Consider the following 58521-nt stretch of genomic DNA (forward strand, 5'->3'; position numbering starts at 1 on the left):
ACTCATCGCCATAGCACCGAGAGGGGCTGGGGATGGAGTGTGGATGTTTAGAGGGAGGTGTCGGGAAGAGAGTTCGGGCAGTCACGGGGAGAAGAAGGACTGAGAGATGGGCAGAGGGAGGGTGGGGATGGTGACGGGGAAGGGAGGAAGGGATGTTAATGGTGTGGAAGTGGGGAAGGGTTAGGGACTATAATGCAGGGGAGAGTAGTTAGATGTGGCTCCCTTTCCCTCACTTGTGACCATTGTATAATCCTGCCTCTGTTGTCACCCACCCCAGCCCCTCCCTGTACCTGTACCCTCTGTACTGGAGCTCCCCACCAACCTGTCAGCCCCTGCTACCCTTCCCCCAGGTAATGATTCTGAGACAAGGTTTCAGACATGGCCTCCCCTCACCATGTACACGGCCCAGGCTGGGGACAGGGGCACGGACGGGGTAGTGTGAACCTATTACCATGGAGATGGGAACAGCAATAGGCTGCTGAGTGAAGATGGCAGCACTCTGCTGTTAGACTCCCTGGAAATCCCCGGTCACCATCCACAGTCCAACCTCTTCCCAGGAGCTGCTTCTCCCAAACACATGTGGGTATGGATCTAACCCCGCCTCTGATGGTTCAAAGACCTTCTCCGGAAGCCATTTGTCCTCTCCACCATGCATCTTACATGCTCAGTCTCAGGCTAAAACCTCACAGCCAAGGTTGAGGGTACCAGGGAAGAGTGACTGTCCACAGCTCTGTGTCCCTGGATCTGGAATACAGACCAGGATTGGATCCAGTGTTAGGGAACAGTGACAGGCCACAGCTCTGTGTCCCTGGATCTGGAGTACAGACCAGGATTGGATCCAGTGTTAGGGAACAGTGACTGTCCACAGCTCTGTGTCCTCAGGTCTGGAATAGATTCTGGCATCAGATCTGGGCTCTGGAAAAGCTGTTCTCCTTCTCTATGCTGGTAAACTCCCTCCAGCTGTATTGTGTGAAGGTGCATATGAATTGGGAGCAGGAAAGGCCACTCAGCCCTTCCAGCCTGATCTCCTATTCACCTCTGATTGGTTATACCCTCAGTGCTGCATTATCCACAACTCCAATAACCTTTCACCTCCTGATAATCGGGTATAACCAATCTCTGCCTTTAATATAAGCCAAGGTTCTGCTTGAGCAGGACTTTCACCTTATCTTTGTGTTCAATGGGTGACCTATTGTTTGTTAATAACAAACCTTTGTTCTAGATTCTCCCACAAGAGGAAACACCCTCTCCATACCTATCCTGTCTAGACCTCGCAGGGCCATTTGTGTTTTGTCCGTTGTCTAGCAAGAGGTCAAAACCAACATAAAACACAAACAGAGGGTAAATAATAGAGCTACAGTTAGTGGGAAGTCAGAGGATTGGGAAGATGTTGAAAACCACAGAAGGCAGCTGAAAAGGTCATTAAGAAGGTAAAGATGGAATACAAATGTAAGCTAACCAATAATATTGAAAAGGAAACAAAAGTTTCTTCAGATACATAAAGTGTAAAAGAGAGCCGGGAGTGGATATTGGACCACTGGAAAACAATGCTAGAGAGGTAGTAACAAGGGACAACAAAATGCCATACGAACTGAATAAGTATTTTGCTTCAGTCTTCACAGTGGATGACACTAGCAATATTGTGGAAGCTCCAGGTGTCAGGGGTCATGAAGTGTGTGAAGTTACCACAACACGAGAGAAGATTCCTAGGAAATTGAGAGGTCTGAAGGTAGATAAGTCACCTGAACCAGATGATATACACCCCGAATTCTGAAAGAAGTGGCTGAAGAGATCATGGAGGCATTAATCAATGGGCCAAATGACCTAATTCTGCTCCTGTATCTTATGGTCTTAACTCATCTAAACTGGTGGACAGGTCCAGCCTGTCCATCACGTGACAACAATTCATCTCCCTCCCCCCACCAACCCACCAATAATTCCAGTCCAATAAACTGAACTGGTTCCAATGCATTAAAACCTCCCTTACGGACCCCAAATCTGGAGCAATGTAGGAACATTGACAGTAATCTTTCAAGATGTTAGACACAGGAATACTGTAGTGAAAAGTTTCATAAAATGATAAAGCGCAGAAGGACAAGAAGTGGAAGTAATTACATTAGGCTGGACTGAGGCAAACTCCAGGGAGATCGAGGTAGATTTACAAAGGAAAAAGCCAAAGTAAATTTCTTATCCAAATATGTATCTCACCATATTCTACCCTGAGATTCACTTTCTTCCAGAATGTCACAATGGAACAAAGAAATACAATGAAAATCTCTCCAGAAACACAGACTGACAAAGAACTGATGTGGAAATGAAGACAGACAGTGCAAATACAAAATAACAACAAAATATAAATAAACAAACACAGAGAGCGTGAGTTGCAAAGTCCTTGAAAGTGAGTCCATCGGCTGTGGAATCGGTTGATTTGAGGTAACTCATGCTGGTTTAGGAGCCTGATGGTTGAAGGATAGGGTAATAACTATCCCTAAACCTGGTGTTGGGGGATCTCAGGCTCCTGTCCCTCCTTTCTGATGGCAGCAGTGAGAAGAGAGCATGGACCAGATGATGGGGGTCCAGAATGATAGAAGCTTCTTTCCTGTGGTAGCACACCTTTCAGATGTGAGCTCAGTGGTAGGGAGAACTTTGCCTGTGATGCTCTGGGCTGTATCCACCACATTTTGTAGGCTTACCTACAATGCAAGATAGGTGTAAAGTGAGATGCTGAGAAAGGAGGAAAGGGTGGGAATGGGATTGAAGTATTCTGAGACACAGTTTGTTTAGGGAAGACAGATGAGAGGAAAGTATTGAGAGTAGAGAAAATGTCCTGGGACTATCAAGGACATAATGTATCTGTTTAGATTTTGGAAACAGATGGGGTGAGATTTCAGTATTGGGATCTCCTGGAGATTGAAAATGGTGGGGTGTGAGGAGGATGTTGAAAGGCAAATTACTCAAGAAATTGCAGAGACATGAAAGAGCTTCAGTCTACAGGTAATTGGTATGCTCGTTGTCTGGAACATGCCCTCTTCTTGTTACTAACGTCAGAATGAAACACAAAAGCCTGAAGACCCACACTCATTGATTCAGGGGCAGCTCCTTCCACTCTGCCAACAGATTTCTGAAAGCTCAATGAACACAATCTCATTATTCCTTTCCTTCCCAGAGTTTATTTGTTTTTGTAAATTACAATAATTTCGCCCTTTTTTAACTGTACTGCTGCCACAAAGTAACAAGTTTCACATCATTTAAGTTAGTGATAATAAACCTGATTCTGAATCTGAACTCTGGAATGTTTCTGGCCCAGTGAGGAAGTCTCTTTGCAGGATTTTATTCTGGTAAACAGTTAGACCGAGTTATGCATCTATCTGTGGGGAACATCCAGTAACTAGTGATCATAATATCATAAAGGGTTTGAATAGCAATGAAAAGGGTCAAGAGGCCACTCCGGAATTCAAATAGTCAATTGAATTAAGAAAGATCCAGCCCAGGTAAACTAGAAAGGAAGCTGAGCTAAGGAACTTGCGTGTGCATAATGAGAGGCTTTGCAGTGGAGATGTTTCACCTACAGTCTGGGTACATTCCTGTAGAGGGAAGGGAAACTAATGCCAAAGGAGAAAGTCCATGCACCCCAGATCCCTCCATTCATTCACTATGTCCCTCCAAGCTCGTGTCATACCTTTTGAAATGTAACATGACTCTTTTCCCAGGAATAAATTTCATCCACATCCTCTCCATCCATTCCACCGTCCTCTTATCAACTTCTTCACAAAATTCACCCCCCAGTTCTGTACAGACTGCAGATTGGACCCCTGTGACTGTGGACCACCAGCTATAGGGAGTGAGGCAGCAGTCAGGAAGAGAGGATGGTGAGTGAAGATCGGAGAAGGGCAGTGGGGATAATGACTACTAGGTGTGACCTACCCCCTCATACTTCATTTTTGGCTTCCTGCAAGGATCACTCTCTCCGTGACTCCCTGTTCATGAAGAGAATGGTCCTGCATACCTCTCCACGCTCCCTCCCACACAGCCCGTTGGTCTGTACAGTGAGCTTTCACATTTCAGGTAATCGGTACCCTCTGTGTTCCCGTCCCATTTTTTTTTTGCATTCTCTCTCCCTTTGTTCACCCCTTCAGCCCCTTTATCCAATTTGCCTCCCTCCTCCAGCCCGCTCTGACCACACCTGCCCATTGTTTGTGCGTAATAGATAATAACTGGGGGTAAATACATCTATTTACCTGGGGTTCTCCTGCTTTGGCCAACTCCCCCCCCCCCCACTACTTCTGCCATCTCGTTCCATCTGCCCATCACCCCACCCTCCTATGGTTCTACCTCTCATTTGTCCCTGAACTCCATCGGGCCATTTCCTCTCCCTTCACCTGGTTCAGCCCGACACGACCAGCCCCTGCCTCACCCTTCGCTCTCGCCTCTCTGAACTGGCTCTGCCCCCTCAGCCCTCTCAATCTCAGGATACTGACGATCCCTGTCCTTCCACAGAAGCTCACGTACACGAGATGAAGGGTCTCGGCACGAAACCTCGACTGTTCACACTTTTCCACCGATGCTGCCTGGTCTGCTGACTTCCAGCATTTTGTGTGTGTTGCTTCCACAGAAGCTGCTCGCCCTGCTGATTTGTTTTAATTGGGTTAATTTTCTCCTCCAGCGTCGTCCTCCCCAGTATGTGTGTCCCAGGATCTCAGTGCCTGTGTCCCCAGGGTCTGGCCCCGGGTCTGTGAAGCGGGACTCCGCCTCTCCCTTGCGTTCCCACGCTTGTCATGTTTGTCCCAGACTCCGCTCACGCCACCCTTCCTGGCAACAGATGACTCCTGCATACGGCTCTTTTTCTGATTGGACAGACGCAGACACTTGCAATTTAATTTCCAACTGATGAGTTGCGGTCACTCCTGCCCAGAGGCTAATGACTTTAAATAGAGGCAGATTATGTTTAGTCTGGGGGTATCTCGCGGACTAATCAGCATACAATTCGGGGATGAACTTGACGGGCGTCGCGGAGAGCCCGTGGATCGTTCGGGATCGGTGAGCCGAAGGGTAATGGGATCGTGCTGTGCAAAGGCGGAGGAGTTGGACCCGCGCTGACCGGGAGGAAATAATGATGCTACGTCTACTACTGCTGGCCCTCCTATGTGGAGGGGTCTCCGGAGGTGAGTGAGGTGTCAATGGTCAGCTGGACACTCGGACCCCGGTCGGTCAGTGAGAGGATGGACACAGGGTAACAGTCCCCAGGCAAGGTGTGAGGGTCCCACACCACCCAGCCTGAGCTCAGTGGGGATCGGCAGTTCATCTGGTCCGGGTAACTTATGTACCCTTAGGTCTTTCAGTGTTTTGAGCACCTTCTCAGTAACTCCACTCACTTCTCTCCCTCACACCCTTCAACATCTAGTGTCTAGTGCCTTCCACAGTGGAGACTGATACAAAATACTCATTTAGGAGATTGCAGATGAACTAAGAATTTTTTACCAGCGGCAAAAGTGGAGGCCAGGTCATTGGGTGTATTTAAGGCAGAGATTGATAGATTCTTGATTGGAAATGGCTTCAAAGGTTATTGGGAGATGGCTGGGGAGCGGGGCTGAGGATGGCAAAAAAGGATCAGTCATGATTGAATGTCAGAGCAGGCTCGATGGGCCAAATGGCCTAATTCTGCTCCTATGTCTTATGGGAACCCCTGCAGAGATTGCACATGAATCGTGGCTGAAAGATTATAACTGGGAGCTTAATATCCAAGGATATACATTGTATTGAAAGGACAGGCAGGAAGGCAGAGTGGGTGACGTGGCTCTGTTGGTAAAACATAAAATCAAATGATTAGAAAGAGGTGACATAGGATTGGAATCATTGTGGACAGAGCTGAAGAATTGCAAGGGTCAAAGGAGTTGTATACAGAGCCCCGAACAGTAGTAAGGATGTGGTCTACAAGTTGCAATGGGTGATAGAAAATGCATGCCAAAAGGGCTTTGTTACAATAGTCATGGAGGATTTCAATATCCAGGTTGACTGGAAAAATCAGGTTGGTGCTAGATTCCAGGAGGAGCAATTTCTCGAATGGCTTTTTAGAGCAGTTCGCAGCTGAGACCACTAGGAGATCAGCTGTTCTGGGTGTTATGCAATGAACCAGAATTGATTAGAGAGCTTGAGGTAAAAGAACCCTTTGGGGAAAGTAATCATAATATGATCGGATTCACCTTAAAATTTGAGAAGGACCAGCAAAAGTCAGATCTATCAGTATTATAATGGAGTAAAGGGAATTACATGGGCATGAGAAAGGAGCTGGCCAGAATTGATTGGAAAGGAACACAGGCAGGGATGTTGTCAGAGCAATTCAGAAGGCACAGGATATATACATCCCAAAGAGGAAGGAGTATTGTGAAGGAAAGATGACACAACCGTGGCTAACAAGAGCAGTCAAAGCCAGTGTGAAAGCCAGAGAGGGCATGTAACAGAGCAAAATCTTAGCGGGAAGTTAAAGCATTGGGAAGCTTTTAAAAACCAACAGAAGGCAACTAAAAAGTTCTGATTCCAGAGTTCTGAAAAAGGTAGCTGAAGAGATTGTGAATGCATTAGTAATTACTTTCAAGAATCACTAAATTCTGGATTGGTTCCAGAAGACTGGAAAATTGCAAATGTCACTCCACTTTTCAAGACGGGAGAGAGGCTGAAGAAAGAAAGCTATGGGTCAGTTAGTCTGATCTCAGTAGTTGGGAAGATGTTGGGGTCGATAATTAAGGATGTGGTCTCAGTGTACATGATAACATAGGCCATAGTCTGCATGGTTTCCTCGAGGGAAAATCTTGCCTGACAAATCTGTTGGACTTCTTTGAAGAAATAACGAACAGGATAAACAAAGGGGAATCAATTGATGTTGTGTACTTGGATTTTCAGAAGGCCTTCGACAAGGTGCCACACATGAGGCTGCTTAACAAGCTTTGAGCCCATGGTGTTACAGCAAAGATTCTGGCATGGATAAAGCAGTGGCTGATTGGTAGGAATCAAAGAGTGGGAATAAGGGTGCCTTTTCTTATTGACTGCCGTTGACTAGTAGTGTTGGGGGTTGCGCTGGGACCAATTCTTTCTACATTGTATGTCAATGATTTAGATGATGGAATTCATGGCTTTGTTGCTAAGTTTGGAGACAATATGAAGATATTTGGAGGGACAGGTAGTTTTGAGGAAGTAGAGAGGCTAGACTTAGACAGATTTGGAAAATGGGCAAAGAAATGGCAGATGGAATACAGTATGGAGAAGTGTATGGTCATGCACTTTGGTAGAAGAAATGAAAGGGTTGATGATTTTCTAAATGGAGAAAAAATACAAAAAAACTGAGGCACAAAGGGACTTGGGAGTCCATGTGCAGGATTTCCTAAAGGTTAATTTGCTGGTTGAGTTTGTGCTGAGGAAGGCAAATGCGATATTAGCATTAATTTCATAAGGACTAGAATCTAAAAGCAAGGAAATAATATTGAGACTTTATAAAGCAGTGACTGGCTCTCAGTTGGGGTATTGTGAGCAGTTTTGGGCCCCCTATCTCAAAACAGATGTGCTGAAGTTAGAGAGGGTTGGAAGCAGGTTCACAAAAATGATTCCAGGATAGAATGGCTTATCAGAAGAAGAGCATTTGATGGTTCTGGGCATGTATTCATGAGAATTCAGAAGAATGAGGGGTGACCTCATTGAAACTTATCAAATGGTGAAAGGCCTTGATAGAGTGGATGTGGAAAGGATATTCCCTATGCTAGGAGAGTATAAAACCAGAGGACACAGCCTCAGAATAGAGGGGCATCCTTTTAGAATGGAGATGGGGATGAATTTCTTCAGCCAGAGAGTGGTGAATCTGTGGAATTCTTTGCCACAGGCAGCTGTGGAGGCCTAATCCTTCTGTATGCTTAAGCAGAGGCTGATAGATTCTCGATCATTCAGTGCATGAAGAGATTTGGGGAGAAGGCAGGAGATCGGGTCTGAGAGGAGATTTGCATCAGCCATGATGAAATGGCAGAGCAGACTCGATTGGCCAAATGGCCTATTTCTGATCCTATATCTTATGGTCTATGGGATCCAGGGTAAGCTAGACAACTGGATACATGATTGGCTCAGTGGTCAGAGATAGAGTGCAACGGTGGACAGTAGATTTTCCAGATTGGAGGCCTGTGACCTGTGTTGTGTTGCAAGAATAATTTCTGGGACACGTGTCGCTGATCGTGTGTGTTCACAATTTGGATGAGAATGTGGGTGGCAGATGACAACAACACTGGTGGTGTGGTGGACAGTCAATAATTTCTCTTAAGTTTGAAAAACAAAACAAATAACTGGAGGAAAACAAATAACCGGAGGAACTCAACAAGCCAGGCCAGCTGTATGTGTAGGTGGGCTAAGAAACAGAGATGAAACTTAACATGGATGTGGTTCATTTTCGGAGGTTGAACCAGGGATGGACTTACACAGTGAATGACAAGGATTTGCTGAGGAGTGTGGAACAGGAGTACAAATACCCTGTTCCATGAATGTGGCAACTCAGGCAGACAGATAGTTGTACAGGGGTGGTTTCCAGGCTGGGGATGAACCAGCGTTGGTTTGGTGAATTTCCATAGTTTTATCCTGTGAACCTCCAGGAGCAGCCTAGACCGAGTGTCGAGCAGACCAGAAACAAGAATGGAGCTGAACAAAAAGTCATCACTTCTGGATTGGTTTATTGCATGGGGTGTTGAAATAACTATTGAGCTTAGATTTGAAAGTCTTTAAGGTACTACTCTCGACTGCACAACTAGGTAGTTTGTTCCATGTGTCCACAACTCACTGTGTAAAGAAATTTTTCCTGATGTTAGTCTGAAATCTCCCTTTAACCAGTCTCCACCTATGGCTCAGTGTCCTTGTTGGTGGATGAACTCTGAAGGCACAGCTGGCATCCACTTTACTTATGCCCTGAGTCATTTTGAACACTTCGATCATGTCTCCTCTCATTCTGCGCTACTTAGGTTAAAAAGATTTAATTCTTTCAATCTTTCTTCATAGCTCATACCCTGCAGACCTGGAATGAGTCTGGGTTTCATCCAAGATCCAAATTAGGATCCCCTTTCCAGGCCTCAGTTTCTCCTTTCCAGTATCCAATTTTTATCAAATCAAAAGAGATCAAACTCATTGACTCCAACCATATACGGTTACTGGAAAATGTAACAGAGTATCTGTTGCCCGCTGCTTCCAACCAAACCATATCGGCGGGCGAGCCTGGGGGAGACAGCAGGTTTTGCCCAACACTCATCTTGTCCTTTTGTATTTTCCATTTATCTTCTCGGTGTCTTTATTCATTGGCGCCTTCGTGATCGGGTCAGCCAGTCGTTCATATGGGAGTCTCTTTTCCTTTTTCGATGGGGTTGGCTTGATCAGGGACATCCCAGCCTGAGTACCCATTTTACCTATACTCTTACTGAATTATTAGTACTCTATGCTCTATGTTTCTATTCTAACTGCGCTTCGTAATCAGCTGATTAGCATAAATGAATATCTGGGCCCCATTAAATTTCATAAAATATTTTGTCTATTAGGTCTAATCTCCTTCTCCCAGTTTCCTTCTTGTTCTAGCTGGAACTCAGGAACTGGTCACTGGCCAGTTAGGGATGACCTTCCTCACGTCTCACCCCGGTCCTGCTCTTGACTCCTGTCTTTCAGGGAAGTCTCACAGATAGGGTCTCAAATCCTTCCCGGTGGGCCAATTGCTCGGCCGAGGTTCAATGGGATCCCGTATTTAGAGTTCCCATCCTTGTTGCCAGAATGTTAGGGAAATTTTATTTCCACATCAGACTCGGACCCATGTATTCAGGAGACCCTTTATTTAATGTTACACAGAGGGCCGTCCCTTCTGAGAGCAGGAGCTGTGCCTTTGGCTGTAGAGAGGTCCTTTATATATCATACAGGATATGCAAGCAGTATAGTTACACATTTGAACAGGAACTTTAGTGATAAAACAGGAGCTTTACCCCAGACATTGTTCAAATGAATACAAACACATAGAAACCCTCGAGTAACATAGTCTTGTGATTTACACACAGTCTTGTGACTGACACCAGTAGCCAAAAGGGAAGTACCTGATTTTTGCTGGTCTATGCATTAAGCAGTGCAGACATGCAATTCTATAGTCACGCAAAAGTATGAACCCCAAGTCCGGCAAAATTCCTCTACATTTACATTAAATTTCATCTGCAATTTATCTGCCCGCATCTGGATTTTGTTTAGGTCTAACAGTATTGATTCTGCTGCCTAAATGTCTGTCCCCCTAATTTTATGCCATCGGCAAACTTTACTAGTTTATTTGTTACGTGCTTATCCAGATCATGAATGTAAATTTAAAAACAGCAGCGGCCCCATGAACTGTTTGTTCCATGTGGAACCCCACTTTAACGCCTTCTCGGTGTGAAAATTATCCTCTCACCATAACTCTTTTATTTCTGTTTTTGAGCCAATTCTGCACCCATTCACACACCTTACTCTGAATCCTACCTCCTGTAATTTGATTATTAGCCTCTCGTGAGGTTCCTTGTCAAAAGGCTTCTAAAAGTCCAAGTAAATGATATCAACTGTTCTATTGTCATAAATTTTAATTGCCTCTTCACACAACTGCAGCAGAGTAGGGAAACATGGTTTCCCCTTTCTGAACTGATGCTGGCTTTCTGCTAACATGTGTGTTCTTATCAGCTGCTTTTCAATCTCATTCTTTGTGATTGTTTCCATTAACTTGTGTGTGATACATGTTAACCCTACTGGTCTATAGTTACCAGGGGCAGTACAGTCACCCCTCTTGTATACTGGGACGATGTTAACCCATTTCAAGACCTCAGGGATCTCACCAGTCTTCAATGACTTTTGAAAAACACATGTTCGAGGGTTTGTATATATAATCACAGACCTCTTTAAGCACCCTTGGATATATGTTGTCCGGCCCTGGAGATTTATTAACACTCAACCTTTTCAGCTGAAGCAGGACCTGACTTTCTAAGATCTCTAAATCACTTTAAACAACTTTATTTTTCTCTACACTTTACTAACATCTTTGCAGCTGAAATCTTTAGCAAAATATGAGTTAAGAATATCCACAATGTTCTTCTCTGCATAATATAACACCCCACTATTATTTCTAATACATTTAACTTCCTTTCCTTTTTCTGTTAAAGTACTGAAAAAATCTCTTGGGGTCAATCTCAGCATTCATTATCAGCAATATCCTTCTCAACCTGCCTTTTGGCAATCAAGTTTCCCTCTTAGCTATAACTCACATATTTTCATATGCCCTGCAGTTAACATCATTATTATTCTTTTCTGTATTCATTTATATGGCTGGCTTTTATTCAATAATTTATAGATATACTCTCCCAAAAAACTTTGTGATGAACAATGTTACTATATGATCACTCGTTCCTGAAGGCTCAACAACTCCTGTACTCAAAATTCTATCTGATTGTTATAGTTGGGAGCTGGATGTCCAAGGTTACGTGTTTTATCACGGGGGTAGGAAGGTAGGCAGAGGGGGTGGCATGCCTCTGCTGGTAAGGAATGGCGTCAAATCAGTAGGAGGATATGACATAGGATCAGAAGATGTTGAATCCTTGTGGATTGATTGAAGATACTGCAAGGGTGAAAGGACCCTTATGACAGGTCTCTCAACAGTAGCTGTGATGGGGACCACAGATTTCAACGGGAAATAGAAAAGGCATGTCTAAAGGGCCATGTTATCATAGTCATAGGAGATTTTAAAATGCAGGTTAATTGGGAAAAGGATCTCAAGAGACCTGAGTTTGCTGAATGCCTATGAGATGGCTTTTCAAAGAGCAGTTTGTCGTTGAGCCTACTAGAGATCAGCTATACTGGATTGGGTGTTATGTAATGAACCGGAGATGATGAGGGAGCTTAAGGTAAAAGAACACTTAGGAACCAGTGATCACAATATAATTGAGTTCAACTTGAAATTTGATAGGGAGAAAGTAAAGTCTGATGCAGCAGTATTTCACTGGAATAAAGGAAGTTACAGTGGTATGAGAGAGGAGTTGGCCAAAGTAAGTTGGAAGGAGTTGCTGGCAGGGATGTCAGCAGAGCAGCAATGGCGTGCATTTCTGGGAAAAACGAGGAAGGTTGCAGGACATATGTATTACAAAAATGAAGAAATACTCAAATGGGAAAATAGTACAACCATGGCTGACAAGGTTATTGTAAAAGCAAAAGAAAGGGCATACAACAAAGCAAAAATTCGTGGGAAGACAGAGGATTGAGAAGCTTTTAAATACCTACAGACAGCAACTAAAAAAAAAGCATTAGGAGGAAAAAGATAAAATAAGAAAGCAATATCAAAGTGCTTTCAAGTATGTCAGCATGGTTTTCTGAAGGGAAATTCTTAGCTGACGAACCTGTTGGAATTCTTTGAGGAGATTACAAGTAGGATGGATAAAGGGGATGCAGTGGATGTTGTATATTTGGACTTTAAGAAGGCCTTTGACAAGGTGCCACACTTGAGGCTGCTTACCAAGTTAAGAGTATTACAGGGAAGTTACTGGCATGGTTAGAGCATTGGCTGATAGGTAGGAGGCAGAAAACGGGAATAATAGGATCCTTTTCTGGTCAGCTGTCAGTGACTAGTGCTCTGCAAGGGATGGTGTTGGGACCGCTTCTTTTTATGCTGGATATCAATGACTTAGATGATGGAATAAATGGCTTTGCTGCCAAGTTTGCAGATGATACCATGATTGGTGGGGTCAGGTACTGTTGAGGAAATAAGTAGACTGCAGAAGGACAGACAGATTAGGAGAATAAACAAAAAAATGGCAAATGAAATACAGTGTTGGAAAATGCATGGTCATGCGCTTTGGTGGCCAAAGTAAATGTACAGACTATTTTCTAAATGGGGAGAAAATCCAAAATTCTGAGATGCAAACAAACTTGGGAACCCTAAAGGTTAACTTGCAGTTTCAGTCCATGGTGAGGAAGGTAAATGCAATGTTAGCATTCATTTCAAGAGGTCTTGAATACAAGAGCAGAGATGTGATGCTGAGGCTTTATAAGACACTGGTGAGGCCTCACCTTGAGTATTTTGAACAGTTTGGGGTTCATCATCCCAGAAAAGATGTGGTGGCATTGGAGATGGTTCAGAGGAGGTTCACAGGGATGATTCCGGGAATGAGAGGGTTATCACGTGAGGAACATTTGATGGCTCTGGGCTGTACTCGATGGAATTTCGAAGGATGAGAGGTGATCTCACTGAAGCCTTTTGAATGTTGTAAGGCCTGGACAGAGTAGATGTGGAAAGGATGTTTCCCAGGGTGGGGGAGTTTAAGATGAGAAAGCACAGCTTTAGGATAGGGGGGCGTCTATTTAAACGGAGTTGTGGAGAAATTTGTTTCACCAGAGGGTGGTGAGTACATGGAATTTGTTACCACAGGTAGCTGTGGAGGCCAGGCCATTGGGTGTATTTAAGGCAGAGATTGAAAGTTTCTTGATTGGACATGGCATCAAAGGTTATAGAGAGAAGGATGGGAAGTGGAGCTGAGGAGGGGAAAAGAGGAGCAGCCATGATAAAATGGTGGAGCAGACTCGATGGGCCAAATGGCCTAATTCTGCTCCTATATCTTATGATCTTATTATGGAATATCAAATCTAGACAGGCCTTCCCTATGTTGATGCATTTACATACTGGTTCAAAAAACCATCATTCAGTAACTTAATGAATTCACTTTCCTGTAATCCATTAGTCACTGGGTTCTCCCACTGAACATTTGGGAAATGCAAGTCTCCTGTAGCTGTAACATCACCCTCAGAACTTGTTTTTTCTATATTCTGATAGAGCTGTTTCTTAAACTCACTCTCAGCTTTAGGGTGTCTATAATATACACCCAGTGTTATTCCTTTATCCTTATAGTTTTCAATTCTCACCCAGATATCATCATTAAGTCTCGATTCATCTCCTATCAGAGCAGCCTCATGTTTAAATTGTCTCATGTATGAAATCCCTTTTGACTGGGTATCTCTAGAAATAGGTTATTAGCCCTCGCTAACAGGCACCGGACTCCGTGCGGAGAAACCCAACTTCTCCGACTTTATGCATCTTTGGCGTATACCCAATCCGTGAGATTGGGATGTCTTGCCCACCCAAACCCCAGTTTGTATGAATGCTGTGAGATTTACTGCCCCCGCAGTAGCCCGTCGGCATGAAATAACAGATCACACACTGCATACAATTATAAAGAAGTATATTTATGAATGTTAACTTAACCAAAGAGTTAGTAAAGAAAATAAAGGAAAAAAAACTAAAAGAGCCCATTATAATTAAACAGTCAAATGCACACAGCTTGGAGCTGAAATCTTCCAAAAGCTAAATTCACTTATCCTCAGTAGACCTCTGTGCCTTTGCTCCATCAAATTGCATTTCCCATCGCATCGAATCCTACGACTGGTTCTCTCCAGTGTCATCTCTCTTCATCTCCCACAGAATGAAGACAAAGACCCACACCAGTGTCAGTCATATAAGCCACTGTCCAGCCTTCTCTAGAACCTTCTCCCCATTCCGCCATCCTGATTGGACAACCCACATTCTTAAGCATCCCTTATCTTCAACAGTAACCCAAACACTGCTTCTGCAGAAAGACCATTACATGAAATACCCTACAACATTAGCAGTAAAACCTTTACCAGGGTGTTACACTCTCCATCTGCCAAAGTAGTCATGTCCTCATGACTGAAGTAATTTATCATCCCTTCATTAATAACAGAGTTTTCAAAGGAATTTTGTGATATCAGGGTCTCCAATCCATTTGTACATGGTAGTGATACCTCACTAGGGGGATAGACACAATACTCTGTTCCCCCAGTATGACATAGGCCAATCTATCCGGGGGTTTCCAGACTCATTGAGACCCCCTTATCCCAACATCTACTTCTTCAGTTTCACCCACCCCTGGGATCTTTGCTGTCTACCTGGAGAGTCCTCTCCCTGTCCATTACTCGTGCTTTCCAGCAACTCAGGTTTCCCTATCACTTGGCTGAGCTCAGCTTCATTCCCAGTTACTTCAGAGCCTGGTCTCCCTTCATTGTCCAGCTGAAGCTTGCCTGTTCACTGCTAGTCCCCCCCCCCACCCCCATTTCATCCACATCAGCGTGGGGAGGAATGGGAATCTGTCCATCAATGATTGGGGAGCTTGCACAGGGTAGCATATACCACACCCCCATTTCCTCATCCTCTGCGTACGTATAACATTCAGTGGTTGTCCATTCCAGGCCTCTCCACAGCTTGTGTCCCACATCACCGCAGAGTCCTCTTACTAGGTGTAGGGTCCACGTCAGGCTCTGGGTCAACTTGTACCTCTTGTCCGGGAGGTAGCAGATGGTTCCGATGGAGAATCTTGACAGGTCCATTCCCATCCTCTGGTTTCATCTGACAAACTGGTACGTTTGGCATCTCACTCTCCAGTACATAGGGTGTAGCTGCCCAGCAGTCAGTCAAATTATGCTTCCCATGTAGCCCCAAATTCTTTATGAGAACTCTGTTGCCAGGCATCAGTTGGAAGAAACTAATCTTTTGATCATATCCCCTCTTATTTTCTTGATTCTGCTTGGCAGCAGAGACCTCGGCTAGTTCATAAGCCTTTTGCAATTCCCTCGTCATGTCAGACACATACTTAAGATGGCTCTTCTGTGGGAAATCTATCCCAGCAGTCCCAAACCAGAGGTCAACAGGCAATCTTGCTTCATGCAAAACATCAAATAATATGGCGAATATCCAGTAGCTTCATCCTGTGTACAGTTGTAGCAGTGGACCAGATGCCAATATGCTGACTCCACTTGCTCTTCTTGCTGATATCCAGGCTTCCGAGCATGTCTGGCAATGTCCAGTTGTAAACCTCTGCAAATGGGATAAAGGAGTCGGCAGCGTCTCGCCCAGGATACATAGAATGCACAACTTACAGTGCTCTGCAACCTCAGGGTTCATTTGGGGCCAGTAAAATCGATCTCTGACCAATCCATAGGTCTTGTCAAACCCCAAATAACCTGAATCATCGTGGGGTGATTTAAACACAATCCTCTGATACTTCTCAAGCAGAACCAAATGGGAACGCCGAGGCCTGTCTGGAGGAGACATGACCCAGTATAGAATCCGGTTCCTCAACTCCAGTTTGTTCCACTCTCTCAGCAGTAGAGATACAGCAGGGTAGTTCATCTTTTCAGCTTGGACCATATCCCCTTTCACAACAGCTGACCATACAGTACCTATGAAAGGGTCATCATGCTGAGCGGCAGCCACTTCCCCTGGGCTCAACTCAGGCAACTGCTTTGTATTCAGGATGGTTAGGTTGCAGAAAACTTATGGAATGGCACAACCAGGAGCTCCCAAATGATCTACTGCTCGATCCTGCCCTTGCCTTTCCTCGGACTTCCCTGTGATGGAAAACTGGCACATTGCGATAACTCCAAGTGCTGGAACACACTCCCCATCCATTTCCAGCCCTTCATGCGTACTTCAGGGCAATGTATCTGCATCAATGTCAGGGTCCCCGGCCGGTAGTTCAGGCTGAGGTCATAGGCAGACAACCCCCCCAACCACCGATAGCCTGTGGCATCCAGTTTTGCCGAGGTCAGGATATAAGTTAATGGATTATTGTCAGTCCTCATCTCAAACTTGGCACCATATAGATAGTCACTTAACTTATCCACCACAGCCCATTTCAATGCTAGGAACTCCAATTTGTGCGTGGCATAGTTTTGCTCAGAGTATGATAGACTCCGGCTGACAAAAACGACAAGTCTCAACCCTGTGCACCAATCCTGATATGGAACACCCCCTAAACCCTCTGAGCTGATGTCTGAATGCAATACATAGGCCAGTCGGGGGTTTGCAATAGCCAGGACAGGCACTTTCGTCAGCAGATCCTTCAGCAACTGAAAGGCTTCTTCACGTTTTGTATCCCATCTTGCTCCAAAAGGGTCTGAATGGCTAAGATAAGCATTACCATCTTCTCCTTTCGTCCTCCTCCTTTTCTTCACCAAGGGAAGGTAACAGCACAGAGGATGATTCAAAGGGTGACTCGCTTTTAGTAGTCCTTCTCGAACCTCCGATAGTACCCACAGAATCCAAGAAAGGGCGTAGGCCGATCCTATTCTTGAGCCTTGGCCATGTGGTCACCGCTTCTATCTTAGACAGACCTGTAGCTACTCCATATCATGAGACTATCTGCCCAACATTAGTTGACAGACATCTTGCAGAACTGGCACTTGTCCAGGGACAGTTTTAATCTTTCAGCTTTCAGGTGGCCTAAAACCTTCAAGAGCCTCACTTTGTGCTCTTCCAGGGTGGACCAGAACATTATGAGATCATCCAGGTACATCAGCACCTCAAGCAATTTCATATTCCCAACAGTTTTCTCCATGACAGACTGGAAAGTAGCCGGGGCTCTTGATACATCCTGGGGCATCCGTTCAAACTGGAAGAATCCAACTGGACATATGAATGCCGTCTTCTCTTCATCAGCCTCACTCATAGGTATCTGATAATACCCACTTCTTAGGTTCTGCACACTGAACCATTTCACTCCACTCAGGCAGGCCAGTGCGTCCTCGATCCTCGGAACAGTATACTGGTCGGGGACTGTGCCCCGGTTCCGAGTCTGATGGTCAACGCACAGTAGTACCTTCCCATTATCCTCCCTCATCAACACCATAGGGGACGCATAGAGACTCCAGGACTCAGTGATAATCCCAGCTTCTGCAGATGTTACCGGACTTCCTCCACCTTGGTGGGTGCCAGTGGCCGAGACCTTTCTCTGAAAGGGGTGTCCTCTGTCACTCAGACGGTGTGGCGAGTGCACTTGGAACAACCCACATCAAACTCATCAGTAGAAAAGACATCAAACTTTAACATCACTTCACTCTCCTTTTTCAACTCCCAGGTACTGGGGAGTCACCAGATTTGAATGTCAACTTTCCTGTTCCTGGAGATTCTCTCTCTCTTGGTTTTCTCACAGGAAAAGTAGGCGTTATATTCACTGGAAAAAGCCATCGGCATTTCCCGCCTGAGGGTGACCTCTCTCTCCGAAGTGTTCCTGACAATCACTGTCATCCTGTTCACCTGTACAACCGACGGTTCCTACAGTTCAGGCCTCACCAGTACCCCAGCAGGTATGCGTGACTCCTCTTCATGGTCTTCCGGATCACCCAACAGGAGCACCCCGGCATTAGGCATTCCGGGAAATCTGGGGTTTCCCGTCACTCTAGCTACTTCCCCAGGCCGCAGCACGATGGGTTTGTACTGGGTGAACCACACATTTCCTCATATATGCTGATCATCCAGCCTAGGGTGGACGTGCACTTCCTCAAAAGCAACTCTGAACACAGGGTGAACGGACAAAGTTTACAGAAAGCTCTCACCAACTCTCTCCTTCCAGGCTCCCACTTGTCTCCTCACAATGTGATTATTTATTCCCACAAGAATTGAAGCTTCACCCTTCTGAACCAGGTCCGGACAAACCAACACTAACGTATCAATGGCCTCAGCTGCCTCTGGACCTCCAGCTTCACTGACAAATAACCATCATACGGAGAGTCATTAGTACTAAGGCCCCAGAGCTCTCGGGCACTGACTGGCATCAATGGTAAAAGCGTCAAATACCGGTTGTAGAAGGGGTTTGTACAGCAGAGTAACCCGAGAACCAAGTATGGCTCCAGCATAAATACTCTCGATCCGTAGGGATACACTGGAGCTTGGCCCCACTAAGCCTTCGGGAAGAGGGCTTTTCACTTTCATCTTTTCCTTGACACTTTTCCTTGGAACGTATTCCCCCCGAGACGCTAGGCTGTTCCCTCACTGGGTCTCTCCAAAGTTTCCCAACTTCCCCTTCTGTGTAAGCAACCGTGGGTTCACTTTCCAATGAATTTCCCATCTTTCACACTCCTGCCTGAAGTGTCCCTGCTCACCACATTTATAACAGACAACACCGCTGGCCCCACTTTCCAAGGGACCCCGTTCAATTGGAGCCCTCTGCTCAGTCCGTCCCATCAGTGGGTCCGGATCTCTATCGGCTTCGTCATCAAAGTTGCTGGTGAACGCAGCAGGCCAGGTAGCATCTCTAGGAAGAGGTGCAGTCAATGTTTCGGGCCGAGACCCTTCGTCAGGACGAACTGAAGGAAGAGTTAGTAAGAGATTTGAAAGTGGGAGGGGGAGGGGGAGATCCGAAATGATAGGAGAAGAGAGGAAGGGGAGGGATGGAGACAAGAGCTGGACAGGTGATTGGCAAAGGGGATATGAGAGGATCATGGGACAGGAGGTCCAGTGAGAAAGAAAAGCGGGAGGGGGGAAGCCCAGAGGATGGGCAAGGTGTATAGTCAGAGGGACAGAGGGAGAAAAGGGAGAGTGAGAGAAAGAATGTGTGTATAAAAATAAATAACAGATGGGGTACGAGGGGGAGGTGGGGCATTAGCGGAAGTTAGAGAAGTCAATGTTCATGCCATCAGGTTGGAGGATACCCAGACGGAATATAAGGTGTTGTTCCTCCAACCTGAGTGTGGCTTCATCTTTACAGTAGATGAGGCCGTGGATAGACATGTCAGAATGGGAATGGGAATGGGATGTGGAATTAAAATGTGTGGCCACTGGGAGATCCTGCTTTCTCTGGCAGACAGAGCATAGGTGTTCAGCAAAACGATCTCCCAGTCTGCGTCGGGTCTCGCCAATATATAGAAGGCCACATCGGGAGCACCGGACGCAGTATATCACCCCAGCTGACTCACAGGTGAAGTGTTGCCTCACCTGGAAGGACTGTCTGGGGCCCTGAATGGTGGTAAGGGAGGAAGTGTAAGGGCATGTGTAGCACTTGTTCCGCTTACAAGGATAAGTGCCAGGAGGGAGACCAGTGGGGAGGGATGGGGGGGACGAATGGACAAGGGAGTCGTGTAGGGAGCGATCCCTGCGGAAAGCAGAGGGGGGGGTGGAGGGAAAGATGTGCTTAGTGGTGGGATCCCGTTGGAGGTGGCAGAAGTTACGGAGAATAATCTGTTGGACCCGGAGGCTGGTGGGGTGGTAGGTGAGGACCAAGGGAACCCTATTCCTAGTGGGGTGGCGGGAGGATGGAGTGAGAGCAGATGTGCGTGAAATGGGGGAGATGCGTTGAGAGCAGAGTTGATAGTGGAGGAAGGGAAGCCCCTTTCTTTTAAAGAGGATGATATCTCCCTTGTCCTGGAATGAAAAGCCTCATCCTGAGAGCAGATGCGGCGGAGACGGAGGAATTGCGAGAAGGGGATGGCATTTTTGCAAGAGACAGGGTGAGAAGAGGAATAGTCCAGATAGCTGTGAGAGTCAGTAGGTTTATAGTAGACATCAGTGGATAAGCTGTCTCCAGAGACAGAGACAGAAAGATCTAGAAAGGGGAGGGAGGTGTCGGAAATGGACCAGGTAAATTTGAGGGCAGGGTGAAAGTTGGAGACAAAATCAATAAAGTCAACGAGCTCAGCATGCGTGCAGGAAGCAGCGCCAATGCAGTCGTCGATGTAACGAAGGAAAAGTGGGAGACAGATACCAGAATAGGCACGGAACATAGATTGTTCCACAAACCCAACAAAAAGGCAGGCATAGCTAGGACCCATACGGGTGCCCATGGCTACACCTTTAGTTTGGAGGAAGTGGGAGGAGCCAAAGGAGAAATTATTAAGAGTAAGGACTAATTCCACTAGACGGAGCAGAGTGTTGGTAGAGGGGAAATGATTAGGTCTGGAATCCAAAAAGAAGCGGAGAACTTTGAGACCTTCCCAGACGGAATATAAGGTGTTGTTCCTCCAACCTGAGTGTGTCTTCATCTTTACAGTAGAGGAGGCCGTGGATAGACATGTCAGAATGGGAATGGGATGTGGAATTAAAATGTGTGGCCACTGGGAGATCCTGCTTTCTCTGGCGGACAGAGCGTAGGTGTTCAGCAAAGTATAAGAAGTATATAAGGACTGGACATCCATGGTGAAAATAAAGCGGTGGGGGCCGGGGAACTTAAAATCATCGAAAAGTTTAAGAGCGTGAGAAGTGTCACGAACATAGGTAGGAAGGGATTGAACAAGGGGGGATAAAACCGTGTCGAGGTATGCAGAAACGAGTTCGGTGGGGCAGGAGCAAGCCTCCAACCTGATGGCATGAACATCGACTTCTCTAACTTCCGCTAATGGCCCACCTCCCCCTCGTACCCCATCCGTTATTTATTTTTATACACACATTCTTTCTCTCTCTCTCCTTTTTCTCCCTCTGTCCCTCTGAATATACCTCTTGCCCATCCTCTGGGTTCCCCCCTCCCCCTTTTCTTTCTTCCTAGGCCTCCTGTCCCATGATCCTCTCGTATCCCTTTTGCCTATCACCTGTCCAGCTCTTGGCTCCATCCCTCCCCCTCCTGTCTTCTATCATTTTGTATCTCCCCCTCCCCCTCCAACTTTCAAATCCCTTACTCACTCTTCCTTCAGTTAGTCCTGACGAAGGGTCTCGGCCTGAAACGTCGACTGTACCTCTTCCTAGAGATGCTGCCTGGCCTGCTGCGTTCACCAGCAACTTTGATGTGTGTTGCTTGAATTTCCAGCATCTGCAGAATTCCTGTTGTTTTCGGCTTCGTCATGTTTGCTGGCAGCACCCGCCGATATCAACTGAGATTCCTCAGCTCTCAAATCTTTCACACAGTCCTACAACCCCTCCCCCCCCCCCCCCGTGTGGCTTTAGGGGTCACTTCAGCAACAGGGCTACCACCGGGGACTGTACCCTGCTGACGAGTGGTCTCCCGCTCCTCCATCACGTTTTCCTCCTCTCTTAATTCTCTGATCAGCTCGACAAACGAGGGGAGAGGGCGCGTCTTATCGGACATTCGGAGGCTTCAAGCGATCATGTCTGAGACTGTGCGCCCTCCCCCACTTTGTCCATCCGTAACTGATTCACATCACCAGTGGAATCGCTCCTTTAAGCAACACAGCTGTCTCCAGCTGAAAAATGTAGACAGAGAGTTTCTCCCCCTTCTCCTGAAACATGCTTCTAAACACCGTCATAAGCTCCATTCGGCTGCCTGTGGTGCCAAAAATGTTTTTTAACGCTTGCACGTAGCCCGCGGAAGTAGCTAGGGGGTTCTCGGTCTTTAAGGACCCCACTACCTCAGCAGCCAAACCTCTCAGACTCTCTACCGCTCGCTGTCTTTTCACATTATCAGAGCACAGCTACTCATCCAACATCTGAGACGTCTGCTCCCCCCAACCCCCGGTCTCATACTCCTCTTCCCCCTCGGGGGTGGGCTTCACTCCTAGAAACATTCTCAAGTTACGATAACTCTGAGTCTCCGCAGGTCCACTTTGCCGTTTATCCGCCAGGGACTTAAAGACCGATACCAGCTCAGAATTTTCACCCCTCGCTGGAGGACAGATTAGACCTTTCGCATCAGACAACACCTTCCCCTCACTCCGCAGAAACGAGAACAACTTGACTTTAAAGTCTCCGCCCTCAGCCTCGGGAATCTCGGTCTCCAGTTCGACAGCCTGGGTCACACTCCACTCTTCTCGGAAAGTATGGACCCTCCTCTCCCGGGACCCCAATGGTTACGTCGGAGTTTATCTGAACTAACACTACATCTACCCCGCCCTCCCTCCCACATTAACACTACATTTTCCCCATCCCCCAGCTTGATCATCATTATAACTTTCCGAATGCTTTAACAGTCCTTAAAACCCTAATTAACAATTCATCTGGGTTGAAGATTTTCACTCCACACAGAACACAAGCAGTCTCTTTGAATCACACCAATACTTAATCCCTGCAGCGTCCATAATCACGTAGCAGTTTCCCGGACAATAGTTTGACAAAAGTTTAAACACAAACCCACCTATTCAATGAACACAGCATCCAACGAACTCAATCCCGGACGATCCCCCACAGCGAAATCCGTTTTTACTGGGTGTCTCTAACAGCCACCGGACTCCACGCCGAGACACCCACCTTTCTCTGGCTTCGTACGTCTCGGGTGTATACGACTTTGGTGCAGCCAAATCTGTGAGATTGGCATGTCTCGTCCATCCCGACCCCAGTTTGTGTGGATGCTGTGTGATTTACTGCCCCGCAATAGCCCGTTGGCATGAAATAACAGATTGCACTCTCCACACAATTATAAGGAAATATATTTATGAATGTTAACTTAACCAAAGAGTTAGTAAAGAAAAGAAAGAAAAAAAATCAAAAAGGGCCCATTATAGTTAAACAGTCACATGTTTGCAGTTTGGAGCTGAAACCTCCCAAAAGCCAAATTCACTGCTCGTTGGTAAACCTCCGTGCCTTTGCTCCATCGAATTGCGTTTTTCCACCACATCAACTCCTATGATTGGTTCTCTCCAGTGTCGCCCCTCTTCATCTCCAGCCGAACAAAGACAAAGACCTACACCGCTGTCAGTCACAAAGACCTTTCTTCCAGCCTTCCCTCGAACTTTCTCCCCATTCCGCCATCCTGACTAGATGACCACCTTCCTAAGCATCCCTTATCTTGTGCTTTTACAGAGAGACCATTACATGAAATGCCCTACAGCATTAGCAGTAAAACCTTCACTAGGGTGTTTTAGGGCTATTCCTCCACCTTTACAATCTTGCTAATCTTTCCTAAGTAAAGTATATCATTTAATACTATATTCATCACTGTCCTTTGAGGTCAGCCAGGTTTCAGTTATTATCTCACACTTATTCATATAATTCCAGCTCATTTATTTCATTATTAGTACAGTGATATGCAAAAGTTTGGGCACCCTGGTCAAAATTTCTGTTACTGTGAATAGCATTTCTTCGGCAGTTTGAATGGGGCACAGCCGCGCAAGCATGTGAAAGTCGGCCCGTGAGACAGCGGGAGAGTTTAAAAGTGAACAGATTGAGAAGGGGAAGGTCGTTTCTTCAGCAGTTTGAATGGGGCATGACTGCGCAAGCGCGTGAAAGTCGGCCCGTGAGACAGTGGGAGAGTTTAAAAAACAAGCAGATTAACAGAGCGGGCATCATAGGAGCGGGCGACAGAGTAGTGGGAGACAGAGTAGGAAGGCTTTGGCTCGAGAGTCTTCGGCAAGCAGAGGCTGAGGATGAGCTTGCTCCCAGTGAGGTAAGGCCAAGTAAGTTCCTTTAATGACTCTAATTAACCTAGGAGTAGGTAATGGATGCAGCAGTTAGGGCAGTCGAGTGCTCTGTTTGCAGTATGTGGGAAGCCAGGGCGAGCACAATTGTTCCTGATGACTACACCTGTAAAGGTGCATCCAGCTGCAGCTCCTGACAAACCAAGTTAGGGAACTGGAGCTGGAACTGGATGAACTTCGGATCATTCAGGAGGCAGAGGCAGAAATAAACAGGTGTTTCAGGGAGATAGTCATCCCTAAAAGTCAGGAGGCAGGTAGCTGGGTGACTATCAGGAGAGGGAAGGGGAATAAACAGAATGAGCAGAGCACCCCTGTGGCCGTTCCCATCAACAATAAGTATATTGTTTTGGATATTGTTGGTGGGGACGACCTACCAGGGACAAGTTGCAGTGGTTGGGTCTCTGGCACCGAGACTGGACCCTCAGCTCAGATGGGAAGGAGGGAAAAGAGGAGAGCAGTAGTGATAGGGGATTCGATAGTTAAGGGGACAGATAAGAGGTTCTGTGGGAGAGGTCGAGAATCCCGGATGGTCTGTTGCCTCCCTGGTGCCAGGGTCTGCGATATTTCAGATCGAGTTCTCGGTATTCTCAAGAGGGAGGGTGACCAGCCAGATGTCGTGGTCCACGTAGGGACCAGTGAAGTGGATAGGAAGGAGGAGGAGGTCCTGCAAAGAGAGTTCAGGGAGTTAGGTGCAAAGCTGAAGGACAGGACCTCCAGGGTTGCAATCTCAGGATTGCTACCCGTGCCACGTGCTAGTGAGGCTAGAAATAGGAAGATAATGCAGCTAAATACGTGGCTAAGGAGTTGGTGCAGGAGGGAGGGTCTCATGTTTCTGGACAATTGAGCCTTGTTCCAGGGAAAGTGGAACCTGTTCTGACGGGACGGGTTACACCTGAACTGGAAGGAGACTGACATCCTTGTGGGAAAGTTTGCTAGTGCTGCTCCGGGGGGGGGGGGGTTTAAACTAGATTTGCAGGGGGAGGGGAACCACAGTGTTAGAGCAGATAGTGAGGTGGAGGAGGATAAAGGTCATGCGAGAACTACAAGTATAGTGCATGGAGTAAAGCCAGATCGAACATATAAAGAGGCTTTGAGGAAAGAGAAACAGAATAAGGGGTGTAAAGGTAGTAAGGTAGAAGGGCTAAGGTGTGTGTACTTCAATGCAAGAAGCATCAGGAACAAAGGTGGTGAACTGAGAGCTTGGATACATACATGGAATTATGATGTAGTGGCCATTACAGAGACTTGGCTGGCACCAGGGCAGGAATGGATTCTCAATATTCCTGGATTTCAGTGGTTTAAAAGGGATAGAGAGGGTGGAAAAAGGGGAGGAGGGGTGGCATTACTGGGCAGGGATACTATTACAGCTAAAGAAAGGGTGGATAATGTAGCAGAATCCTCTTTTGAGTCAGTATGGGTAGAAGTCAGGAACAGGAAGGGAGCAGTTACTCTATTGGGTATATTCTATAGGCCCCCTGGTAGCAGCAGAGATACAGAGGAGCAGATTGGGAGGCAGATTTTGGAAAGGTGCAAAAATAACAGGGCTGTTATCATGGGTGACTTTAACTTCCTCTATATTGATTGGCACCTAATTGGTTCCGATGATTTAGACGGAGTAGAGTTTGTTAAGTGTGTCCAGGATGGATTCCTGTCACAGTATGTTGACAGGCTGACTGGGGGAGTGCCATACTAGATCTAGTATTAGGTAACGAACCGGGTCAGGTCACAGATCTCTCAGTGGGTGAGCGTCTGGGGGACAGTGACCACCGCTCCCTGGTCTTTAACATTATCATGGAAAAGGATAGAATCAGAGAGGACAGGAAAACCTTTAATTGGGGAAGGGAAAATTACAAGGATATAAGGCTAGAACTTGCAGGTATAAATTGGGATAATGTTTTTGCAGGGAAATGTACTGTGGACATGTGGTCGATGTTTAGGGATCTCTTGCAGGATGTTAGGGATAAATTTGTCCCGGTGAGGAAGATAAAGAATGGTAGGGTGAAAGAACAATGGATGACAAGTGAGGTGGAGAATCTAGTCAGGTGGAAGAAGGTAGCATTCATGAGGTTTAGGAAGCAAGGATCAGATGGGTCTATTGAGAAATATAGAGTAGCAAGAAAGGAGCTTAAGAAGGGGCTGAGAAGAGCAAGAAGGGGGCATGAGAAGGCCTTGGCGAGTAGGGTAAAGGAAAACCCCACGGCATTCTTCAATTATGTGAAGAACAAAAGGATGACAGGAGTGAAGATAGGACCGATTAGAGATAAAGGTGGGAAGATGTGCCTGCAGGCTGTGGAAGTGAGTGAGGTCCTCAATGAATACTTCTCTTCGGTATTCACCAATGAGAGGGAACTTGGTGACGGTGAGGACAATATGAGGGAGGTTGATGTTCTGGAGCATGTTGATATTAAGGGAGAAGAGGTGTTGGAGTTGTTAAAATACATTAGGACAGATAAGTCCCCGGGGCCTGATGGAATATTCCTCAGGCTGCTCCACAAGGCGAGGGAAGAGATTGCTGAGCCTCTGGCTAGGATCTTTATGTTCTCGTTGTCTACGGGAATGGTACTGGAGGATTGGAGGGAGGCGAATGTTGTCCCCTTGTTCAAAAAAGGTAGTAGGGATAGTCCAGGTAGTTATAGACCATTGAGCTGTACGTCTGTGGTGGGAAAGCTGTTGGAAAAGATTCTTAGAGATAGGATCTCTGGGCATTTAGAGAATCATGGTCTGATTAGGGACAGTCAGCATGGCTTTGTGAAGGGCAGATCATGTCTAACAAGCCTGACAGAGTTCGTTGAGGAGGTAACCAGGCATATCAATGACGGTAGTGCAGTGGATGTGATCTACATAGATTTTAGTAAGGTATTTGACAAGGTTCCACATGGTAGGCTTATTCAGAAAGTCAGAAGGCATGGGATCCAGGGAAGTTTGGCCAGGTGCATTCAGAATTGGCTTGCCTGCAGAAGGCAGAGGGTGGTGGTGGAGGGAGTACATTCAAATTGGAGGGTTGTGACTAGTGGTGTCCCACAAGGATCGGTTCTGGGACGTCTCCTTTTCGTGATTTTTATTAACGACCTGGATGTGGGGGTAGAAGGGTAGGTTGGCAAGTTTGCAGATGGCACAAAGGTTGGTGTTGTAGATAGTGTAGAGGATTGTCAAAGATTGCAGAGAGACATTGATAGGATGCAGAAGTGGGCTGAGAAGTGGCAGATGGAGTTCAACCTGGAGAAGTGTGAGGTGGTACACTTTGGAAAGACAAACTCCAAGGCAGAGTATAAAGTAAATGGCAGGATACTTGGTAGTGTGGAGGAGCAGAGGGATCTGGGGGTACATGTCCATAGATCCCTGAAAGTTGCCTCACAGGTAGATAGGGTAGTGAAGAAAGCTTATGGGATGTTAGCTTTCATAAGTCGAGGGAAAAAGTTTAAGAGTCGCGGGGTAATGATGCAACTCTGTAAAACTCTGGTTAGGCCACACTTGGAGTACTGTGTCCAGTTCTGGTCGCCTCACTATAGGAAGGATGTGGAAGCATTGGAAAGGGTACAGAGGAGATTTATTAGGATGTTGCCTGGTTTAGAGAGTATGCATTATGATCAGAGATTAAGTGAGCTAGGGCTTTACCTTTGGAGAGAAGGAGGATGAGAGGAGACATGATAAAGTATACAAGATATTAAGAAGAATAGATAGAGTGGACAGCCAGTGCCTCTTCCCCAGGGCACCACTGCTCAATACAAGAGGACATGGCTTTAAGGTAAGGGGTGGGAAGTTCAAGGAGGATATTAGAGGAAGGTTTTTTACTCAGAGAGTGGTTCGTGCGTGGAATGCACTGCCTGAGTCAGTGGTGGAGGCAGATACACTAATGAAATTTAAGAGACTACTAGACAGGTATATGAACGAATTTAAGGTGGGGGGTTATATGGGAGGCAGGGTTTGAGGGTCAGCACAACATTGTGGGCCAAAGGGCCTATACTGTGCTGTACTGTTCTATGTTCTATGTAAGTGAGTAGAAAATGAACTGATCTCCAAAAGTCATAAAGTTAAAGATGAAACATTCTTTTCAACATTTTCAGCAAGGTTTGTGTATTATTTTTGTTTTGTACAATTTTAGAGTGAAATAAAGGAAAGGAGCACCACGCAAAAGTTTGGGCACCGCAAGAGATTTGAGCTCTCAGATAACTCTTGCCAAGTCCTCCGACCTTAATTACCTTGTTAGGGCTATGACTTAATCACAGTCATCATTAAGAAAGGCCAGGTGATGAATATTTCAAAGCTTTGTAAATACCCTGACTCTTCAGACCTTGTCCCAACAATCAGCAGCCATGGGCTCCTCTAAGCAGCTGCCTAGCACTCTGAAAATTAAAATAAATGATGCCCACAAAGCAGGAGAAGGCTATAAGAAGATAGAAAAGTGTTTTCAGGTAGCTGTTTCCTCAGTTCATAATGTAATTAAGAAATGGCAGTTAACAGGAACGGTGGAGGTCAAGTTGAGGTCTGGAAGACCAAGAAAACTTTCCAAGAGAACTATTCGTAGGATTCCTAGAATGGCAAATGAAAACCCCCGTTTGACTGCAAAAGACCTTCAGGAAGATTTAGCAGACTCTGGAGTGGTGGTGCACTGTTCTACCGTGCAGCGACACTTGCACAAATATGACCTTCATGAAAGAGTTATCAGAAGAAAACTTTTCCTGTGTCCTCACCACAGAATTCAGCGTCAGAAGTTTGCAAAGGAACATCTAAATGAGCCTAATGCATTTTGGAAACAAGTCCTGTGGACTGATGAAGTTAAAATAGAACTTTTTGGTTGCAATGAGAAAAGGTATGTTTGGAGAAAAAAGGGTGCAGAATTTCATGAAAAGAACACCTCTCCAACTGTTAAGCACGGGGGTGGATCGATCATGCTTTGGGCTTGTGTTGCAGCCAGTGGCACAGGGAACATTTCACTGGTAGAGGGAAGAATTAATTCAAATAAATACCAGCAAATTCTGGAAGCAAACATCACACCGTCTGTAAAAAAGCTGAAGATGAAAAGAGGATGGCTTCTACAACAGGATAATGATCCTAAACACACCTCAAAATCCACAATGGACTACCTGAAGAGGCGCAAGCTGAAGGTTTTGCCATGGACCTCACAGTCCCCTGACCTAAACATCATTGAGAATCTGTGGATAGACCTCAAAAGAGCAGTGCATGTGAGACGGCCCAAGAATCTCACAGAACTAGAAACCTTTTTCAAGGAAGAATGGGCGAAAATCCCCCAAACAAGAATTGAAAGACTCTTAGCTGGCTACAAAAGCATTTACAAGCTGTGATACTTGCCAAAGGGGGTGTTACTAAGTACTGACCATGCAATGTGCCCAAACTTTTGCTTCGGGCCCTTTTCCCTTTTTGTTATTTTGAAACTGTAAAAGATGGAAATAAAAAAGTAATCTTGCTTGAAATATTAAAGAAATGTGTCATCTTTAACTTCATGCCTTTTGGAAATCAGGTCATCTTTTACTCGCTTAGCTATTCACAGTAAAATAAATTTTGACTGGGGTGCCCAAACTTTTGCATGCCACTGTACTTATTGCATTTATACAGGCCATCCTTCGTCCATTACCTGATATTTTTCATTCAATTCTGACCCATGTTTATATTTTTGAAGCCTATAATCAGCTTATGCCCTGATATGTGATTCTCCACTGAAGTGTTTAAACAGTTGAGCCTGGCCTGTCTGGAGTCCCCTGTCCGCACCACCCCCAACCCATTCCCTAGTTTAACCAGTCCTCAACTAACTGAAGCATGCGTCTGCCCCGTACTCTCGTGGCCCTTCACTACAAGTGCAACCTGTCCCAGTGGTGCAGGTTCCATTTTCCTCAAAAGATGCCCCAATGTCCCATGAACCTATGGTCCTCTAACCTACACCATGATTTGAGCCACATGTTAAATCATCTAATCTCCTCCATCTTAGCTGGACTGGTGTGTGGCACAGCAGAACTTTTGAGAAGACCACCTGGTCAGTTCTGTCCATGAGCATCCCACCTAACTCTTTAAATTTGTCTCACAGAACTGACAGCCGGCCCTTACCTGTGTCATTTGTTCTGGTGTGGACAATGACGACTGGATCCATCCCAGCTCCGGCCAGCCGCATATCAACTCATCCAGGGAGGTCTCCTACTTGTGCTTCTGGTACAGGACCCCTTGTCAGTACACACCTGATTCTCAACAACACCCACCCCCCAATAACTGAGTCTCTACTACCACTACTTTCATTTTACAGGGTTTAGGTTTAGGGTTAGAGACAGTCTGTCCTGCTTACCACCTCAGAGGTTCCATGGTTGTCGTGGAGCATCACTAGATGTTCAAAATGGTTGGACACTTCCGAGTCTGGAGTTGATGCTCCTGGACACCGTGCATTCTTACTCTGAACTTCCTTCCCACGGTCACCCACCCGTCTCGTTCTTTCTGGTCTGGAGTCTCAACCCATGGCTCTCTTCAGGTGCACACTATCTCCCTAAAGGACATCTGGAGCACGTCTGCCAATTCTCTACAACATCACAGGTCAGCTACCTCCTCCTCAAGTTCAATCAGTGTGTTCCAGAGTTGTTGAATTAACTGATGTTTCTTACATGTGAACTCTCCAGGGGAGTAATTTTCCATGAATCCGAACATAAGACAAGACTGACATTGCAGAGGCTGCATTCTTATTCTTTTAGGGGAAAGAAATAATGAAGATTAAGTGATTATATTTATTGATAGTCTTAAAAGTAAGCTACTATTTATACTACTATTCCTACTTTGTTCCCGATGTACAGATAGTGCCTAACACTTAATGTGTACTTGGACCTTCTTTGGACTTTCTAGATTTGCATTCCCTGATAATTTCACTTTCTCCACCAGTAAGATACACCACAAAGTGACTCCTGGTCCCACCTTGTTAGGCCTACAACAACTTCACCACTATCTAACTACTGGCTCGCTTTTTCATCAAAAGCACGCTAAGCGCCTCTATTACTGTTAGTGCTAGCGAACTGCTTATGCAAAAGTGAATAAAGAGTTTGGCATATTTTCCTTCATTGGTCATGTTACTGAGTACAAGAGTTGAGATGTCATGTATAAGACATTGATGAGAATACATTTGGAAATATTGTTTAGCCACCCAGCTATAGGAAGGATACAATTAACCTAGAAATGGTGCAGACAAGATTCACATACAGTTACCAGAACTGGAGGACTTGAGTTACAAGGAGTGATTGGAGAGGTTGTGACTATTTTCCATGGAGTGAAGGAGAGAGAGGGGTGACTTTATGGATGTTTATAAAATCATGTGGGGCAAAGATAAAGTGGATGGTCACAGTCTTTCTCCGAGGGTTGGAGGACGTACGTAGGTAAAGATGAGGAGGGAAAGATATAAAGGGGACCTGAGGCTGTTGAGTATATGGAATGAGCTGCTTGGGAAAGTGGTAGAAGAGGATATAGTTACAATGTTTAAAAGATGCTTTGGCAGGTACATGTCACAGGCTAGTAGGATATGGGCCTAACACGGGCAAAAGGATTAGCTCAGGGAGGAACCTTTGCCGTCATGGTTGAATTGAGCCATATGGATGTGTTTCAGCGCTATATGAATCTATGATTTCCCAACTTCTGTATTCTGTGCCCTGACCGTTGAGGACTGGAATAGCATATGCCTTCTACACCACCTTGCTACTTTCAAGGAACTATGGATTTGAGCCTCAAATTGACATTTTCCAATTCCCTACCATTTATTGTATGTGTCCTACCCCGTACCCTTACACGATGGAATTAACTTCCATCATTCAACACACTGCACAACTTTCTATCACATCTACAGTGTATCCTACTGCAGCCTTAGACAAACTTCTCCATAACCACACCACCAACTTTCATGTCATCTGCAAAGTTACTTATGAAATCTCTTCAATTTGCATACAAGTCATTATTGTATATTGTAAACAAGGGAGGTCACGGCACTGATCCCTATGGTACAGCACTGGTCACAGACATCCAATCAGCAAAGCAAACCTTCACCCTCTGCCTCCAATCACCTAACCAGATGGCCAGTTTCCCTGATCTCATGTGCCATCTTTTTCTGATCCAGACCAACATGAAATCCTTGTCAAATGTCTTATCCAAGTCATATACTCAACATCTCCCACCCTGCCTTCATAACCACCTCACAAAATGTTGAAGTTAGTGAGGCAGGATTTCCACAGAGCCCTATTGAATTTCTCTGATCAGACTCTGTCTATCTAAATTAACATAAGTCCTTTTGTTTTTTTTGCCAATCGCTTCCCTACTTCTGATATGAGACTCTCTGCCCTGTAGTTACCAGGACTTTCTCTTCTTGAACGAAGGAACAATTATTCAAAAGCACACCTGTACTTAGTAGAGATACAAATATCTTTGTCTGGGCCCCAGCAATCTTTTCTCTTGCCTCTCTCTATAACCTAGGTTTATCACTGGCTCTTTCTTTATATTGAAATGCCCAGTATCGCAACACGTTGCACACTGATCTATGACGCTGCCTGCCATAGTAGTGTAGTGGTTAGCGTGGCATTATCACAGCTCAGGGTGTCAGAATTTGGAGTTCAATCCTGGTCTCCTCTGTAAGGAGTTTGTACATTCTTTCCGAGGATTGTGTGGGTCTTCTCCAGATGCTCCGGTTTCTTCCTACAGTCCAAAGATACAGAGCCATAAAAAAGTACCACTCAGAAATGGGCCTTTCAGCCCATCTAGTCCATGCTGAACCATTTAAACTGCTATTCCCATTGACCTGCACTGGGACAATAGCCCTCTATTCACCTACCATCCATGTACCAATCCAAAACATGTTAAACATTGACATTGAGTTCGCATTGCCTCACTCCTGCAGGCAGCTCATTCTACACTCTTATTGCCCACTGAGTGAAGAATTCCCCACATGTTCCCCTTAATCTTTTCACCTTTCACCCTTAACCTATGACCTCTGGTTGTAGTCCCAACCAACCTCAGCGGGAAAAGCCTTCTTGCATTTACCCTATCTATACCGCTTATAATACCCTATACCTCTATCAAACCTCCCTTCAATTTTCTACATTGCAAGGAATGAGGTCCTAACCTAATCAATCTTTCTTTCTGACTCAGATCCTCCAGACCCAGTAACGTCCTTATAATTTTTCTTTCAATCCTATTTACATCTTTCCCGTAGGTAGGTGGCCAAAACTGTATTCTAAATTACACCAATGCCTTGTACAACTTCAACATAACATCTCATCTCCCATACTCAATACTTTGCTTTCTTTACAACCCGATCTACTTGTGATGCCACTTTCAATGAACTATGGACCTGTATTCCCAGATCCTTTTGTTCAACCACACTCCTCAGTGCCCAGTCTTGGTGTCATCTGCAGATTTGCTGATCCAATTAACCACGCTATTAACCACATGATGACAAACAACAATGGATACAACACCGATCTCTGCAGACACCACCCTAGTCACAGGCCTCTAGTCAGAGAGGTAACCATCTACTACCACTCTCAGTCTTCTCCTACAAAGCCAATGTCTAATCCATTTTACTACCTCATCCTGAATGCTGAGTGACTGAACCTTCTTGACCAATCTGCCATGCAGGACCTTGTCAAATGTCTTGATAGAGTCCATCCAGTGGTCATTGTAAATTGCCCCATGATTAGGTTTAGGCTCAGATTAAAATCGGGGTAGCCGGTGGTATGACTCAAAGGGCTGGAACGGCCCTTCCAGAAGAAGATTATCAAAAATTACAGTGGCATCTTGATCAACAGGGCAAATGGTTCAATTAATTCAGATAAGTATTATGTTTTGCAATTAGAAAGTCAAATCCAGGTACGACTTTCATGGTGAATGGTTTGGAGTGTTTTAGAAGAGGTTGTTGTTGAGAGCCGTCGAGTCATTGCGACCCTATAGATAGTGTAATTGTCTGTAAGGTTTTCATAGCAATGTATGGAAGTTGATTGCCAGGCCTTTCTTCCGCACAAATACAGCTGCTGCCCAGGTTGGGAGCCAGCAGGATTCGAACTCAGGATCGGTGCTGATGCCACTACACCACCAGCCGGTTAGAAGAGGTACCTCGGTCTAAAAATACATAATTCCCTGACAGTGGCATCACAGGTGGGTAGGGTGGTGAAGAAAGGTTTGGGCAGTTAGGCCTTCATCAGTCAAGGCACTGAGTGTAGAAGTTGATTTGTTATTTGCAGAACATTAATGTGGATTCATTTGGAGTATTGTCATCTATTTTGGTCATCCTGCTTCAGGAAAGATGCCATTAAACTGTAAAATAGCAGAGGTGATTTATGAGCATGTTGCCTGAACTGGAGGGACGGTTATGAAGAGTGACTGGGCAGCTTGGCACTGACCTTAGGAGCATGAGGGGTGATCTTGTTGAGGGGCATAACAAGTAGGAAAGACAAATGAGAATTGGTGGATTCTCAGAAGGCCTTTGACAAAGGCTGATTAATAAGATACACGGTATTACAGGAAAGATATGAGCGTAGATAGAGCAAGGGCTGATTGGCAGGAGGCGAAGTGTAGGACAGAAGGAATTACTTTCTGTTTGGCTGCTGGTGACTAGTTATGTTCTGTAGGAGTCAGTTTTGGGATGGCTTCTCTTTACATGGTACGTCACTGATTTGGAATTGATGGTTTGTGGTCAAGTTTGTGAATGATACAAAGGTAGGTGGAGGACTAGAAAATAAAAGCAAGGATATAATGTTGAGGCTTTATAAGACACTGGTGAGCCTCACTTGGAGTATTGTGAGCAGTTCTGGGCTCCTTTTTTTAAGAAAGTATGTGCAGACATTGGGGTGGGTTCAGAGGAGTGTCATAAGAATGATTCTGGGAGTGAAAGGCTGTTTGGGAGTATAAGGAGCGATTGAGTACAAGTGCCGCCTGTCCCACTGTTGCCTCTGGTTCTGTCGACTGAGCAACGTCCTGACCATCAATGGAGAGTGTGTCGGACAGTTAGATCCTGTCTCTGCTTTGAACGTGGTTTTCCAGAGACAGCGGCACAAGGGACAGAGTTCACCCTCTTGTGGGAGATGTAATGCCCCACCTTCTGGACATCCTGTCAGTAACCCCAGGAGCACCTCCCTGTACCCAGGAGTCACTGTGGGTCAGAGGTGAAGTGAGAAGCACTCTACAGGAGCTGGAAGAGTGCTGCTACTGGTGGGGAACTTGGTGCAAGTTCTCAGCTGCTCTCTCCACTGACAGCAGGGAGAAACTAAACCAGGCAGGGAGCACAGACTATTGCAGACCGTGACTGGAAGTGTTCCCACCTGTACTGAGCACCTCCCCATCCACCCAGAGACACTTACCCTGACCTCAGAGAGACACACTGATGATTTAACCCTGTCTGGTCCTGGTGAACGTGTCCTGTTCCATAATCCCGCTCCATCGCTCGGTCCGGGACACCACAGCTCCTTCGGGGAACTGCGGACGTGATCAGGGATTTCACCCCCACTATCTTCAGGTGGGGCTCCCATGCCTCGGGATGAGGAGTCAGTCCTGGTTCACCGGGTTTGGGATCCTGATTCTCTCAGAGGGGTGGGGTTGGACCCCAGTGTATCAGGGTGCTGGTTTCAGAAATGGCTCCCCCTTGGAACCTGGACTCCCAACCACTCTGACTCTCTGCTCCAATTCCAGGCTCTCTCTCTCTCCGTTATTTCACCATGGCGGTGACCCCAGGGTCAGGGGTCCCTGAGTTTATGGTGCTTGGGTACATGGACGAGGAGCAGATCGTTTACTACGACAGTGTGTTGAGATGGACGGTTCCCCGTCAGCAGTGGATGGCGGAGAATCAGGGACCTGACTACTGGCAACGGGAGACACAACTCTTTCGGGGCAATGAGCAGGTTTCCAAGGCCAACATCCGGACCGTGATGAGCCAGACCAACCAGACAGGGGGTGAGTGGTGAACAATGCTGGGGGAAGCAGTGGCTGCAGGGTCTGCACGGGTGTGGGGGTTAGGGAGTGACGGAAAGACCACTCGGGTGAGGGGCTTGTGGGGATTTTACAGGGGTGGGAATGGTGGGGTGATGGTCGGGACTGTGCAGGGGTTGGGGGAGGGGGTGACAGCAGGGACTTTGGGGGTGGGGGTGACTATAGGGACCTGCAGAAGTGAGGACCTAGGGGATGATGGTAGGGCCTGTGTGGAGGTGGTCAAGGAGTGACGGAAAGGAATGTGAGTGAGGGCGGATGAGGGGTGATGGTGGGGACTGGGTGGGGGTGGGGGAAGGGTGTTACAGTGGGTGCTCAGTGCGGGTGGGGGAGTGATGGTAGGGATTGTGTGGGGGTGATGGTAGGGGCCAGGGATGTGGTGGTGGATGATGATGTAGGGGTGGGGGGAAGGGCTGTGTGTGGGTGGGGAAGGGGTGATGGGTGGGACCGTACGGGGGTGGGGTGGGGAGTGATGATGGGAACTGTGCAGGAGTGGGAGTCCCAGGATGATAGTAGGGACCAAGCAATAGGAGGGTGGTGGTGGAGACCGTACTGGGGGTGGGGTGTGAGTCACCGCTGACACCATGTGGGGGTAGGGAGGGAGGTGACGGTCGGAGCAGTGTGGAGGCGGGGATGGGTAACATTAGGGATGGGGGGAGGGGGTTACTTGTGACCATGGTTTGGGGAGGTAATGGTAAGAATCCTGGTGTGGTAAGATTGTCATGGAGGGGATCGTGTGAGGGTGGCGGGTCTGGTGTGTACGGACTGTCTGATGTGTGGTAGAGGTGACAGTAGGGACTGTCTGATAGGTGTAGGTGAAGGAGCAACGGTGGGGACCATGTGGGGGTGACAGTAGGGACTGTGTGGGCGTGAGGGTAGGGTCCATGCAATATTTCTTCAGCAGTTCGATCAGGGTACGACTGCGCAAGTGTGTGGACATCAGCCAGTGAGAGCAGCGAGGAGGGTTTAAAAGAGAGAAGGCTTTACAGAGCGGGTGACAGAGTAGAGGGAGACAGAGTAGGAAGGCCTTGGCTCAATGGGGCTTTGGTGACAACGGGTCGAGGCGAGGTAAGCTGCCTGCGTAGAATTAGAGACCAGAAGTATGTGTCTGAGGCCGTTGGTCTGTGCTGGATGTCAGACATGGGAAGTCCTGGAGACTCCCAGCCTCCCAGATGGCCACATCTGCACCAGGTGCGTCGAGCTGCAGCTCCTTAGAGACCATGTTAGGGAACTGGAGATGCAGCTCGATGACCTTCGTCTGGTCAGGCAGAGTGAGGAGGTGATAGATGGGAGCTATAGGCAAGTAGTCACACCGGGGCCACGGGAGACAGACAATTGGGTAACAGTCAGGAGGGGGAAGGGCAAGGGTCCAAGACTAGAGCGTACCCCAATGGTTGTCACCTTAACAATAAGTACTCCTGTTTGAGTACTGTGGGAGGAGACAGCCTACCTGGGGGAAGCAACAGTGGCCACGCCTCTGGCACAGAGTCCAGCCCTGTGGCTCAGAGGGGAGGGAAAGGAAGAGGATGGCAGCAGTGATAGGGGACTCTATAGTTAGGGGTCAGACAGGTGATTCTGTGGACGCAGGAAAGAAACATGGATGGTCGTTTGCCTCCCAGGTGCCAGGGTCCGGGATGTTTCTGATTGTGTCCACAATATCCTGAAGTGGTAAGGAGAACAGTCAGAGGTCGTGGTACATATTGGTACCAACGACGGAGGTAGGAAAAGGCAGGAGGTCCTGAAAACAGACTACAGGGAGTTAGGAAGGAAGTTGAGAAGCAGAACCTCTCAGTAATCTCGGGATTACTACCTGTGCCATGCGACAGTGAGTATAGGAATAGAGGGAAGTGGAGGATAAATATGTGGCTAAGGGATTGGAGCAGGGGGCAAGGATTCAGATTTTGGATCATAGGGACCTCTTTTGGGGCAGACGTGACCTGTACAAAAAGGATGGGTTGCACTTGAATCCCGAGGTACCAATATCCTGGCGGGGAGGTTTGCTAAGGCTACTGGGGAGAGTTTAAACTAGGATTGTTGGGGGGTTGGGAACCGAACTGAAGAGAAGGTGGAAGAGGCGGTTGGCTCACAAATAGAGAAAGCTTGTAGACAGTGCGAGAAGGAGGGCAGGCAGGTGATAGAGAAGGGATGTGCTCAGATCGTTGTTTGAGATGTGTCTATTTTAATGCAAGGAGTATTATTAACAAAGTGGATGAGCTTAGAGCATGGATCTGTACTTGGAATTATGATGTTGTGGCCATTACAGAGACTTGGATGGCTCAGGGGCAGGAATGGTTACTTCAAGTGCCAGGCTTTAGATGTTTCAGAAAGGACAGGGAGGGAGGCAAAAGAGGTGGGAGCGTGGCACTGTTGATCAGAGATAGTGTCACGGCTACAGAAAAGGAGGAAGTCATGGAGGGATTGTCTACAGAGTGTCTATGCGTGGAAGTTATGAACAGAAAGGAGTCAATAACTCTAATAGGTGTATTTTATAGACCACCCAACGGTAACAGGGACATGGAGGAGCAGATAGGGAGACAGATTCTGGAAAGGTGTAATAATAACAGGGTTGTCGTGATGGGTGATTTTAATTTCCCAAATATTGATTGGCATCTCCCTAGAGCAAGGGCTTTAGATGGGGTGGAGTTTGCTAGGAGCCCTGGCCTCATCCGATTCTTGTTCTCTCCCTCTCCTTGCCACTTCCCAACAACGTTTGGTGTCATCTCTTGACTATAACATACCCCTTCCCTTTCCACGTGGCATAATTAGGCTGACCATTTTTTTTTACCCTAATGCTAGATAGAAGATACGAAGCAGTAACACCAAAGGATGCTGATTATTCTTGATGATGTGGTTGGCACTCTCCTAAATGGACGTGATATAGTCATTACTGTCCTTTGACTGCAGCAAGGGGTTTTATGGGTGTCTCGAAGTACGTCATTACAATAAGATTTAATTATCTATTATTGATGGGTGGCAGTTAGATCTGTCCCAATCCTGCACATGCTGATGGTGGTTAGCAGAATGTGACCCCTTGAAATAGAGCTGCCCTGCCCTTTTGCTCCAGTAGATGTCGCTGCTGAGGCTGGCCATGCACATGCATCGGGCTGTCATGTCCCAATTTCCATGAAGGCGGATCGGCTCGGGAGTTAAAAGGGAGCCTGTTGATTTTTGTGAATGAGCAATTTTATATGAATATATAACCTTGAACTTTGCCTGCATTCTGTAAGTTAGCGCATTTTAATTCGATTTAGCCAAAAAAAGTGCTGCTGTAATACACCGTTTGCGCTTATTGGAGGTCACAAACAGACAGACAGAGCATGAGAGTTTTAGCAGTACAGTATATACATAAGGTTAGTGGGAAGGACCTTAAGAAGGAAATTAGGAGAGCCAGAAGGGGCCATGAGAAGCACTTGGCGGACAGGATTAAGGAGAACCCCAAGGCATTCTACAAGTATGTGAAGAGCAAGAGGATAAGACATGAGAGAATAGGACCAATCAAGTGTGGCAGTGGAAAAGTATGTATGGAACCGGAGGAGATAGCAGAGGTACTTAATGAATACTTTGCTTCAGTATTCACCACGGAGAAGGATCTTGGCTCTTGTAGGGATGACTTGCAGTGGACTGAAAAGCTTGAGCATGTAGATATTAAGAAAGAGGATGTGCTGGAGCTTTTGGAAAGCATCAAGTTGGATAAGTCGCCGGGACCGGATGAGATGTACCTCAGGCTACTGTGTGAGGTGAGGGAGGAGATTGCTGAGCCTCTGGCAATATATTTGCCTCATCGTTGGGGCCGGGAGAGGTACCAGAGGATTGGAAGATTGCGGATGTTGGTCCCTTATTCAAGAAAGGGAGTAGAGATAGCCCAGGAAATTATAGACCAATGAGTCTTATCTCAATGGTTGGCAAGTTGATGGAAAAGATCCTGAGAGGCAGGATTTATGAACATTTGGAGATGTATAATATGGTTAAGAATAGTCAGCATGGCTTTGTCAAGGGCAGGTTGTGCCTTACAAGCCTGATTGAATTTTTTGAGGATGTGACTAAGCACATTGATGAAGGAAGAGCAGTAGATGTAGGGTATATGGATCTCAGCAAGGCATTTGATAAGGTACCCCATGCAAGGCTTATTGAGAAGGTAAGGAGGCATGGGATCCAAGGGGACATTGCTTTGTGGATCCAGAACTGGCTTGCCCACAGAAGGCAAAGAGGGGTTGTAGACAGGTCATATTCTACATGGAGGCCGGTGACCAGTGGTGTGCCTCAGGGTTCTGTTCTGGGACCCTTACTCTTCGTGATTTTTATAAATGACCTGGATGAGGAAGTGGAGGGTTGGGTTAGTAAATTTGCTGATAACACAAAGGTTGGAGGTGTTGTGGATAGTGTGGAGGGCTGTCAGAGGTTACAGCGGGACATTGATAGGATGCAAAACTGGGCTGAAAAATGGCAGATGGATTTCAACCCAGATAAATGTGATGTGGTTCATTTTGTTAGGTCGAATATGCTGGCAGAATATAGTATTAATGGTAAGACTCTTGGAGTGTGGAGGATCAGAGGGATCTTGGGATCCGAGTCCATAGGATGCTCAAAGCAGCTGCACAGGTTGACTCTGTGGTTAAGAAGGCATACGGTGCATTGGCCTTCGTCAACCGTAGGACTGAGTTTAGCAGCCGAGAGGTAATGTTGCAGCTATTTCGGACCCTGGGCAGACCCCACTTGGAGTACTGTGCTCAGTTCAGGATAGATGTGGAAACCATAGAAAGGGTGCAGAGGAGATTTACAAGGATGTTGCCTGGATTGGGGAGCATGCCTTATGAGAATAGGCTGAGTGAACTCGGCATTTTCTCTTTAGAGCAACGGAGGATGAGAGGTGACCTGATAGAGGTGTATAAGATGATGAGAGGCATTGATCGTGTGGATAGTCAGAGGCTTTTTCCCAGGGCTGAAATGGCTAGCACGAGAGGGCACAGTTTTAAGGTGCTTGGAAATAGGTATAGAGGAGATGTCAGGGGTAAGTTTCTTATGCAGAGAGTGGTGAGTACGTGGAATGGGCTGCCAGTGACAGTAGTGGAGGCGGAAACGATAGGCTCATTTAAGAGACTTCTGGATAGGTATATGGAGCTTAGAAAAGTAGAGGGCTATGGGCAACCGTAGGTAATTTCTTAGATAAGGACATGCTCGGTACAGCTTTGTGGGCCGAAGGGCCTGTATTGGGCTGTAGGTTTTCCATGTTTCTATGTTTCTATGACATGTGTCAGGGTGACAGTAGGTATTGTGTGACGGTGGCAGTAGGGACTGTGTGACCGTGATGGTAGAGACCGTTGGATGGGTGGGGGAGGTGATGGGGTAAGGGTGTAAAGCTGTGCACCATTGGGATGTGGTGTTGTTGGGTGTGATGGTGGGGACTGTGAAAGTAATGGTGGGGAATGTTCAATGGGTGGGGAGAAACGGTGGGGAATGTTCAATGGGTCGGGGGTGACGGTGGGGAACGTTCGATGGGTGGGGGTGACTGTGGGGAATGTTCGATGGGTGGGGGTGATGGTGGGGAATATTCGATGGGTGGGGGGGTGACTGTGGGGAATGTTCGATGGGTGGGGGTGACGGTGGGGAATGTTCGATGGGTGGGGGGTGACAGTGGGGAATGTTCGATGGGTGGGGGGTGACTGTGGGGAATGGGTGGTGGTGATGGTGGGGAATGTTTGATGGTGGGGGTGATGTTGGGGAATGTTCGATGTGTTGGATTGACTGTGGGGAATGTTCGATGGGTGGTGGTGACGGTGGGGAATGTTTGATGGGTGGGGTGAGTTTAGGATTGTGTAGTGGTGACTGTGAAGATTTACAGGATGGGGAATTTGTATCCTCTTCCCCCTGACAGACAGTTTGTTCCAGGGATCCACATTTGGCAGCAGATGTATGGCTGTGAGCTCCATGACGACGGGACCACCACCGGGTTCAATCGGTACGCTTGGGACGGGTCAGACTTCATCGCCTTCGACAAGGATCGGATGGTGTGGGTGACCCCTGTGCCCTGGGGTCAGATCATCAAGGACAAGTGGGATCGGGACACGGCCATGAACCAGTATTGGAAGGGATACCTGGAGCAGACCTGCATCGAATGGCTGATGAGATACGTCAAGGCCGGGGGGAGTCACCTGAAACCCAGTGAGTGGGGGGTGTGGTGGAGAACTGTGTGTCTGGGAGAGCTCCCCCCCCCACCCCATCGCCATCTCCTCGCCCCTCCCTTTACCGTCCCCTCACACTTCCTCTCCACGCTCCCCATCTGATCACCCCCTGTCTCCTTGCACCCTCTCCCCTTGGCCTCTGTCTATTCATCCTCATTTCCTCGCCCCAATCTCCTCACCTCATCTCTTCATCCCTTGCCTCCTCACCTCTGTGCCTTTCTCCCCTGTCTCTTCACCTCCCGTCTCTTCAACCTCAATCTCCTCGCTCCCCATCAGGTTGCCCCCCAGTCTTCTCACCCCCGTCTCTGTGTTCCCTCCCCCCTCCCCCCTCGTCCTCTCACCCCCCTCCCTCTCCCACTCCTTGCTCTTTCCTCTCCTCCCTCACCGTCTCCTCTCCCCAATTGCCCTTTCCTTCTCCCCCTCCCCTCCTCTCCCACTTTCACTGTCACCTCTTCACCCCCTTGCTGACTCCTCACCCCCCGCATGTCTCCTCTTCCCCGTCGCCCTCTGCTCCGCACCTCCTCCTCTCCCCTTTCACAGTCTCCTCTCTGCCCCCTCACCCTCTCCCCTTCCCTTCTCACTGTCTCCTCTCCCCCCGTTCTCACTGTCTCCTCTCCCCCCTTGCTGCCTCCTCGCCTGCTCACCTTTCCCCCCGCTGTCTGCTTTCCCCCTTGTCCCTCTGCCCCCTCACTGCTTCCTCTTCATCCCCTCACCATTTCCCCTCCCGTACTCACCGACCTCCCCTCATCCCTGTCTCCTCTCCCCTCACCCCACCTCATCTCCTCTCCCCCACCGGCCATCTCCTCTCCCCCTTCTCGCTGTCCCCTCTCTGCCCCTCTCCATTTCCTCTCCCAACTCGCCATCTCCTCTCCACCTTGCCTTTAACCTCTTCCCCCCTCACGGTTTCCCTTCCTCTCTTCCTGTTTCCTCTCCCCCTCATCATTTCCTCTCCCCCCCTTGCTGTCTCCTCCCCTGCTGATTCCCCATCCCCACTTGCCATTTCCTCTCTCCCTTGCCGTTACCTCCCCCTTGCATTGCCTCTCCCCCTTTGCCCTCCCCTATAACCCCCTTCACCATCTCCTCTTCCTCCCTTGCTGCCCCCACTCACTGCTTTCTCTCCCACCCCAGATCCCCCCGAAGTCTTGTTCACCGCCTCGAAGGAAAATGGCCACCACCTCTCCTGTGTGGCCACCGGCTTCTACCCTCAGTCCATCGATGTGACTATTCTGCGGGACGGCCGGATCCTGGAGGAGACCCATTCCCACGGGATCCTCCCCAATCACGACAACACCTACCAGCTGACCAGGACGGTGCGGGTGGAGCCCACGGACACAGCAAAGTTCTCCTGTCGGGTGGAACACCGGGGTCTCCCCGAGCCCTTCCCGCCCTTCCTGGGTAAGAGACACTCACTGGTGGGGTGGTACACGGGCAGTGAGAGGGAGGGGGCTTGGCTGACCACAGACCCAGGGCTGGGAGCTGTGATGGTGAGGGGTCACTGTTGACCTCTGGTCCAAGAGCACAGTGAGGGGTCACTGTTGACCACAGGCCCAGGAGAGGACAGAGGGAGGAATCAATGATTCTCAGACAGGATGGTTGGTGGGATGGGAGGGTGTGGGTGGGGTTGGTGAAGGAGAATCGGGGTTAACACTGTCTCTGTCACTGATGTGACTGTTTCTCTGAATCACCAATAGATCCGAAGCCCAACTCCATCCCAATCTTGGTCATCGCTATAGTTGTGGTCCTGGTGATCCTGGTGATGGTCATCGCTGTTGGTGTTGCCTACAAAAAGAAAGGTAGGACAGAAGGGAGTTGGACTGTTCCCCTGGGGAAGGGGGCTTGGGAAGGGTGTATTCCTCAGCGAACCCCATCCCAGTACCCTTGCGTTTCTACACCCAAGGGTGCCCACATCCAACCCCACCATTCCCCGTCACTTTCCCTTCTCTCAGTATGACAGTATCCATGTTGTCTCTACCACTCACTGCCTCTAAGTGCAGGGTCATGGAGCAGAAAACAGTATAGCACAGTACCAGCCTCTGGCCCACAAAGTTGCGCTGCCCTCTTAAACTACTCCACTGTCAATCTAACCGTTCCCTCCCACAAACCCTCCATTTTTCTTTCATTCATGAGCCTCTTAGATGTCCTTAATGTGTCAGCCTCGACCACCACCCCGAGCAGTGTTCCACACACCCCTCTGACATCCCCGCCCCTGTACTTCCCTTCAATCACCTTACAGGGATGTTCTTTGGTATTAGGCATTGCTTCCCTGGTTAAAAAAAGGTTGGCTGTCCACATTATCTAAGCCTCTTAACATCTCATCGATAAATGGAAACTTTGTTTTCTACTTTCCCCAGTGCATGAGTCATCGAGTCAGACTGTCTGGAATTAGATCCTTCGGCCTGACATGCCATTAATGATCACATGTACCTGTATACTCTGATCCCATTTTCTCGCCCTCTCTGACTTACCTGCCTCAGTCTATCTTCAATGATATGAGAGTCTGCCTTCACTGTTACTTCAGACAGTGTGTTCGATTCCAGCCACCCTCTGGGTTTGGGTGAAACATTCCTTCCTCCGGTCACTCCCAGTGATCTTGCTCCTCACTGACAGATTCTGATCTTGGACTCCTCTGTTCTGGGAAATCAGTTCCTCCTACCTGCCCCACCTGAGCCTCTCATTACTGTGTGCATCCATACCTGGTGAACCTGACCAGGGTCAGGGTCAGTATTAGGGTAAATGGTCACTCCAAACCTCCCACTGACCACTCTGTCACACACCAGCTTTGTTCCGTCTCATGGCCTTACAATGAGTTCGGGCACCTGGTGATCCTGTTGAATGTGTCTCCTTTCACAGCTTGTACCTTGAGTTCTGTTTGATTGGGATTCAGAGCTCACTGGGCAGGAGATGAATCTATCTGGTTACATGCTGGGGATGTGAGACCCTTCTCATTGACTGTCTCTGTGTTTTACAGCAGGCTGTTTTTCATCAGGGAACAAAGGCTACAATCCCACCAAAAGTAAGTTCACTGTAAATCACAGCTGGATGGTTGTGTGACATTGTTCATGTTCACTGGGTCTCATCAACAGAACAGGAGTTCAGTGTTTGTGTGTCATTGTGTGTCACCCTTGTGAGTGTCTCTGTCAGTGTTTGTATGACACCTTTGTGCATGTCTCTGTCGGTGTGTGTGATTATCCGTATATACCTGTGTTTGTGCAGTGGTGTATTGTGTGCATGTGGCTGTCTTTGTTTCTCCGTGTCTGCACTGCATTGGTAGTAAATGTTTTCCTGCCTGTCCTTCCATTCACAGCTTCTGACAAAGGAGAATCCTCCTCCAACTCCTCTGCCATGGCCTGAGGTAGGAACCGTGTTGGGCTCTGGTCAATGCTGGGCTTCCCAGCTCTTGTCACTGGAGCTGGAGCTGGTCATTACAGCACAGCCTGGGCACTGAGAAACCCCGGTCTGGAACCAGAACTGTGGGATGGGCTGTAACCAGTCCCCACAGCACCTCACCCTGGGAATGGCCTCCTGCTCCGTTCCATTCCAGGGATCCAGTGCCCAGTTTTCATGGTTTGTCATTGGAATTGCTGCTTTTCCAGGGTTGCCCAGTGTTTTGAGGTGGGGGTGGGAGAGGACTCGGGAGAGTTTGGGGTATGGGGGTGTTGTGGGTGATTTATGGTGGTGGGGGGAGATGGATTTTGTGGGATGTGTTACGGTTGTGAAGTGGTGGGGAATGGGTTGAATGTATAGATTATGTTGTACTGTTTATTGGGAATTGGAATCACTGGACATTATTCCCAGTGTTGTGTTGGGGGGGGTGGTTTTAGTCGGTTTCATTGGGAATTGGAATCACTGGACATTATTCCCAGTGTTGTGTTGGGGGGGGGGGGTTTAGTCGGTTTCATTGGGAATTGGAATCACTGGACATTGAACTGAATTGACTTTATTTCTTACATCCCTCACATACATGAGTAAAAATCTTTATGTTACATCTCCATCTAAATGTGCCATGTGCAATCATAGTAATTTAAAAATAATTTATAATACCAGTAAATAGAACAGTCAATGTAATATAGAGTACATTCAAATCAGCATGATTTCATCAATCTGGTGGTCTGGTGGAAGAAGCTGTCCCGGAGCCTGTAGGTCCTGACGTCTGCTGCGGTGCTGCTTCCCGGATGGTAGCAGCTGGAATAGATTGGGGTTGGGGTGGCCTGGGTCCCCAATGATCCTACGGGCCCTTTTTACACACCTGTCCTTGTAAATGTCCCGAATCATGGAAGTTCACAACTACAGATGCGCTGGGCTGTCCACACCACTCTCTGCAGAGTCCTGTGATTGAGGGAGGTACAGTTCCCATACCAGGCAGTGATGCAGCCAGTCAGGATGCTCTCAGTTGTGCCCCTGTAGAAAGGTCTTTGGATTTGGGGGTCCACACCAAACTTCCTCAACCATCTGAGGTGGAAGAGGTGCTATTGTACTTTCTTCACCACATAGCTGGTGTGTACAGACCACGTGAGGTCCTCGGTGATGTGGATGCCGAGCAGCTTGAGGTTGTTTACCCTCTCAACCCCAGATCCATTGATGTCTATAGGGGTGAGCCCGTCTCCATTCCTCCTGTAGTCCACAACCAGCTCCTTTGGTTTTGTGACATTGAGGGAGAGGTTGTTTTCTTGACACCACTGTGTCAAAGAGATGACTTCTTCCCTGTAGGCACCTCATTATTGTTTGAGATAAGGCCAATCAATGTGGTGTTGTCAGCAAATTCTATTAGCAGATTGGAGCTGTGGGTGATGATATAGTCATGGGTATACAGGGAGTAGAGGTACAGGGTGGGGGGTGGTTTTAGTCGGTTTCATTGTCAGTGTTGGGGAGATTTACTGCTGATGCCTCACTCTATAACCATCTCTCCTCGCCCCTCTCCCCCTCTGCAGGAAATTCAGTTCCCAGCAGGATATTGATGAAGAAATCTATGGGAACAGAGTGTAATCCTGGGACTCTGGGTGATTAACGAGATATTCTCCGGGGAAAACTATGATTTATGCTTTGACCATCATGCTTGGGAATACTGATAATTTGCTGAGTCACTGCAGGAGACGGACTGTAATGTTGCTTTTCAAAGGAAGCTGAATCACTTTAATGTGTTTGGGATGAAGTGAAGGGGTTTAGTGTGGAACAGCTCTGACCCACAGCTCAGTCCTGGTCAGCATCTGGAGACTCACAGTTAGGTGAATAGATTTGCTCATTCAGTCAATTTGACTGTTGACCGAGAGTGGCTTCTGGCCCCTGTGAGATGGGAGGGGAGTGGGTGGCAGGTGCTGAAGTTAAAGTGAGACTTAAACCATGGGCTGTGGGAGTGATTACAGGGAGATCTGGAAACGTGATTTAATGCTGATGTGGGGAGGGAGAGAGGGAGGGAAGGGTTCATTTGTGCTTCATTGTCCAGGTTTTTTAATCCTGAATCCAAATAAAATCGATGTTTACTCCATCTCCCTGTCTGGCAGTGTTTGTGGTGATGGGAACATTGGAATTTGAAGGATGCAGCCACTAGGACTCTGGACAAAGTGGGAATGATGTGTATTATGGATTTAAGGAGAATCTACATTTGTGGGAGGGTGTGGGAGAAGACATGAGGAGTGGTTTCTGTTGAGGCAACAGTGACCAGGGAGAGATCTAGCAAGGCCCAGTAAAACGGTGTCTGGTACAGTGGTGACTATGTTTCTGAGATGCTCCCAGTTACCTTCTGCGAAGTTGGAAGCCAAGGATTTATGTAATCGCACCATCATACAGAATCAGGTCTAATATCAGTGACAATGTTGTGAAATTTGTTGTTTTGTGGCTCCATCCAGACTGTGCTCTGTTCCTGCTGCTGCCATCAGGAAGAAGGTACAGGAGCCTCAGGACTCTCACCACCAGGTTTAGTAACGGTTATCACCCCTCAACCTTCAGGCTCTTTAACCAGAGGCGATAACCAACAGGTTTTCATAAGACTTGGGAACAGAATTAAGCCATTTGGCCCATCAAGTCTTCTCCATCTTTCAGTCATGGCTGATCCCTTTTTCCACTCCTCAGCCCCATTCCCCAGCCTTCTCCCCATAACCTTTGATGCCGTGTCCTGTCAAACTCTGCCTTAAATGCACCCAACTACCTTGTCTCTACAGACACATGTGGTAATAAATTTCACAAATTCACCACCCTCTGACTAAAGAAATTTCTCTGCATCTCTGTTAAAATGGACACCCCTCTATCCTGAGGCTGTGCTCTCTTGTCCATGACTCCCCCACCATGGGAAACATTTTTTCCACATCTACTCTGTCTGGCCTTTCTGTTACAGTCAGGTCCGCTAACTCCTTGGTTCTGTTGATTTCCTTTTCCCCGTGTTTTGCCTGGCTCCTTGATTGAGGCACCTGGTCCTCATTCGAACTGGCAACATAAAGATTCCAGCTTACATCTACTCGCTGCTGGTTCATTACCTCAGCAGTGTGGCTATGCTCGTTCCGAGCCGCCAAGAATAAGGGACTGTCTTCCGAGCTGCCAAGAATTAGGGACTGTCTTCCAGCCAAGTTACAAATGGACTGTCATTGCTTTTGTCATCTAGTGTCCAGCTGAGTGTTGCTGGCTCCAAGCTGGGATGTGAGTGGTCTGTCGTTGTTTGTTTTTTGTTATCTCGTGTCCAGCTGAGTGTTAATAGACAATAGACAATAGGTGCAGAAGTAGACCATTCGGCCCTTCGAGCCTGCACCACCATTCTGAGATCATGGCTGATCATCTACTATCAATACCCGGTTCCTGGCTTGTCCCCATAACCCTTGATTCCCCCATCCACTTTCCCCCCTTTGAATCATTCCTTCTCCGGGGGATGAACTGATTTTGCACCTTGTGCATTATTCCCAAGAATCCCTGCCATTGCTGTTCCACTGTCTTTTCTGCTAGGATATCCGACCAGTCAAGTTTGGCCAGCTCCTCCCTCGTGGCTCCATAGTCTCCTTTGTTCAACTGCAATACTGACACTTCCGATCTGCCCTTATCCCTCTCAACTTGCAGATAAAAACATCATATTATGGTCACTACCTCCTAATGGCTCCTTTACTTCAAGATCACTTATCAAATCCTGTTCATTGCACAACACTAAATCCAGAATAGCCTTATCCCTGGTCGGCTCTCGTACAAGCTGCTCCAAAAATGCATCCCGTAGGCACTCTACAAACTCCCTATCCTGGGGTCCAGTACCAACCTGATTTTCCCAGTTCACCTGCGTGTTGCCGGCCATTCTGCCGCTGCTCCTAGCTGGGATGCGAGTGGTCTGTCATTGTTTTGTTTTGTCGAGTCCGAGTCCCAGTCCAGGTCAAGTCTCCATGTTCCAGTCCAAGTCAAGGCTCTGTGTTCCAGTTCCAGTCCAAGTCCAAGTCCAAGCTCAGGCTCGGTGGCCAAGTCCAAGCCCAGGCTCTGAGCTCCAGTCTAGTCCAAGTCCAGGCTCCGAGTCCGAGTCTGTCTCCGTGCCTGTGTCCTGCATTTGGGTCCGCTCCAGTCACGTACATTGCAACACTTTCAACATTAGAAAGATTTCAACGAGGTTCCCCCTCAACCTCCTAAGTTCCAGTGAGTACAGACCCAGAGCTATCAAACATTCCTCGTATGATAACCCTTTTATTCCCAGAATCATCCTTGTGAACCTCCTCTGGACCCTCTCCAATGCCAATACATCTTGGATGAGGAGCCCAAAACTGTTCACAATACTCAGGGTGAGGCCTCACCAGTGCCTTATAAAGCCTCAGCAATACATCCCTGCTCTTATATTCTAGACCTCTTGAAATGAATGCTAACATTGCATTTGCCTTCCTCACCACCAACTCAACGTGCAAGTTAACCTTTAGAGTGTTCTGCACAAGGACTCCCAAATCCCTTGGCACCTCAGTTTTCTGGATTTTCTCCCTGTTTAGAATCTAGTCTGCACATTTATTTCCATTACCAAAGTGCATGACCATGCCTTTTCCAACATTATATTTCATTTGCCACTCTCCTGTCCATTCTTCTAATCTGCCTAAGTCTTTCTGCAGCCTACCTGTTCCCTCAACACTACCTACCCCTCCACCCATCTTCATATCACCCGCAAACATGGCAACGAAGCCATCTATTTCATCATCTAATTAATTTATTTACAGCATAAAAAGAAGAGGTCCCAACACTGACCCCTGCCGTCACTGGCAGCCAAACAGAAAAAAGATCCTTTCATTCACACTTGCTGCATCCAACCAATCAGCCAATGCTCTAACCATGTTAGTAACTTTCCTGTAATACCATGGGCTCTTAACTTGGTAAGCAGCCTCGTGTGAGGCACCTTGTCAAAGGCCTTCTGGAAGTCCAAACATACAACATCCACTGCATCCCCTTTATCTATCCTACTTATCATCTTAAAGAATTCCAACAGGTTCGTCAGGCAAGATTTTCCCTTATGGAAACCATGCTGACTTTGTCCTATCTTGTCCTGTGTGACCAAGTACTTCGTTATGTTACGTACCCCGTAACTGGGTTGCCAAACCAGCAGAAATGGACCACTTAGTTGGAGTCTGGATTACTGGAACTAAGAAAGTTTTATTAAAGAAATAAGTAACACAGTACTCTAATAGTAAGGATGTAAATGCAACAGTTTAGCAATGAATAAACATACATGTACACAGAACTAGGATAATAGGATCAATCAAGCTCTATCGCAGTCTAGGGGTAAAATGATCAGTCTCAAGTGACGCAGAGTTCAGTTCAGTTTAGTTCAGTTCGCAGTAGTCGCCGTCGTGCCCTTGGAGGGAGAGAGAATGAATATGCAAATAGGATTCAGACCGACCTTTCTTCTTCGCAGTTAGCTTTCGGTGCGAGCCCTTTTTAATGTCTTCTGAGGTCACCGACTGTGACCCCTCCGTTCCGGATACGATCGTTCTTCTGCGGTGAACCCGGCACCCAGGCAAGGCGGACACACACACCAGGTACCCGCCGATCGTACCTTCTCACCCTATGCGTCTATGGCTGGTCCCGCGACCAGACCTCCAAACTCCCACCAACTTGTGGGGGGGGGGGGAGCACACCGCTTCCAGGGTCTCGTTATCTCGTGGTGTCATGGTGTGTCGCTCGCCTTAGCGAACCTGTTCCTTTTATCCCCCTGCTGGGGTATCGCCTGTCCATCAAACTTCAAACAGTTCAGGTTCAAAGGTTTGTCAATACACAGACCGGTGTCTCTTTCCGTTAATCTCTGTTGTCTCTTCATTAACATTTCCAAATGCTGCTCCATTGCCTTACTTATCTCTCTCTCCTGAAGACAGGTGGCAGATCAACTGATGATCCCACTGGTGATAGCACAGGACAGTTAACATCTTAGTCCATGTGTACTTTGTAACCCTCTTACTTATCTCTCTTATCGGCATCAATCTTCTGATAACTTGGTCTGTTGTCACAGTAACCTCGTCCTTAACAATTGACAACCACTGAGGTGAGGCTAACTAGTCTATAATTTCCTTTCTGCTGCCTTCCTCCTTTCTTAAATAGTGGAGTGACATTTGCAATTTTCCAGTCCTCTGGCACCATGCCAGAGTCCAACAATTTTTAAAAGATCATCACTAATGCCTCCACAATCTCTACCACTACCTCTTTCAGAACCGTAAGGTGCAGTTCAGCTGGTCCAGGTGACTTCTGTATCCTTGGGTCTTACAGATTTTTTGAGCACCTTCTCCCTTGAAATAGTAACTGCACTTACTTCTCTTCCCTCAAACCCTTCAACATCTGACACACTGCCTGTGTCTTCTACAGTGATGACTGATGCAAAATATTCATTTAGTTCACTTGCCATCTCCTTGTCCCCTGTTATTATTTCTCCAGCCTCATTTTCTAGCGGTCCTATATCCACTGTCATCTCTCTTTCATTTTTTACATACTTGAAAAAGCTTTTTCTATGCACTTTGCTATTGTTTGACAGCTTGCTTTCAGATTTCATCTTTTCCCTCCTATGATTCTTCTAGTTGTTCTCTGTAGGTTTTTAAAAGCTTCCCAATCCTCTGTCTTCCTGCTGATGTTTGCTTTGTTGTATGCCCTCTCCTTTACTTTTACATTAGCTTTGACTTCCCTTGTCAGACATGGTTGTACTATTTTGCCATTTGAGCATGATTATGAGGACACTCAGTCCCCTTTTATTGTCATTTAGTAATGCATGCATTAAGAAAACACATGACAAACCGACTTAAAAACTAGCAAAAACCACATAATTATAACATATAGTTACAACGGTGCAAAGCAATACCATAATTTGATAAGAACAGACCATGGCACAGTAAAAGTCTCAGAGTCTCTCAAAGTCCCATCATCTCACGCAGACGGTAAACCCCCAGCGCCGCCAACTTGCCGATGCAGCATCCCGGAAGCATCTGACGACAGTTCGACTCTGAGTCCGTCCGAAAAACTCCGAGCCTCCGACCACCTATTTGACACCGAGCACTGAGCAGCATCTCTGCCGAGCGTTTGAACCCCGGACCCGGCAACAGGCGATACGCAAAGCTAAGGATTTGGGGCCTACATCTCCAGAGATTCTCGATCACACAGTAGCAGTGGCAGCGAAGCAGGCATTTCAGAAGTTGTTCCAAATGTTCCTCTGCGCTTTCACGGCTGTCCCCATCTTCATTTTTGAAGAAATTCATTTTCTTCATTATCGATCCTGCACCTTCCTCATTTTTCCTAGAAACTCACACCATTCCTGCCAGCATCTCCTTCCAAATTACTTTGGCCAACTCCTCTCTCACACCACTGTAAGTTCCTGTATTCCACTGAAATACTGTTACGTCAGACCTTACTTTCTCCCTATCAAATTTCAAGTTGAACTCAGTCATATTGTGATCACTGGTTCCTAAGCGTTCTTTTATCTTAACCTCCCTAATCACCTCCGGTTCATTACATAACACCCAATCCAGTGTATCTGATTCCCCAGTAGGCTCAACAACAAACTGCTCTTTGAAAAGCCATCTGATAGGCATTCAACAACTTCACTCTGTTGAGATCCATTTTGAACCCGATTTTCCCAATCGACCTACATGTTAAAATCTCCCATGACTGTCATAACATTGCCCTTTTGACACGCCTTTTCTATTTCCTGTTGCAGTCTGTGGTCCACATCCCAGTCACTGTTGGGAGGCCTGTATAACTGCTAACAGGTTCCTTTTGCCCTTGCAATTTCTCAACTCAACCCACAAGGATTCAACATCTTCCAATCCTACGTCACATCTTTTTACTGACCTGATACCATTCTTTACCAGTAGAGCCACATCACCCCCTTTGCCAACCTTCCTATCTCTCTGATAAAACGTGTGACCTTTGACATTCAGCTCCCAACTACAACCATCCTTCAGCCACAATTCAGTGATGGCCACGACATCATACCTGACAATCTGTAATATTGCAACAGGATTATCCACCTTATTTCTTATACTACACGCATTTAGATAGAACACTTTGAGTACTACATTTGCTAACCTTTTTGATTTTGCATCCCTAATGCACTGATACTCGCCCTGTTGGCTGCAATTTTGTTCTATTATCTGCCTGCCCTTCCTGACTGTCTGACTGCACGCTATTTTTGCTCATTTACCGTCTGTCCTATCCCGAGTCCTTTCACTCCAGTTCCCAATGGTTCAGGTGTGTCCCATAACTTTTGAACAGGTCATACCTCCTCCAGAAGAGATCCCATTGATCCCAGAACCCAGAACCCAAAGCCCTGCCCCCTGCACCAGATTCTCAGCCACGCATTAATTTGCCAAATCATCCTGTTTCTACCCTCACTGGTGACACAGGCAGCAATCCAGAAATTACTACCCTGGAGTTCCTGCTTCTCAGCTCTCTGCCAGCTCTCTAAATTCTCTCTTCAGGACCTCTTTGCTTTTCCTTCCCATGCCATTGGTACCAGTATGTACCAAGACATCTAGCTGCACTCCTTCCCTGTCCAATTTGTTGTGAACACAATCTGAGACAGCCCTGACCCTGGCACCTGGGAGACAACATACCATTCGGATGTCCCGGTCACGTCCACAGAATCCCCTGCCTGTTCCCTGACTACTGAGTCCCCTAACACTACCGCTCCCCTCTTCTCCCTCTTTCCCTCTGCACCACAGACCTATGCTCGGTGCTAGTAACCCAGTCTCCGTGGCATTCACCTGGGAGGTCACCCCACCTCACAACAGTATCCAAAACAGTATACTAATTATTGAGGGGAACGGCCACAGGGCTGCTCTGTGCTAACTGCCCATTCACACTTCCATTTATCCTGACGGTCACCCAGCTACTCGCCTCCCGCAAATTAGTGGTGACTACTTCCCTGTAACTCTGATCGATTATCTCCTCACTCTCCTGTAAAAGATAAAAGTCATCCAGCTGCTGCTCCAGATCCCTAACACGGTCTTCCAGAAGCTGCAGCCGGATGCTCTTCACACAGATGTAGTTCCCAGGGAGACTCTGGGCCTCCCAGGACTCCAGCATCCAGCATGAAGAATATATAACAGCCGTTTACTACACCAGGTACAGTAAGAGAAACCAAAAGGGAACTTTAACAAAATCTAACCCGGAGCCAAAATCTCTTTTGAGCCAAAGCCTCATTTAAACCAAAGCTTGACATTCCTACTCTCACCGCTGGCCTACTCCCGATGATGGTCGCCCGGCTTGTCCCTTCTGTACTTTTAAACAAGCATCACTGACCTGTGAGAAATCTCGTCGCTGTGGCCTGTTCCTGCTGCTGATTGGGCTACTTGTTTAACTTACCTTTAAAAAATATATTTACTGTAATTTAGTGATTATTATTATGTTGCTGTCGCAGAACAACAAATTTCACGACAGTGGTATTAAACCAGACTGATATTTATTGTTTATTTATTTAGTATTTTCTCAACCTGTGTTCCTTTGCACATTCGTTGTTAGTCTGTCTTGTTGATGCAGTCTTTCATTGATTCTATTGTGTTTTTTAGATTCACTGTGAATCCCGGCAAGTAAATGAATCTCGGGGTTGTATTTGATAATACATTTATTTTGAACTTTTTTTGACTAGCACTGTGCAATACAGAAAAACAATGATAAATTACGTTAAGAAATATTCCTCACTCATCTCACAAGTTGTCCTATTTCTAATTATGGGGTTCCTTCACTCAGCCTGTTTCTGTTCCATATTATCAAAGCTTCTTCAGTCCAGTATTATTCTCCCTTCAATATTACTCTGATCCCCTGTTTCTGCTTCCGGAACAGTGTGTGTGTGGTGGGATTGACATGTGCCCGAGGGTCAGGTTTGTCACATTACCTGGCAGTCTTACACCACTCCTCCATGGATCCAACGTTATCCATAGCTTCTCCTGTGGCTGTGACTGAATTGCCTTTCCTCCTGTATTTTCACACCAGGTGGAATGTATAACTGTTGTGGGTTCTACATCTGTTCCATAATGTTAGCCCCTGTCTCTCTGCTCTCAGGCCTTGTAACCAAGTCTTCCCACCTTTTATACACACCAGACTCCTCACACCTTCATGATTTTCTTCGTTTACTTTGGGGCCAGAGTTTCTGATCAAAGTGTACAATATCCCGACTCTGCAGGACAGTGACACGGTCTATGACCACTATGTCTGTCCTAATCATTAATGACCAATCCACATTATTCCCATTCACTGACACCTAGTCCATAACCTTCTCTGTCTTGGTTATTCAAGTGCTTCTCAAGGTATTTCTTAAACATTGTGAGTCTGTCTCTCCACCATCCCCCAAGTAGTGTGTTCCAGGCTCCAAACCCTCACCCTCCGTGTGAACATTCTTCCTCAGATCCCCTCTAAACCTCTCCACCATTTCCTGAACCCCATCTCTCTAGTTTCAGACAAGTTTGCCATGGGCAGGTTTCAAATATGGACGACCCTGTCTTTGCCTGTAATGATTTTGTACCTCTATCATGTCTCCCCTCAGCATCCTCCATTCCAAGGGAAGGGATCTATCCATTCTCTCCTTCATAACCACACTGCTCCATCACAAACACCACCATGATGGATCTCTGCACCCCGTCCAGTGCGATCTCATCCTTTTCCCCTCCTTGGGGACCACAGATACTGATGGTATTTCTGAAAATCCCCATGTTTCAGGGTACTTACTGAGAGGGATGGGCCACCTCATCCTGAATCTGGGTCATTCCATAAGAAAGGAACAGAATTAGGCCATTCGGCCCATCGTCTGTCTGCTCTGCCACTTCATCATGACTGATCCATTTCCCTTTCAGCCCAATCTCCAATCGAACCTCCTCTGTACCCTCTCCAATGTCAGCACATCTCTCTCAGATAAGGGCCCAAACTGCTCACAATACTCCAGGTAAGACCAGCCCAGTGCCCTATAAAGCCTCAGCATTACATCCTTCCTTTTATATTCTAGTCCTCTCAAAATAAATGTTCACATTGCATTTGCCTTCCTCACCACCCACCTAACCTGCAAATTAACCTTTAGGGATCCCCGCACGAGGACTCTCGAGTCCCCTTGCACCTTAGAGTTTTGTCCTCGAGTGTGACACCTCCTCCCAAACGACCATGTGTGTGACCTGTCCTCCCCCTGCCCTCAGCTGTTGTGTTATCACCCCTTCACCGTCCAGTACGTCAGCCCCCTCTGACCCTGCTGTACTCCTCGATGGGAATCCCATCCGGCAGGTGGGACACACAGGTGGTCTTCCGCCCCCAGCCGAGTCTCCCACCAGGGCCCTCACCTCCCCACTCTGCACCTCAAAGAATACATTCTGCAAAAACAGCATGTTTACAATCGAATTCCAGTTCTTAATTAAAGCGAGACTTTCGTCTTACTTGGCTCTAAGTAAGAACTGGAATTCAATTGTAAACAAAGTGGGACAGCAGAAACCTGATTGGATGAGGACTAACCAATCAGGAGGGATGGACAACAGGGTTAGAAACAGCACCGGACTAGACATCATCATTGCCCCTGACAAAGGTGGTAGAGTTTGTCATCAAAACATCAGTTAAAGTCGATACCTGTATCCAGCTGGAGCCAGAGAATAGTTTATTCATCATATACATCGGGAAAGCACCAGATCCATTTTCCATATTAATCAACTCCCAGAAAAATTTCACAGCCCACATCCTGGAAGGGCAATCATCCAGAATCTCTCGTCCCCTGTTATGGGCGTCTGGTGCTGCTGGACCAGAGGGTGTGAGATGGTGACACCAGGTGTCACATGGGGGGCACTAAGTGGGCAAGATAACAGCAACCCTCCCAGGGCCACAACTCTCTCCACTTCCCCACATTCTGGGGGTCATTACCAGCAGCCAGGAGTAGGCCCAGTAATCACATAACCAATGAGTGCTGTTCAGCCAATGGGGAGGACTGAGATTTGGCAGTTCCGTTCATCTACCTTCACTGCTTCCCAGAGAGGGACCTGGCACCTCCAGTTGCACTGACATGTTACCTGATCAACACCCTTGGGTCCAGAAACAGCCATTTGAGTCCCTCTCTCAATCATCGAGAACCCATTACTGTATAGAATCAAATCCTTTGCAGAGTCATATCCAACAGGTTGCTGTCGGTCTCTGTGTTCTTGAATTAGGACAGCTATATGTGTTTCTCATTGACATACAAAGTGAATTGTCCAGCTGTATCAGGGATATTTAATGAGGTTCAGTACGCAATGTCACTTTTAAAGTTTAAAATGCTTTCAGCTGTTCTTTGTTAAGAATCACAGGGTCATCTGATAACTTCTTGTCCTTCAGCAGAAAGTTGAGCATTAGTCAATTGATCTGCCACTAGTTTGTCAATACATTGATTAGCAATAGTTTCACCTGGCATTGGGTCAATCTTTTTGTTTCATCACGGTCACTCTCACATGAGTGGCTGGGAGCTGTTGTAGAGACAATGTTGTGTCATCCTGTACCTCCTCCGAGTTCAGACGGTGTCTCTGTACCCAGAGTCCTGTAATTCTGACCATGTGGTGGCACTGTTCACAGAGACCATTCAATGTGAGCTGTAATTCCTTGGGCAGAAAGGGCAAACAGCAAAAAACAAACTTACTTTTGGTAATCACTCCTCTGCTAAAGTTTCCCCGGAAGCAAGGGGTCACCAGCCCTTGTTCCACTATCGCACCTAAATCTACGATCTCTGAGGAATATCCAAGTTCTGTTCAGCACATGGTTGTAATACCTGAAGACAAAAACCCTAACTCAAGCAGCACAATCGTAAGCGTCTTTATTTTATTTGCTGCAAGGGAAGCCATCA

At 47.0% G+C, this 58521-nt stretch overlaps 1 protein-coding gene across 1 annotated transcript; it reads left to right on the forward strand.

The window, feature by feature from the left end:
- Positions 1–5095: 5095 nt before the first annotated feature.
- On the forward strand, positions 5096–47509 carry LOC140198065 (class I histocompatibility antigen, F10 alpha chain-like). The gene is made up of 8 exons (XM_072258932.1): positions 5096–5162; positions 35797–36057; positions 41977–42249; positions 43398–43664; positions 43961–44062; positions 45238–45282; positions 45574–45621; positions 47198–47509. Exons 1-7 carry the CDS (start codon positions 5111–5113, stop codon positions 45618–45620), a joined length of 1047 nt encoding a protein of 348 aa, XP_072115033.1. The 5' UTR covers positions 5096–5110; the 3' UTR covers position 45621; positions 47198–47509.
- The last annotated feature ends 11012 nt before the right edge of the window (positions 47510–58521 follow it).

Source organism: Mobula birostris, chromosome 5, assembly GCF_030028105.1.
Source record: "Mobula birostris isolate sMobBir1 chromosome 5, sMobBir1.hap1, whole genome shotgun sequence".
Lineage (NCBI taxonomy): Eukaryota > Metazoa > Chordata > Chondrichthyes > Myliobatiformes > Myliobatidae > Mobula > Mobula birostris.

What these genes read in the sequence shown, in the direction of transcription:
- LOC140198065 (XM_072258932.1), top strand. Translation starts at nt 5,111, where the DNA reads ATGATGCTACGTCTACTACTGCTGGCCCTCCTATGTGGAGGGGTCTCC. An exon ending in CCAGACCAACCAGACAGGGG is followed by an intron (nt 36,058 to 41,976) that starts GTGAGTGGTGAA and finishes AGTTTGTTCCAG; the next exon opens with GGATCCACATTTGGCAGCAG. An exon ending in GCCCTTCCCGCCCTTCCTGG is followed by an intron (nt 43,665 to 43,960) that starts GTAAGAGACACT and finishes AATCACCAATAG; the next exon opens with ATCCGAAGCCCAACTCCATC.